Genomic DNA, 61,383 nt, shown 5'->3' with positions numbered 1-61,383 from the left:
AAGGGTCTAGGCCCGAAACGTCAGCCTCTCTGCTCCTATGATGCTGCTTGGCCTGCTGTGTTCATCCAGCCCTGCACCTTGTTGTCTCGGATTCTCCAGCATCTGCAGTTCCTACTATCTCTCGTTACGAATACAGTTAGTTTTGCTAAAATGCGCATGGTTAACGCGAATTGGCTGTAACGCGATTGATCAATAGTGGGCACTGTTTAGATAACGCAAACTTTCTGCTGTACAGGTATAGCGATTTTCTTTTAACGCAATTTTCTGAGGCGATTTATCTAGCACGAGGTCACGCAAGAACACAATTGTCGCGTTATAGGAGAACTACCTGTATGAGAAAGTGAGGTGTATTTTTTTTAACTCATTAACAGTAACCAGAGCAAGGGTGGCAGATTTCCTTCCCTAAAGGGCATTAACGAAACAGACAGGTTTTTCCTCAACAATCAACAACTGTTTCACGGTCATCGTGGACTGTTAATTCCAGCTTGATATTGTATTCAAATTCCACCATCTGCCATGATGGGATTCAAACTCAGATTGTCATAACATCTTTGAGCATAAGAAAATATCTCCCTGGAACATTGGAGATAACAAGGTGTAGAGCTGGATGAACACAGCAGGCCAAGCAGCATCAGAGGAGCAGGAAAGCTGACGTTTCGGGCCTAGACCCTTCTTCAGAAATGGGGGAGGGGAAGGGGGTTCTGAAATAAATAGGGAGAGAGGGGGAGGCGGATAGAAGGTGGATAAAGGAGAAGATAGGTGGAGAGGAGACAGACAGGTCAAAGAGGCGGTGAGTGTAGATGAGGAGTTAGGGAGGGGATAGGTTAGTCCAGGGAGGACGGACAGGTCAAGGGGGCGGGATGAGGTTAGTAGGTAGGAGATGTGGGTGGGGCTTGAGGTGGGAGGAGGGGATCCCTCGAACATTACCTGGGTCTGTGGATAGTGATAATATCACTAGGCTATCACCTCCCCCTGTAACTATCTGGGTGGTGCAAAGTGTCTGAGGATTTCAACTGATTTCCTATTGTTCAGTTCTGTGTATGTGTTGGAAGCTGATCTTGTGGATGGGAAATGGTCAGGTGTCTTTTCAAATCCCTTCAAGACTTCCTTATCCTTCTAAACTCCTTAGAAATGAAAAAATATAGAGGCTTTCATGACTACCAGATGTCCCAAAGTGCTTCATAGCCAATTAAATACTTCTGAAGTGTCGACACTGTCTTAACGTAAGAAATGCAGCCGCCAGTGTGTTCACAGCAAGGGCCCACAAGCAGCAATATGATAATCAAATCATCTATTTCCTGGTTGTGTTGATTCATTGAACTTTACAGTTTGCGTAGAGAGTGATAACTTTTAAAATTGTTTGAATTCTCAGTATCAACTCAAAGGAATAAGTAAAGTTACATATTTAGGAATTTTACACTAACAAACCAAGACCAACAATAAGTGGTAAGTAACTTAAGTTGCAGAAAAGAAAATACCTCTTTAACGTTTAACATAACAGAATAACATACAATGTACAGATTTACAATTTTTAAAGAATCCAGTTCAACATCCCACTCAACTTCCCAACAGGTTTGCTTCTCTTCATTTCACTGAATGATAACTTTGAGTGACTGTCAAAAGGTGTTCCTCAGTTTTCAGACAAATTCTGAATCAATTTCCAACACTGAGGCTCCCTACAATGATTACTTTCCCAGCCACACTAGGACAAATCTTTCAGAGTCTTTCAGTTGTCACAAGATGTATCTCTTCAATCAGTGACCATATTCCCTCCCATATTTTGCCTGGCAGCCTACAGAAAAGACACCCTCTCCTCTCTGCTGATCACACTGACTGCATTCCTTGGCTTCCCTCTCTGTCTTTTTCCGTGTCCCAAAAACAGAAAGTCTCTCCAGTCAGCCTCAGCTCCTCTTGCCTTTGTTTTCAGGTGTGGTAACTTTGTACAGTAAAGTTGGTTATCCAGATCCCAAGCATCTGGAATTTTCATGCAACTGGCATCCAAGATTTAAAAGGGAAATTCCAGGTGCTAGGGATCTGGAAAACAGGGACTCTTCTATGTTAGCAATTGGAAGGGAATAATGGATCAGATACTTTATCAAAGTTAGTTCAAGGCTTACCTTAAGACAGAATCAACTATCATGGACAGGTATACCAGTCCTCACTACTCATTTTTAGAATACACATTCAGCTTGTGGCAGCAACAAGTCGAGTTCTTCCAGCCACCACCAGTGTTTCTTATGCAACCAACAGATTTAGGTAGCCTATACTTCTGATTTTCTGTGTGTGCCAGATACTGGGGAGATTATTGTATCTTGCTCCGCAAGTCTCAACCAGTGCCTATTGTAAGCAAACCCCCAGCCTGATTCTGGGTAAAATTATACAACTCCCCACCAACCCCCATTCCAGGTGAAATATAACAATCAAGACACTTTGCACTTGTAGCACACTTCTCAACAGTGGGGAGGATTGGAGTGATCAGAACTCTCCTCCTGTTACTTGACTGGTTTCCACAATTGTCAACAAGTTGTGGTAGGACTACAGAACTTTGTTCGATTTGTTGGTTATAGGACTGTTTTGTTCTCGGAACATCGGAACAGGAGTAGGCCATTCATCCCCTTGAGCCTGTTCCACTATTCAATGAGATCATGGCTGATCTGTAGCCTAACTCCATGTTCCTGCCTTTGGTCCATATCCCTTAATACCTTTGCTTTACAAAAGTTTATCTATCTTAAATTTAAAATTAACAACTGATCCACCATGCTATTTGTGAAAGAGAGATCCAAACATCTACCACCCCTTGTGTATCGAAGTGCTTCCTAACATCTCTCCTGAATGTCTGGCCCTAATTCTCACATTATGCCCCCTAATTCTAGAATCTCCAGCTAGTGGAAATAGTGTATCTACACTGTCTTTTCTGGTTAATATCTTTAAGACTTCAATTAGATCACCCCTTAACTTTCTAAATTCTACAAAGAAAACAAGCCCAATTTCTACAATCTGGCCCCATAACTTAATCCCTGAAATCCAGGTATGATTCTTGTAAACCTGCGTTGTCCAAGACCAATAATTCTTTTCTAAGGTGTGGTCTACTCACAGTATTCCAAGTGGGTTCTAATCATACAGCTTTACTTCTGTATCCTTGATCTCAGACTCTGGTCCTCCAGGTGAAAAGGCCAGCTTTCTTGAATATTTTCTGCACCTGTTTGTGATATTTTAAAGATCTGTATACCTGAACCCCCAAATCTGTGGTCATCCACTTCAAAATATTTAACTTCATATCATCAAGAAATGAGCTATTTTTTTGTTCCAAAATGGATAATCTCACATTTACTTAAATTGAACTCCATCTGCCATGGTTTTGCCCATTCACTTAATCTATCAATATCCCTTGTAACTTTATGCCATCATCTACACGGTTTACAATGTCGCCTGATTTTGTGTCATCAATAAATTTGGATATATGACTTTCTAATGACATTATCTAAATCGTTAATAAATAATATGAATAATTGAGGCCCTAACACACATCTATGTGGGACACACTGGTCCCATCCTATCAATATGAGTACATACCCATTATTCCTACTTTGTCACCTGCCACTCAACCAATTTCCCAACCCTATCAGTAATTTGCCCTCAATTCTGTAGACGTTGATAGTTAACACTCTCTTATGTGGCACTTTATCAAATGCCTTCTGGAGGTCCATGTAAACAACATCCACAGATCTTCCCCTGTCCATTGTCTTAGTCACCTTTCCAAAAAATTCAATGAGATTTGTCACGCATGACCTAACTGTCATTACATCCATGCTGGCTCCCCTGATTAATTGAAAATTTTCAAGGTGTTCAGTTACCCTATCCTTGACTCCAACAATTTCTCCACCGCAGATGTTAGGCTAACTGGTCTAATATTTCCTGGTTTTCCTATTTTGCTCTTCTTAAAAATCAGGCAACATGTGCAATTTTCCAATCTAGAGGGTTGATTCTTGTATCTAGGGAACTCGAAAGATTATAGTTTGGGTGTCTACACTGTGCTGCTCTACTTCCTTTAACATCCTTGGGTGGAAACCGCCACGTCCCAGGATTTGTCACTCATTAATTCCATTAATTTCCTCCTTCCTGATGTTTTATATAATGTAAATTTTTATTCAGTCCCTGTTCTTGATCTACTATTAATTTCCTCAGGACTTCTGGCAAGCTTTTCTCCTTTTCTACCCAAAATTTTTTACTTTTTCTGTTGAGGCAAAGTAATTAGTCAACATGACTGTCATTGACAATATCCCCATTTTCAGTCTTTCGTGGGCCAACGTTGCTCCTGACCACCCGCATTCCCTTTATGTATTAAAGTTTCCTTTAATAATCTGTTGCCATAACTCATACAAGCTGCTTTGTGGCCCTTCGGTGATCTTTGTATCTCTGCCATTCAGCTGAATCTGTGCTTACTTTTTGCATTTTTATAAGCTCTTTATTTTAGTTTTACTCTTGTCTCTTTAGTTGTCCATGGATGCTTTTTTTTCTGTGAAGTGGAGCTTCTCCCTCTTAGGGGCATAAACTGATTTTGTATTATTTTGAATTTTTTTTAAACATTCTCTACTGTATTTCAGCTGTTTCACCAATTCACAGATTTTCCCAGTTTATACTGTGGATAGTCTCTGTTTCATTTCGTTAAAGTTGGCCATACATAAATCTAAAACTCTAGTGGCTGATTCATGCTTTTCATTTTCAAACGTTACATTGAATATGATCGTATTATGATGACCCCGTTTGATAAATGTTCACACACAATTACTGATTAAATCTGGCTCATTACTCATTACTAAATCCAATGTTGCTTGTCCCCTTGTTACATCTAAGACATTACCTGTTTATTATTACCTGCTACTCTTGGTGTTAAGCCTTGATGTTAACCATTCACTTGGTTTAAATCTATCCCAAATGCTGCCCTGACCTGTCCACTGGTTTGATGATAATTATGGAATGTGGGCTGTGGTAGGCTGTGAGGTTGTGGTGGAATAAATCCTGCTGCTGCTTATGGCTCACTGCATACTATAGAGACCCAGTTTTGGGATCTGTCCTTAGTCTACCTCCCTTGTAGTGATGAACATAGTGAAGGACTCATTCATCAGTTGTGGGGGAGTGGTAGTTTTCCTTGAACACGTTTGACCTGACACGATGAGATTCTACAAAGTCAATGTTAAGGACTTCCCCACCTGCCAATGGAATTGGACGTACTCGAGGATGGTGACTGAGAAGTGTAGGATGTTTCCAGATTGATTCATTCAGTAATCAGAGCTAATAGCAAATTGAGAGCCCATATTACAAACAGCCTGACTAAATTTCCATTGTCTGCTCCTGGTCACTATCCAGTGAGCTGGCTGGAAACAGATGGTGTGCAGCAGGAAAAAGAAAGGACTTGCATCTGTTTCCCTCCACAGGGTAAAGCACACTCACTGTGGAAGAGCCTCTAACTGAGGAATCAGCCCCTTCAGCAAAGGAGGACAAGGAGTTAGAGGAAATCATTTTTTTTCCTGTTTTACAGCTGGATTGCACTGTACCACACCAGAGAACACAGAGGATAGACTCCACAGATAGATCCTGACCATCACCCAAGGAACAACTGTACAACTGTGGAAAGACATCCAGTCCCTTCACAGCATTGCTCAACACAGAGAAGGTTGGGCAGTGAAACTTTCCTCTGGAAATCAATCAGTCAGGGGAGCTTTAACAGATCATCAGGTCTGAAACTGGTCAGTGGTGCAGGGCCTTCATCTGAACCAACTTTTCTGAAGGTTTGGCTGTGGGTGATCAGTCAGGGTGACGTTAAGAAGAACTGTGAGTGGCTACAAGTGCAGTGAGAATTTCAATCATTCATCGAGCCTCATGAACTACTGACTCTTGCCTCTAGGTGAAAGGCAATTCACCGGTTCATAAAGTCACTTAAAAATAAGGTGTACAACTGATAACACAAGAGCTGCTTCATGGAAGAGAAACCCTTCAAGTCTGAGCTGTGTGATGAAGCTTTTGAACACAAGTTGATGCTTGAGACTGACCAGCAAATTCACACTCAGGAGAAGCCATTCAACTGTGAGGATTGTAACAAGGCATTTGTACAGTTATCAGGCCGAGTAATTCATCAGCACATTCACTCTGGAGAGAAGCCATTTAAATGTGAAGTTTGCAACAAAACGTTCATAGAGCTATCAAACCTCTGCACACACCAACACGTTCATACTGGGGAAAAGCCATTCAAGTGTGAGGTGTGTAACAGGGGCTTTGCACAGTCATCAGGCCTGGTGTGTCACCGGCGCATTCACACAGGTGACAAACCATTCACATGCGAGGTATGTGAAAAATCATTCTCACGGTCATCACTCTTACTTATACACCAACGCATTCACACAGGGGAGAAACCATACACATGTGATGTCTGTATCAAATCATTTTCATCACGATCGACCCTCCGTGTACATCGACGAATCCACACAGGGGAGAAGCCATTCACATGTGAGGTGTGTGATAAATCATTTTTAGACTCATCCACCCTCCGTAAACATCAACGTATTCACAAAGGAGAGAAACCATTCACATGTGATGTGTGTGACAAATCATTTTCAGACTCGTCGACCCTCCGTAAACATCAACGTATTCACACAGGGGAGAAACCTTTCACTTGTGAAGTGTGTAACAAATCATTCTCAAGGTCACCGAACCTCCTGCTTCATCAGAGGATTCATACGGGGGAGAAACCATTTATGTGTAATGTGTGTGATAAATCATTCTCAAGGACATCAGACCTCCTGCTACATCAAAGGATTCACACAGGAGAGAAACCTTTCACATGTGAGGTGTGCAACAAAGCATTTTCAAGGTCATCGATATTGGTGATCCATAAAAGGATTCACACAGGGCAGAAACCATTCACATGTGAAGCATGCAACAAATCGTTCACCAGTTCATCAAACCTCCTGCTCCATCAGAGAATTCATACAGGGGAGAAACCATTCACATGTGAAGTATGCAACAAATCTTTCTCAAGGTCATCAATCCTTCTGGTCCACCAGAGGATTCACACAGGGGAGAAACCATTCAAGTGTGAGGTGTGTGACAAATCATTCTCGCAGTCGTCTACCCTCCTTGTGCATCAACACATTCACACGGGGGAGAAACCATTCATGTGTAAGATATGTGAGAAGGCTTTCTCCACATCATCAGATCTCCGCAAACACCAACAAATTCATGCTGGGGATAAACCATTTACGTGTGAGATGTGTCACAAATCCATCTTTCTATCATCACACTTTAGTGCACAGCAACGTGTCCACACAGGGGAGAAGCCATTTTGGTGTGACGTTTGTGACAGGACTTTCGCCCAGTCAGCATATCTGCTGGTCCATCAATGCACTCTCACTGGGGAAAAACCCTATCGATGTGAGTTTTGTAATAAAGTTTTCACACAGTGGTTGGATTTCCTGGAACATCAGCGAACTCATATGGGATGACCTAACAAGGCTCTTGCTCGATCTGTCCTCCAGAGTGTGTAACGGTGTACACAGTCTCACGGTGCAGGGTGTTCAGTGGGACTGGGACACAGAACAAGAAGCAGCTTTCACTCCCATCAAACACCTAGTGATGACATCACCAGTGCTGAGGGATTATGATGTCAACAATGGAGCCACCCTGCAGTGTGATGTCAGTGACACAGGACTTGGAGCAATCCCCATGCAGTGAGGGCAACCCGTTGTATTTGTATCCAGAGAGTTAACATGCACTGAATAACAATGTGCACAGGCTGAGAAAGAGAGCTGGACCTGTGAATTTTTGGCAGAGAGAAATTGATGGTGAAGGCTGGGCAGAAGCCACTTTGAAACATATTTCTCAAACTATCCATATCTGTCCCTAGGTGTTTGAAAATTATGTTACTTTGTTTGCCAGGATATCACTTGGAAGTGAGATAGAAGCAGGGGAAACAAGTGTACATCACTGACATGCTGTCAAGAGCTGCACTCTTTCTGATGGAATTTGGTAATTCTAGTATAGTGCATGAAATCTTCTAGATTCAACAGCATAACATGTTCTGAAAGCCATCAATCCAGTAGAGGTACTGATCTGACAGATAAACATTTGACTCACATCAAAAAACTACATAATGAGATGCAGCTCTTCAAATGCTCTGGGAAATAGTGATGAAAGGGTGACTTGAATCTATTGTGGAGACCTCTGTTGCTGTAAGAGAGGATTGGACAAACAGAGATGATCACCCTAGATGGCATCTTGTCCAAAAGGAGCAGGGTCATTATTCCAAAATAGAGCCTGAAACACATCCACATAAACCTTCAAGGAATCAGATCTAGTCCGAGGAAGGTAAGAGATGTGTCCTACTGCCCAAACATGAGCAATGAGATGAAGGACCACATCAGCCAGTGCAGTGCATGTAATGAACATCAAAATAAACAAGATAAAGAGTTGCTCATTGCTCGTGCCATCCCAGACAGCTCATGGATGAAGCTTGGAATAGAGCTGTTCATTCTCACTGGAACTTATTATCTCATCACAGTTAACGACTCCTCAGACAGCAGCAAGTTCAAACAGCTAACATCAATAACTTCCAGTGAGTTTGTAGAATGTTTAAAAACACACTTCAGGGTCAGAAATGTCATGAAAACTGATGATCAGGCAGGTCTGACTTCCTCAATTGTTTAGGAAATTGAATAACCATCAGTCCAAGAGGTCAGTAATTCCCCAACAATGCAAACAATCAGTAGCAAAAATTACCAGAACAGCAACACTTGCCACAAGAACAACATTTCCCAAGAGGCAATGTCACCTCTGGAACCAAAGGATTGAATGGCCACCTCACACATGAACCATGGGAAGACCTCAACACTTCAAAGATTGTGAGCAATGCTGCGTAGAAACAGGCATAATTAAAAGTGACTGGAAAAAACACCAGGTTTTTACTTTGTGAGTGGTAATTTACCTTATGGAATACAAATGTGAAGTAACTTGTAATCGAGAGTTCACGTGATTATATTCATATCTTGGGTTGATGTTTGGTTGATAACCTTTGAACAATGTGGCTTCATTTCATAAACATATCTCGTCATTGACGTAAATAAATATTTCTGGATGATATCTGTGCTTTGGCTCAGTGTCCAGTTCAATTTAGGTAGTTTCTATGTTCTGGGAACAGTGTCCAGTTCAGACCGGGTGATTCATGTGCTCTCTGTCCAGTTCAGACCAGGTGATTCCTGCGTTTTGGATTCAGTTCTGACCCAGAAGAGGAAGCAGGTTATTGAATGTGGATGAGAGTTGCGGGAAAGTTCGAAAGACACATGACTGATGTTAGGTACAAAAATAGTTTTTCCTAGAAGGTGTTTGTTCAGAGCTGAGAAAATAATTTTAAGGGTATCACTTTGTGAAAGCAGGAGTGTTTGATTAGAGTTCCGCAGGTTGTTCAGGGTCGAGAAAATCTCTCAGTTGTGTGAATATTTAAGGAAAAGGTCTCACTGCTCACACCACCAGAAGTAAAGCAAAAGCATCAAACCTACAGATTTAACAGGGAAGGGAAATTTATTTGGATTTTGATTAATTGTAAACTAATGGTATGAGGGAGTAGATGGGATTTTGGTTTACTGGGTGTTTGAAATATAAACTATATATAGCTCGGTTTGTTTTATTTTACTTTTCCTTCTTTTGTGCAATACACCTCTTTTCTTGTTAAAACCAAATCTGCAGCATGTTCTGCTTACTTGAAAGTGAAAGACCACATTAAATTAAACAAAGCGTGATCTATTTTAACAGATTTCATTCTGGTATCTGATTTGTCCAATAGTAACATGAGCTGAAATCATAACACTGTTAAGTGTTGAAGTTTGCAAATTATGAGCAGTTTAAGTTGTAAGGTTGTAGCTTTTGGAGAAACTGGACATTATCCTCAGAGCAGAGAAAGTTCTGGGGAAGTTTAATTTTAGTGTTCAGAAGCATAAGAGTTTTAAATTAATTAAGTAGGGAGAAACTGTTTCACTGGTAGCCAAAGGACACATTTAAAATAATTGGCAAAAACAGAATAGGACAAGTGGAAGAGAAACGCTTTTATTCAATGAATTGTTCCGATCTATAATGCATGGAGAAAAAGGGTGACAGAAAGATTCCTGAGCAACTTGCCAAAGGGAATTGGAATGATACTTTGGAAAGTAATAGTTGCAGGGCTCGGTGAAAGAGTTGGGGAGCAAGAATAACAACTTTACGGAGAGCTGATAAAGGTAGCATGAGCCATATGATCTCCTGCACTTTAATGTTCAATTAACCTAGAGGATACAATCAGTTTTAAGGACTGCCCACAGACCAGGTCACCCAGAAACAGGAAACTAAACACTATTAGCAGCAACGTGAGTGGGCACAGGCTACTTGTAAACAGGGTGAAGTTTGATGGAGAGACTAATGGCCCAGGAAAGGTGGAAGATTCAATTATCCTGGATGTCCCAGATGCTAGGAGCAGGGCTGACTGTCAGAGGGCTGGGCTGTCACTCAGCGTAGGCATAGATGGATAGGATGGGACAGAGATCCCTAGAACAGCACGAAAAATGCAAGAGAAACTCAGTAGGTCTGGCAGCATCTATGGAGAGAGAAACCAAATTAATGTTTCAAGTGCCGTACGACTTTTCTTCAGAAATGAAAAGGCTATTTTTGACTCAGGGGAATAGATAATGTGAAGGACCAGTGTAAAAAGACAAAGGGATTGTTAATTGTAGCTAAAAAGGAATAGAGATGTAGAGTAGAGGTGCTATTTAAGGTGTGAAAGGGAGAAAATGGGTCCTTGATGACAGCAAAGTAAACAGTACACACACAAAACGAGGCTGCTGGCAGGGTGGGAGGTGGATGGATTCAAGGGTACAAAGCAGCCGTGATTTCAGTTCCCACTGCTTGGAGCTGCAGTTTACAGTTACACACCTCCAATTCCAGCTACCACCCAAATGACAGCCATTTGGGCTTGTGTGCTCAGATTTCAACTGGCTCAACTAGATCACGTCGAACTGGGAAGTACAGTGACTCAGAAAGTCCAACCTATTTCCCACTCTTCTGCCCTCACCCTTTCTCTTCCCTTCCACAACACCACAGCTCAGCGCAAGCATCAACCAACAGCATCTCATTTTCCACTTGGGTCCCTGCGGTCTTCAGGATTCAATATTGAGTTCAATAATTTTAGAACCAGAACATCTTCTTCCATGTCTTTTATCCACCCCAACACCCAAGGCCTTGTATGTTTTCAGCACAGCCAACTCATTTCACTATAACCCTTTCTCCCTGGTATAATATCATCCATCCCTTTGTCTCCCAAACTGTCACTCGCTGTCCCTCAGGGCTTCATCTCTGCCTATGCACTTGCTCCCTCCGTCTTCAGCATGCATAGCATCTTTTCCTAACTGCTGTCAGTTCTGAAGAAGGGTCACTGGACTTGAAACATTACCTCTGCTTTCTCTACAGCAATTTCTTGTTTTCAGATTTCCAGCTTCTGCAGTTCCTTGCTTTATTTTACTGTTTAACTCGCTGCTACATCTCTTCCATGTATGCCCACCATGAAGAAGTTCTGCTCCTCTCTGCGATAGGATTTCCATTCTGATCATTCTTCTTGCTCACCTTCATTACTTTCATTCTCACTTCTTCTGGTGTTTGACAAGGTATTTGCCAAAACTTGCTTTCACAGCCACATCTAATTTCTCAGTGACTGCCTATGATTCAACATTCACACCATGTGGATTCGAACTGAAGTTTCATCTGTTGTCTTTCAAATCCACTCAGGATCACAGGTATCTCCAGGGTGTACAATGCTCCTCAAACACCTCTTCTCATTGTGAGCTGAGGGCCATACTCAGTGCCATGTGCCACTACATGCACACTCTCGACCTCTCCATAAGCATCGCCTCACGTTATCTCAGAGCTGTCCTGCCTCAGAGTTCCACTTCATTCTCCACTCATCAACGTTCTAACAAGAAACTTTTTATCTTCCTTTCAGGCATTTAGGAACACAAACTTCAGAAATTCAGAGGTAGCCACACTCCTATGGAACCTTGCCCCCATCCTCTTCCCTCTGACTCCCTTTTCCTAACCCCGCCTCTTATCAGGTATTTACTATCCCGTCCGATCTTCTGCTGTCCGATGCTAGATGTTCTGCAGTCAGCAAAGGTCTTAGTTTTATACATCTGCCCCTTGCCCCCACAAATTTCAGGTACAACATGACATTGAACTCCTTTTCCGTCACCTGCACTTCCATGCCCATTTCTTTTGACAGCAGTCCTCTCCCCATCCCACACACCCTTTCACCTCCCTACAACATTCTCCCACCACTTGCACCCCTTCCCTCTGGCCTTTTACCTGCCCTTGACCTGTTCATTGAGAACTGTTGACGTGAAATTTGTCCGCATAATTTGTTTGCATACCCCCACCCATTCAAACCTATGTCTCTCTGAACTGACTGCACACCGTGCTCTCAGACCCAAGCCTGCCAACAAGAGTGGTGTCATTGTTGTCTGATGTACTGTCTTCTACATTGCAGAGGCTGAGTGCCAGCTCTTGGACATCTCCTCCTAACTCCCCTGGATGATAACCCACCATTGATCATTAGTCTGTTGTGTACACAACAGTAACTTATTTCACTGTGTCTTTCCCTGACAGCCTCCCAAGCTCACAGTCTCCTAACCCAATTCAGCCTGCTTCTACCTTTCTCCCAAAATCCACAAATGAACTGCTGGGCAGACCCATTGTTTCTGTCTGTTCCTGTCCCACAGAACTGATTTCTTTCTGCCTCGACATGATTTTTTTCTCCGTGTCCAGTCCCTTCCCACTTACATCAACAAAATCTTTTGATGCTTTATGTCATTTTCAGAATTTCCAGTTCATAGGCACTAGCCATCACCTCTTCACCATTGACAGGCAATCTTTTTTACATGTCCATCCCCCACCAGGTGGTCTCTGCTTCTTCATAGAAAGAAGGCCTATCCCTGTCTACTACCACCCTCTTCGAATTTGTCCTCACTTTGATCAACTTACCCTTTAACACCTTTCACTTTCTTCAGATCAAAGGTGTGTCCATGGGTATCCGCATGGGCCCCAGTTATGCCTGTCTCTTTGTGGGATACGTGGAACATTCCTTGTTTCAATCCTACTCCATTTACAGTTGCACACCTCCAACTCTTTCTCCAGTACACCAATAACATCATTGGTACTGCTTTCCTTTCTCATTCAGAATTGGAAAACATGTATTGATTTCACTTCCAATTTCCATCCTGCTTTTAGTTACAATTGGCCCATCTCTGAATCTTTCCTTCCCTTCATCGACATCTCTGTTCCTATTTCTAGGGACAGGGTGGCAACCAATATCCATTATAAACCCACTGACTCCAACATTTACTTGGACAATACATCCTCACTCCTTCCTTTCTGTAAAGAACTCAGAATTCCCATGACTGTAGTTGACACAACCCAGAGCCATGTCTGACCAGTTTCCTGTACTTCTGCTCTCATCCTACAACGCTGACAGGATTCTCATCCCCAACATCTGCATCCAAAGAATCATAAGCTGCCATTACTGCCCCCTCCAGCAGAATACCACCATCAGACACACATTCCCCTCCCCTTGTCGGCATTTTGCAGGGACTGATCCCTCTGGATCATCCTGGTCCACTCTTCCTCCACTCCAGATACCTCCTGACACCCCACAGCATCTTCCCAAGCAATCACAGAAGATGCAATACTGCTGTTTACTTCCTTCCTCCTCACTATCAAGGCTCCTGATACACCTAAAGTGAAGCAGTGATTTACTCGTACTTCCCTCAAACTAATCTACATATTCGCTGTTCACAATGAGGTCTCCTCTACATTGGGAAGATCAAACACAAACTGGGCAATCCTTTGTGGAACACCTACATTCTATCTACAAAATGACCTGAAGCTTTCAGTTGCCTGCTACTTCAATACACCAGCATGTTCACTGGCCAACCTCTCTGCCTCAGGACTGCTGAAGTACTCCGGCAAGGCTCAGTGCAAGCCAGAGGAACTGCATCTCACTTTCCACTTGGGGACTCTGCAGCCATCAGGACTCAAAATCGAGTTCAATAATCTTAGAACCTGAACACCTTCTTTATGTTGTTTATCCATTCCATCACCACAGGCCCTTTATGTCTTACGTCTATTCCAACACCACAGGCCCTGTCATGACATGGGCTGCTATCAGCATATGCAACACATTTTCACCTACTTATGGTCCCCATTATCAGCTTTTCTTTCTCCCTAGCATACTATCACCCATCCCCTTGCCTGCCTAATTATTGTTCTCTTTTTAGGGGGCTCTATCTTTGCTTATCTGCTCACTCCTTCCCCCTCCTTTGTCATCTTCAGCATATATTATGGGATACAATTTGGAAAAAGTTGTTCCTTCACTCACCACCTCCTCACTTGGTTTTCAGTCCCATCTGGTTCACTAATGTCTGGCCTACATGCGACTCCACGCCCACAGTAATGTGGTTGACACTTACCTGCCCTCTGGGCCGTTAGGGATGGGCAATAAATGCTAGTCAAGCCAGGGATGCCCAAATCCCATGAATAAATAAATAATGCCATCTTTTCCAACTACTATCAGTTCTAAAGAAGGGTAATTGGAATTTGATTGTTAACTCTGCTTTCAGATGCTGCCAGACCTACTGTTTTTCTCGAGCAACGTGTTTTTGTTTCAGAAAGTCCTGCCGATGTAATGTGATGAGCAGTGATTGACACATTGTATGGGCAGGGTCTTATGCTACCCTTACCTCTGGTTGAGAGATAGTAAGAACTGCTGATGCTGGAGTCAGAGATAACACAGTGTGGAGCTGGAGGAGCACAGCACGCCAGGCAGCATCAGAGGAGGAGAAAAGCTGACGAAACAAAGAAGGGTGCCGACCGGAAACGTCAACTTTCCTGTTCCTCTGATGCTGCCTGGTCTGCTGTCCACCTCCAGCACCACATTGTGTAATCTCTTATCTCTGGTTGGTTGCGACCGATGTCAATCACAGCGCAAAAGCAGTCTATACTCTTCCTCTTCCAGAGGTGGTTCACTTCCTAAAGGGACTGAAAACCAAGTGAGAAGATGGTGAGTGAAGGAGCAGCTTTTATACAAATTGTATCCCATAATATCCACACCAATCTTCAGGCAGTCTGACTATCCTGTGGGTAATCAGGGGTGGAAATGTCCCTTATGCCGTGTGAGAAGATCCAGCTGAGAGAGCTGTTTACTCGGTGCTTTGTGCTGAACTGTTTGACTGGAGCTGTGTGTTGGATATTGAATGTGTTTATTGGAAGCGTTTCCCTTCTGATTTCCAGGCTGAGTTTTGTTGATGGCTCATGAACATGAGAAGGTGAGGTGTAATTATCTGGCAGGTGCAGAGTGTCTGAGGATTTTTACTTATCTCCTAATGTTGAGTTCTCTGTGTGTTTTGGGACTGTGAATGGTCAGGTCTCCCTGTTTTGCGATCTGGATATTTCCTGTCTTTTCAAAGCCTACTAAGACCACCACTGCCTAATCTCTGTAACCTGCTCAGAATAGGTAAGAAAAAAAATAACTATGCTTTTAAAGAAAGCCTCCCATGACCCACTTGATGTCCCAAAGCAATTTACAGGCATCGAATTACTTTTGAAACATGGTCACTGTTGTGTAAGTTTGGAAACAGCAGACAGTGTATGTACAGTAAACGCTTAACTGCACCTGAATGAAATAGCCTGTAAAACCAGACGACTGTTCAGAGTCATCCCAATTAATATGGATCTTGAGAGTCCATGTAAACTCGGCTGGACAAGCATTGCAGATTTTGTTCTCTAAAGGACATTAGTGAACCAGACGTCATTTATAACAATTGTTGATAATTTCATACTCATTTTTTACTGAGTCCACCTTTATGTTTCAGATTGTATTTAATGAATACAAATTCCATCAGTTGCCATGCATAAGATTTGAATTTAGACCCCAAAACATTAGCCTGGGCTACTGGATTAGCAGTGCAATGCCACCATTTCCAGCTTTGCTCTTTTGGCATCGAATTACATTGAAGGCGCTCTTGACTCTTACTGTGAAGCAGCCTCCCACTGAAGAAACATTGATTGCGAGGGATTGTGGATTTTTGCTGTCTTTAGCTGTTCTGGCCTACATATGACTCCAGACATACAATAATGTGGTTAGCTGCTCTTTGAAATAGCTTAGTGAGCCATTCAGTTGTATCAGCCTGCTGAAGAGTCTGATCAAAGGAACAAAACCGGATGGATCACTTGACAATGTCACCAGAACAATAAAGGCAAGCACAGAACAAAAAAAACAGAAATCCGAATGTTGGACATCTGAAACAAAAACGGAAATAGCTGGAAAAACTCAGATCTGACAGCATCTGTGGAGAGAATACAGTTAATGTTTTGGGTCCAATGACCCTTTTTCAAAACTGGTTATATCAAAGAAAAGGTGGTATATATACTGAAGATAGGGGCAGGGAGTGGGAAGGAGTGAACAATGGGTGGAAATGGAGCCCGGAGAGAGAGAGAGGACAACAGTTGGGCAGATAAAGGAATGAATAATGGTGAGGTGGGGGGACAGAAAATATGCTAATGGGGATCAATAGAAAATGGGTGCTCAGCTCATGTGATGACAAAGCCTGGTGTCTAGGGGTGAGGGAAGGGCATGGAAGAAGGTGTTCTGCCCTAAAATTATTAAACTTGACATTGAGTCCTGAAGACTGCAGGGTCCCCAAGCTATTCTTCCAGCTTGCACTGAAGAACTTTGTTGGAGCACTGCAGAAAGCCTGATCCAGAAATTTTGCCCAGAGGACATGGTGGTAGGGGTGAAATGGCAGGGAACTGGAAACTCAGGGTCATTTTTACAGGCAGAACATTGGTGCCTCCCAGTCTGCATTTTATCTCCCCAGTGTAGATGAAACACGTTGTGAGCACCAAATACAGTAGATTAGATTGAGTGAAGTGCAAGTAGATTGCTGCTTCACCTTAAATAGTGAGGAGAGAAGAAGTAAACAGGCAGGTATTGCACTTTCTGCAAGGGAAGAGGCTGTGGGGGTGTGGAGAGGTGTTGGAATTGGAGGAGGGCCGACCAGAACATCCCGGAGGGAACGGCCCATGTGGAAGCTGACAAGGGAGGGAAATGTATGTCTGGTGGTGGCATCCTGCTGGAGGTGGCAGCAACGGTGACTTAGGATTCTTTGGATGTGATGCCAGTGGGGGGATAACGAGGACCACAACGACCTTATTGGTTTTGTGGGAGGGAAATGAAAGGGTGAGGGCAGGAGATGGGTAAGATATGGCTAAGGGCCCTGTTGACCACATGATGTGAAATTCTTGGTTGAGAAAAAAGATAGACATTTTTGAGGACCCCCACCATGGAAGATGCATCATCAGAACAGATGTGTCAGAGACAGAGAAACTGGGAGAATGGCAAGGTGTGAGAGAGAGGACAACAGTTGGGCAGATAAAGGAATGAATAATGGTGAGGTGGGAGGACAGAAAATATGCTAATGGAGATCAATAGTAAGTGAAACTGGGTTCTCAGCCCATGTGATGACAAAGCCTGGTGTCTAGGGGTGAGGGAAGGGCATGGAAGAAGGTGTTCTGCCCTAAAATTATTAAACTTGACATTGAGTCCTGAAGACTGCAGTGTCCCCAAGCTATTCTTCCAGCTTGCACTTTACAGGAAAAGGGGTGTGAGGATGTGTAGTCCAAGTAACTGTGAGAGTCAGTCAGTTTGTAATGGATATCAGTCACCAGCCTATCTCTAGAAATGGAATCAGAGATGTCGATGAAGGGAAGGAAGGAGTCAGATGAACCAGGTGAAGGTGAGAACTGGATGGAAATTGGGGAGGGAATGATCTTGTGATACTATTGCTAAACTATTAATCAGAAATTGAGCTAATGTTATTAGGACCCGGGTTCGAACCCCACTATGGCACATGGTTAAATTTAAATTCAATTTAAAAAATCAGGAGTTAAGAATCTACTAATGACCATGAAACCATTGCTGATTGTCAGAAAAATTAATCTCAGTCATTAATGTCCTTTAGGAAAGGTAATTTGTCATCCTGATACAGTGCGGAGCTGGAGGAACACGGCAGGTCAGGCAGCATCAGAAGAGTAGGAGAGTCAATGTTTCAGGCCTAAACCCTTCATCAGTCCTGACACTCCTACTCTTCTGATGCTGCCTGACCTGCTGTGTTCCACATCGATTCTGACTCCAGCATCTGCAGTTCTTCAATTTGTCATCCTGACCTGGTTGACCTATATGTGACTGCAGACCCACAGCAACGTGGTTGACTCTTAACTGCCTCTGAAATGGCCTAACAAACCACTCAGTTGTATCAATTGCTACAAAGTCTCAACAAAGAAATGAAATCAGATGGACCACCCGGCATTGACCTCGGCGCCAGAAAAGACAACAGAAACTGCCCTGTCGATCCTGAAAAGTCCTACATACTAACATGTGTGGACTGTTGCCAAAATTGGGACAGCCTGACATAGTCATACTCATGGAATCATACTTGAAAGACAACGTCCCAGACACCACCATCACCATCCCTGGATATGACATGTCCTACTGGCAACCTTTTTAGCATGTCTTCTTTATCTATCACTATACTGTTCAGTTTTCAACTGGGCAACTATCACTATCTTCTGATTTGGTAAAGACAGAAGCAAAATATTTATTTAGTACCTCTGCCATACCCTTCACTTCAGTGAGCAGCTATCCCTGCTTGTTCCTTATGGGCCCCACTAAACTTTTACTATTAATATGTTTGAAGAACATTTTACTAATTGTTTTAGTGCAGCTGCAATCCTTTCCTTATGCTTCCTCTTATTCTTCCTCATTTCAGACTTAGCCTCTCTCCTGCATTTGAGATACCCTTCCTGATTTCTGTTGCTATTGTTATTCATAAGCATCATATGCTTCCTTATTTTCTCATTAAAATCCTTAATCATCCAGGGTACTCTACCTTTGGATACCCATATTTATGTTTCATGGGTTTGTGCCTAGCTGGCACCCTATTCATCTCACATTTGAAATTCTCTCATTTTTCAGCCACTGTTTTATCCATCAAAATGTGTTTTCATTCAATGTACACCTGTTCAACTTTTAGACCACTAAAATCTGCCTATTTCCGGTCTAGGATCTTAACTGTAGACTTTTTTAAAAATCCTTTTCCAAGTGTTCCAGGAAGTTCTCCTGCCCACATTGCAGGAAGTTCTCCCCTTCCATGCCAGACACCCTACTTTTTTCCCCAGACGACTCTCCGGTAATTGAAATCACCAAGTATCACAACCCTACCTGTCCTGCAGATTTCCATAGCCTACTTACAAATGCTCTCTTCTACTTCCTCCCTACTATAATAAATACAAGGTCACTGCTCCCTTCCTGTTGCTCACCTCCAACTATAAAGATTCTAATTCAGGAACCGTATCTCTTCAAGGGCAACGATACCATCTTTGACCATGACACCCCCCCACTTTTTTTTTTAAACCCACACTGCTTCTACTAAAAGCACTATGTCCCAGGATATTAAGTATCCAGTCCTGGTCTGGCTTGAGCCACATTTCTGTCAATGCTACTATGTCATATCCCCCAGCTCAATTTCTGTTTCCAGTTCCGCAGTTTTCTTCACTATACTCAACGCATTTATGTTCATATAATTTAACTCTGCCCTTATCTCTTTCTTGCCTACTGGAAGGCAATCATTTCTTTGTTCGCTGTCAACACTCAAACCTTCTTTCATTTCTTTTTCTCCATTCACCATCTTTTCTCTTTTACCCACGCTGGTACTTCCAAAACTAGGCCCATTTGTCAACCCACACCACTGCCTTACAAGTTTAAATGGCTGAACATGAACCTGAAGTCCCCAGCCTTTCCCAAAAGCCTAAGCTTGGATTTGATATTTTGTCCTGTGCAGTCTGAGCAAGTGCAATGTATCTAATTTTCCAGGATAACAGTCCATTCAATCAGCTACATTGAAGCAATATTTTCCTTAGCTTTCAGCACATTCTGTAAAGCACTTTTTCTTCAAATAATTTTGTAAAAGAAAGCAAGAAATTTCAAAATCATCAATGAGTTGACATTTCTCTTTTTATTTTAAACACTTTTTTAAGGATAAAACTATTCTTCACAAGCACAAAATCAGCTTATGATGAATCAGCAGCCCTTTTACTAAAAATGAGCAGCGGGACCCTTCAACAGAAGAGGATGAAGATTTGGAGAAAATCATGTTTTCTTTTCCTGTTTTACAGAAGGATTGCAGTGTACTACACCGGAGAATACAGAAAAAGGATAGACACTACCGATAGATCTTGACCATCACCCAAGGAACGGCTACTGCGGGAAGGCATCCAGTCCCTTCACAGCATTGCTCAATGCAGAGAAGGTTGGGTAGTGAAACGATCATCTGGAAATCGGTCGGGTCAGGGGAGCTTTGACTTATCATCAGCTCTGAAACTGGTTAGCGGTGTGGAGCCTTCCATCAGAACCAACCTTTTTGAAGGTTCGGCTGTGGGTGATCAGTCAGGGTGAGGCTGGGAAGAAGTGTGAGTGGCTCCAAGTGTGGTGAGAGCTTCAGTCATTCATCAAGCCTGATGAACTACTGATTCATTCAATCAGAGATTGTTTGAATGTGAAGTGTGTGAGGAGGGCTTCACAGATTCATCAAATCTCCAAACATACAAGGTGCATTTGTTTTATAATTGTTAACACAAAGTCAGCTACATGGAACAAAAACCTTTCAAATGTGAGGTGTGTGGTAAAGCTTTTGTTGCCTCTTCGAGCCTGCTGAGACACCAGAGGAATCACACAGGGAAGAAACCCTTCAGGTGTGAAATTTGTAAGATGGCTTTTACCCAATCCTCGGATCTGCTGAAGCACCAGAGAATTCATACTGGGGAGAAACCATTCACATGTAAGGTGTGTGACAAATCATTCTCACGATCTGAGAACCTCCAGACACACCAACGCATGCACACTGGGGAGAAACCATTCACATGTGAGGTATGTGATAAATCGTTTTCATCATCATCTGAACTCCGTGTACACCAACGTATTCACACAGGAGAGAAGCCATTTACGTGCAAGGTGTGCAACAAATCATTCTCGCAGTCATCGAACCTCCGCGCACATCAGCATGTTCACACAGGGGAGAAACCTTTCTTGTGCAAGATGTGTGGCAAATCATTCTCAGACTTAGCAGGACTCTGTATACACCAACGCATTCACACTGGGGAGAAACCATTCACATGTGGGCAGTGTGACAAGTCATTTTCACAATTATCAAACTTCCGTACACACCAGCACATTCACACAAAAGAGAAACCGTTTAAGTGTAAGGTTTGCAAGAAATCATTCTCAAGGTCATCACACCTCCTGCTCCATCAGAGGGTTCACACAAGGGAGTAAACATTCAAAAATGAGGTTTATGACTAAACTTTAGTAATGTTTTTACTTCTGGGATGCATGCAGATTTGAATGGGAGAAACTTCTCAGGAGTGACGTGTGTGACAAAGCTTTCACACAGTGTCTACTCAGCTCCATCAACACACACACACAGGGGAGAAACTCGATCAGTTGTTCAGTCTGCTGGAACATCAGCAAACACACAACAGGGTAACCAATAGATGACAAGTCGTATCAATTAACTGTTGGATTTGTGAATTGTCTAGCCAAGTCCTGTTATCAGTGTGTAACGGTGTACACAGTCTCACAATTCAGGGTGTTCAGTGGGACTGGGACGTAGAACAAGAAGCAGCTTTCACTCCCATCGAACACCTAGTGATGACATCACCAGTGCTGAGGGATTATGATGTCAACAATGGAGCCACCCTGCAGTGTGATGTCAGTGACACAGGACTTGGAGCAACCTCCAGGCAGTGAGGGCAACCCGTTAGGTTTGTATCCAGTGCATTAACACACACTGAATAACAATGTGCACAAATGGAGAAACAGAGTCTGGCTATTGTCTTTATTTGTGAGCTTTTCAACCAGCACCTATTTGGAGAGATAAAATAATGGTTGTGTCTGAGCACAAGCCAAATCAAAGCATCTTTCTCCAATCACTTCTATCTGGTCCACAGTATTTGCAAAGGATGTTACTTCATTTGCAGAGATATCACTTGGAAGTGAAATACAACCAATGAAAGCAAAACTGACATACCGTCGAGAGCGACACTCTCTGAAGGAAGTTGATGCTGAAACAAACTGTGATATTTTCCAGATTCAACAAGAAACAACAGCACAACATGCTCTGAAAATCACTAACCTAACAGACATCTAATCTGATAGACAAGAGTCTTGCTCAGATGAAACCAACTACACATCAAATCACCAAGCTAAACAAGATAAACAGCTACTCATGACTCGTGACATTCCCAAACAGGCCATGGATGAATCTTGGAGTACAGCTCTTCACTCTCACTGGAACTGATCATCTTGTCACAGTTGATTACTATTCAGACAATGGTGAGTTAGAGCAGCTGATGAATGTCTGACAGCACACTTCAGTTGGCACGACTTACTTGACATTGTGATCAGTGACGATGACTTTAATTCATCAGTCAAAAATTCAGATACTTCAGCACTACACATCATCTCCACACTAGTGAAAATTGCCAAAAACATCATTTAAAAAATCAGCCAGTTCTGGCAATGATGTGTAGAAGATAATGTTGGAGTGGAGAAACATTACTGAAGACATGACAAGTTGACAAGTCCACTACCTAATGTCACTATCCACCCATACTATTGTTCAAAATGCTGAAAAAACTGAGGTAGAAATAGGAATGAGTTACAAGACCAAAGTGAACCAACAACCAAATTTCACTTTGATAAAGCTGCCAAATCATTTCCAGGGCTAATTGTTAGGGAGCCAGTCAGAATACAGACATTTCAATGCACTTCACGGGAATCAGCTCACTTGACAATAGGGACCCATGGAGAGAAGGTGTCACCTCAGTTTTAACACAAAGCAACTGAAAATCCAGATCCATCATCAGAACTGCAGTCATCTATGTGCATTGTAGAAGCTGTTCCTTCATAGCAGGTAACTAATGAAACAGTTCAATGACTGACTGAACACGAAACTGAATGATCATCATGGAGGTCAAATGTTCGCCAATAAATGCAACAAATCAGCAGCAACAGTTACCACAGCAACATTCCAAAAGAATCACGAGCAGACACCAGATGAACAGCCAACTTCTATGCACAACATAAGATCTATCAATGCAGGATCATTTTCTTCATGGAATCTGTATGTGAAGTAACTTACAAGCAAGTGTATGCATTTCTTTTGAAATGAACAGAGGAATGTTTGGATAAATTTTACACTCTTGATTTGAATTATTGTTGTCACGTACCTAAGTACAGTGAAAAGTTTTGTTTTGCAACCAGTTCAGGCCGATCATGGCAAACAAGGCCATACAGATCATTGGGTGTTTAGACAAAGTGAGGCATACAAGATTACGACTGCACGGGAGGTGCACAAAAGCAAGGTCAACACTAGATTTGAAATTAAGGAGGTCTGTTCGGCAGTCGAATAACAGCAGGAAGAAGCTGTTCTTGAACCTTTTGGTGTGTGTGTGTTCAAACTTCTGTATCTTCTACCTTACAGAAGAGGTTGGAAGAGAGTATTACAGGGGTAGGAGGGGACTTTGATAATGTTGGCAGCCTTTCCTCAGCAACAAGAGTAAATAGAGTCCACAGATAGGAGGTTGGCTTCCGTGATGGTCTGGGCTGTGCACAACTTTCAGTAGTTCCTTACAGTCCTGGGCAGAGCAAGCGGTTATGTACCCAGATAGAGTGCTTTCTGTTGTGCATCTATATAAAAGTTGGTGATTGTCCTTATGGACATACCAAATTTCCTAAACCTCCTGAGGAAGAAGAAGTGTTGTTGTCCTTTCTTGACCACTGCATCTGCATGGGAGGTCCAGGACAGATTGTTGGTTATTGTTACCCCTAGGAACTTGATGCCCTTGACCATCTCCATTGATGTAGACGGAGTGTGTCCTCCCCCTTTCTTTCTGAAGTCAATGAGCAGTTCTTTTGATTTGCTGATATTGAGAGAGAGAGATTGTTATGAATAGAATACAATCCCTCTAGTTGGAAACAGGCCATTTAGCCCATCGAGTCCTCACCGAATCTCCAAAGAGCAGCCTATCCAGACCCAAACCTCTACCCTATCTCTGTAACCCTGCAGTTCCCATGACTAACCCATCCAGCTTGCACATCCCTGAACAATATGGGCATTTTAGCATGGCCAATTCACCTAATCTGCATATCTTTGGACTGTGGGAAGAAACCCACGCAGACATGGGGACAAGATGCAAACTCCACACAGACAGTCGCCCAAGGCTGGAATCGACCCTGGGTCCATGGCGATATGAGGCAGCAGGGCTAACAACTGAGCACTGTGCTGCCCATGCTCTATCCCTGGGTAGTCTCAAACCATCAGCCTTTTGGTTAATGACTGATCACACTGAACAATTGCACCACAACACCAACGTCTCTATCTTCTTTCCATAGAACATAGAACATTACAGCGCAGTACAGGCCCTTCGGCCCTCGATGTTGCGCCAACCTGTGAAACCAATCTGAAGCCCATCTAACCTAAACTATTCCATTATCATCCATATGTTTATCCAATGACCATTTAAATGCCCTTAAAGTTGGCAAGTCTACTATTTTTGCAGGCAGGGCATTCCACGCCCTTACTACTCTCTGAGTAAAGAGAGTATTAATAAGTTTGAAGTAATTATGTGTAAATAAAGGTTTTAGTGCAGTAGCAATTTTACACAACACATGGAACATTGTTTAATGTTAGTCGTGTTAGTCAAAATATTTTTGGAGCAACATGAGTTTCCTGAAGTTTGAGAAACTGACTGGTGGAATGGAGGTGACTTTGAGCAGTAGATCAGGTGGAGATTTAAACTTGTTATTTTCCTATCTGAATAAAACCTCACTTATTGCAGCTGCTGTCTCAGTTCCCCTGGTAGATGTTGACAGAGATTTCTAGTGTGAGAATAGCATCCTTCATCCTCAGAGGCTTTCAAACTGACATCATCAGTGGGGATGTGTATCCTTGGATGTGTTTGACAGCAGATCAGAAGAGGAAGACCCACAACGCCCAAGGCAGTGATGAGGTGCAGTGATGAGGTGCAGTGATAAGATCAGCACATGCACAGGATGGAAGGGTGCAGACCTGATTCTCATGGACAAGATGAGCTCAGAGAGACCACGAGGAGAACAACTGGAAAAGATTTGAATTCAGGACTAGAACAGGGAGCACTCCTGGAAATGTGTTCCGGGTTTTTAAAGGAATTTAGATAATTTTAGGTTAGTTCAGTTTGGTTGAGCTTGCCTAACTTGAAATCTTGAATTTACCCATTTAATGCACATAGTTCAAAGGCTTCAAGTTCAACCAGAAGATACCATCAGGCAAGACAAGATATTGAATTAATGAATAATATCAGTGTTTAGTAAGTACAATCAAATAAGACATTCATTTAACAACAAAGAACTATTTAAGGAACAAACCAATGACACAAAGTTACACATCAGAAACATAAGACCAACTATTAAAAGTTGTAGATTAGAGTTCATGGCCAGTGTATTTTTCTCAGAGTGAAGGGCCAGGGCAGCAAATCAAGGGAACCCAAGGGATATCAAGAGTTTGATTAAAAAAGGAAGAAAGCACATTAGATAAAAAGCATTAAAACAAGAGAATCCCTTCAAAAGGGGTGCATGAAGGGGGTGCTTAAAAAAAGAAATCAGGAGAGCAAGAAGAGGCCACAAAATATCATTGGCAGAGAGGATTAAGGAAAATCTAAAGACATTTACCAGCAAGAGGATTACCAGGGAAAAATTGGGGCCTATTAGAAACCAAAAAAGCAATCTGCGCGTGGAGCCAGAGGACGTGGGTGAAGTCTTAAATTACTATTTTTTTTATCTGTATCCAGAGGAAAAAGACATTGTAGCCAAGGATCTGAATTGGGATGGTGAGATTCTAGACCGTGTAATGATTAATAATGAGGAGTATTAGATGTTTTAACAAGCATAAAGACACATAAATTGCCAGGGCCGGCTGCAGTGAGAGGCAAGGAAGGAGATTGCTGGGGCCCTGGTGGAGAAATTTAAAATTTTGCTGGCCACAGATGAAGTGCCAGATGACTGGACAATTGTTAATGTGCTTTCTTTGCTTAAGCACAGCAGGGATAAGCCAGATAATTACAGACCAGTGAGTCTGACAGCGGTAGTGGGGAACTTATTGGAAAAAGTTCTGAGGAACAGGATTAATCATCACTTGAAAGATAGGGATTGATCAGGAACAGCCAGCATGGATTTGTTGGGAGTTCCTCTCTGACTAATTTAGTTGAGTTTTTTGAAGAAGGTGACTAAATATATTGATGAGAGTAGTGTGGTTGATGTGGTTTACGTGGACTTCAGTGAGGTCTTTGACAAGGGCCCACATGGAAGGCTGGTCCAAATGATGACAGCCCATGGCATTTAAGGCAAGTTGACGAACTGGCTCCAAAATCGGCTTACAAATAGGGTGATAATGGAGGGTTTTTGTGATTGGAAGTCTGTGACCACACAGGGATAGGTGCTGGGACCCTTGCTGTTTATTATGTACATTAATGAATTTGATATGAATGTAGAAGGTATAATTGTTAATTTTCATACGATGACACAAAAATTATTGGTGTTGTTGATTGTGAGAAAGGTGGTCTCAGGCTACTATGACATTGATCAGCTGGTAAAATGGCAAAGCAAGACAAATTTGGAATTTAATCCTGATTTGTGTGAGGTGATGCCGTTTTTAAGGTCTAATAAGGGACAGATATACACAACACATGGTACATCCTTATGGAGTTCTGAGGAACAAAGGGACCTTGGTGTACAAGTCCATATATCCCTGAAGGTGTCAGCACAGGTAGACAGGGTGATGAAGAAGGCATGCAGGATGTCTGTCTTCATTAGCCAGGGCATAGAATATAGGGGCAAGGAAGTTTTGTTCCAATTTTATAAAACATTGGTTAGGCCACAGGTAGAATATTGTGTGCAGTACTGGTCACTATACTATTGGAAAGATTGATTGCACTGAAGAGGATGCAGAGGAGATTCACCAGGATGGTGGATGGGATGGAAAGTCTCAGTTATGAAGAAAGACTGTTTAGGCTGGGTTTATTTTCCCTGGAACAGAGGAGGCTAAGTGGGTATCTAATTGAGGTATACAAAATTATGAGAGACATAGACAGGGTAGATCATGGGAGTCTTTTCCCTTTGGTAGATGTGTCCAAGACCAGAGGACGTATGTTTAAGGTGAGAAGTAAGTGGTTTAGAAGGGATCTGAGTAAACATTTTCTCACCAGAGGGTGGTAGAAATCACCTTCTTGCAACACTTAAGAGGCATCTGAACAAGCACTTAAAAATCCCAAGACACAGCAAGCTATGGAACAAGTGCAGGTAGATGGGAGTAATATAGTTTAGTATTTGTTGGTTGCGTAGACATAATGGGCTGACGTGCCTGTTTGCCTGTAGGGCTGTATAACTGTATAACTTCAAATTGGATTAAAAACTCAGTTCGTGGACATGAAACCTCTTCCTTCCGGGAGACAAAACACTATGTCTTCATACCAACAAAAATCTCTGCTTGATTCTGAAAACTGCTAAAATCTAACTAACATGCCTGACCTCAAGTCTTAACATTCACAGAAAATCCCTGATTAACTCTAATGAAAATAACATGCTTAGACTGATCTAAACTCAACCTGGAGAAGGACCACAATTCATCGCCCCCGGAATACTCAAAACCACAGCACTCAGAATTATGATTTTATATTTTCTCATCAACCTATTCAGAGAAGTTATTACAGATCTTTGGAGCAAGTGGAACTTGAACTTGGGCCTCTCGGCTCAAAGACAGGGGCACTATAATTGTTCAAACTCAACTTGCTAACAGTGCAGTAACTGTCAACTTAATTGGTCTTTCCCACTTGCATAAAGCACCGACTTTTTTTAAGACTTGCTGTGACATCACTGCAGTAGGTGGAATTTTACCCTAGGCTTTCTGACCCAGAGATAAGGTCACTACCACTGCACCACAACAGCCCTCATACAGTGCCTGACAATGGGTTGTTTTAGACTTGCTGCTTTTGACTCTTAGAATTACAGGCCTCGTTTATTGCCTGTAGCTTTAAGACCCGATAACCGTTTTAGCAGTCTCTGGGTGCGATGTTTTTCCTCTCCCATTTTTCCAACATGAAAATTCAGTAACAATTATTATTCTTCAATTACAGTATAATTGAAGTTCTTCTAATATCACTGCTGGCTGTTACTCATAATTCAGTTTGTAGTGTTACGGGATTGTTAAGTATGTTAGAATCAAGACAGATTTTTTTTTCACAAAATGAAATTCTGACTTTGGTTTGCTTTATTGCTGTCACGTGTACCATGGTACAGTGAAAATTGTTGTCTTATGTTACAGGCAAATCATACCGTACAAGTGCATCAGGGTAACAGAACAGAATGCAGGATACAGTTAGAGCTGCCAAAAAGCTGCAGAGAGAGATCAACATTAACACTTAAGAGGTCTGATTACAGCAGGGAAGAAGCTGTTCTTGAATCTGTTCGTATGTGTATTCAAACTCAATCTTCTGCCCGACCAGAGGGTGAAGGAGAGTATAATTGGGGTCGGAGGGGTCTTTGATTAAGTTGGTTGCTTACCTAATGCAGCAGGTAGTATAGGTGAAGCCAGTGGATGGGAGGCTGATTTGCATGATGGACTGGCTGTGTTCACAACTCTGTAATTTCTTGCAGTCTTGGGAATAGCAGTTGCCATATCATGCTGTGATGCATTGAGATAGGATGCTTTATATGGTGTATCCATTAGAATTTGCAAGAACATTTTTTTTGAAAGTCCTACAGAACTAAGTCTTAAACCCAGAATTAGTTATACTTAATGACACCATCAGTGCAGCCCTCCCTCAGTGACCCTCACTGCCCATGCAGCCCTCCCTCAGTGACCCTCACTGCCTGTCCAGCCCTCCCTCAGTGACCCTCACTGCCTGTCCAGCCCTCCCTCAGTGACCCTCACAGCCCGTGCAGCCCTCCCTCAGTGACCCCTGACCAACATACAAACAAGGAATAATAATCGTCCATTTGACCCTGTTCCTCGATGCAATATTGCCCCTTGATTGAGACTTTAACCTCAACTACACATTCCTGCATATCCTTGATAATTGTTCATCCCCTTGGTAATTAAGAATTACTGGCTTTAAAGATTAAAAGATCTTACCAAAAGATCTTGTATCAACTACCTTTCAATGAATCCCAAAGACTCTCAACACTCAGAAAAAAGTTTTCTAATCTGTTTTAAATGGACAATCCCTTAATTTTTAAATTGTGACTCTTAGTTCTATGTTCTCCCACAAGAAATATCCTTTCAACATCCACCCGGTCATGTCCCTTCAGAATCTTACACTACTCCCATCCACCTGCATTTAAATGTTTCAATTAAGTCACCTCTGACTCTTTTAAACACCAGAGGCGGCAAGCCTGGCCTGTCTAGCCTTTCCTCAGAAGGTAATCTGCTCATTCCAGGCAATAATCTCATAAATCTTCTCTGAACTGCTTGCATCACATTAACATCCTTCCAAAAGTAGTGACCAGAAATGTACAAACTACTCCTGATGTGGTCTCCCCAGTGCCCTGTATAACTGAAGCATAACCTCCCTGCTCTTGCATTTAATTTCCCTTGCATCACATTCTATTAGCTTTCCTGATTAGTTGCTGTACCTCACATGCTAACCTTCTGTGACCCATGCATGTGGATTACCAGATCTCTCTGCACCTTGGAGCACTGCAACTCTCACAATTTAGATAATACACTTTTGCATTCTTTCTGCTAAAATAGACAACTTCACAGTTTCCCGAATTGTAGTCCATTTTCCAGACCTTCTGTATTCCTTTGTAGAATCCTTATATAGTCTTCACAGCTCACTTTCCTACCTATCTGACAGTGCAGCCCTCCCTCAGTGTCAGCTCTCTGACACTGCAATCATCCCTTAGTGCCCCTCTGCCAACAGTGCAGGACTTGCTAAGACCTCCTCCTGTAACAGTGCAACATCTCTTACAGCGCAGTCCTCCTTCTGTACTGTCCCACTGACAGTAACACTCCCTGAATGCTACCCCTGTGAAATGGCAGGCCTCCCTCAGTGCCAGCTCTCTGGTTGACAAAAATACATGTTATTAAAATTTCATGAATGGGTGCAGAAAATAATCAAAAAGGCAAATGAAATATTGGCCTTTATATCTTAAGGAAAAGAATACAAGGGAATGGAAGTCATGCCTTTTTCTCACATCAAGACTCCATGAACCTATACAGTCTACAGTGCAGAAAAAAGCAATCGAGTCTATGCCAGTCAAAAACAACCACCTAACTATTCTAATCCCATTTTCCAGCACTTCTTCCATAGCCCTGTGCATTGCAAATGTACGTTCTTCAATGTTCTGAGAGTTTCTATCCCTTCCACTCTTAGAGGCAGTGAGTTCCAGATTCCCACACCCTCTGGGTGAAAACATTTTCCTTGTATCCCCTCTAAACCTCCTCCACCTTACCTTAAATTTATGTGCCTTGATCACTGATCCCTCCACCAAGGGGAAAAGTTTCTTCCTGTCTTTCTACCTTATCTATGCACCTCATAATTCTGAAGAAGGGTCCCAACCCCCGAAAGGTCAATTTTCCTGCTCCTCTGATGCTGCCTCGCCTGCTGTGTTCCTCCAGCTCCACACTGACTTCAGCATCAGCAGTTCTTACTAGCTGAAACATGTCCCCCCTCAGGCAAGGAATACAACCCCATTTTGTCCAATCTCTGTTCATAACTAAAACTTTCCAGTCCAAGCAACATCCTGGTACCTCTCCTGTGCATCTTCTCTAGTGCTATCACATTCTTACTAAAATGTGGATCCTACAACCCTACAGATTAGGGAGGTAAGGACGTAAAAGAACTCCCTTAACACTGTTGACATCAAAAGTGCGACAACTGTATCTGTCTTCAAAAAGGAAGATAAACCATAGAATCTCTTGAGATATTTCCGTCATGTCCACAATTGGAAAAATTCTGACACACATTCTCCTGAATCACCTATTTCCTGTTGCTGAGAAAATCATCTCAGAGACATAACGTGCACCAACAGGAGCTTCTGTACATATTGATGTCTTCATTTGGTGATGCTTGCTGATCAGGTCAAAGGTTAAGTTGACTCTCTTGAAATGATTGGCCTGATGGTGGGAGAGGTTTGAGACAGACAGTGCTTTAGAGTGACAGCTCCCCTGTGAGAGCACTGAAGGGTAAACAACACAGACAGCTCCCAGTGGAATGGATGCAGGTGACTCAGCTCCAATCCATGTGGAGATGTTGGTGTATTGTGTGAAAGGAGGAGTAGGTGAAACAATCCTGACACATATCACAGTGGAAGAGTATGTCTCCTGTGTGGGTTCACGGATGGTCCAGGATGTCCGACATCACAAAATTTTATGACAGAACTCACATCAATTTGGGCTCCTCCTGTGTGTGTGTGTGTGTGTGTGTGTGTGTGAGATGATGGAGCAGAAGATACACTGACTGTGTAAACCCTTGTCACACACTTTACTGCCTGAATGATTTCTCAACTGTGAGGGTCTGATAGTCCTTCAGAAGATGAGAGGAGTGGGTGAAAGCCTTGTAAAAATATCAGACCTGTAGAGCATCTCCCCTTTTGAATCCTGAGAAGTTCAGAGGCATCACGCTATATTTATCGCAAACCTCATAGTTGAAGGATTAATCTCCTGTGTGGATCTTCTGATGGCACAGGAGTTTTGATGATCTTGAGAATGATCTGTCACATACTTCGTATGTGAATGGTTTCTCCCCTGCGTTGGTGTCTGCAGAAGTTTGATAATACTGAGAACGATTTGTTGCACACCTCACATGTAAATGGCTTCCATTCTTTGCGGATGTGTTGGTGTACGTGGAGGCTCAAGTACTGTGAGAATGATTTGTTGCATGCCTTGCACATGAAGGCATTCACACAAAGGTGAAACTAATGATGTATGCAGAGGGTTGTTGAGTCTGGGAAATGATTTGTCACACACTTCACATTTGAATGGTCTCTTTCATGTGAGAGTGCGTTGGTGTTTGTGGAGGGTCGATAACAGCGAGAATGGTTTCTCACGCACCTGGCACCTGAAGAGATTTTCCGCTGTGCGAATGCATTGGTGTGCGGAAGTTTGATGAGTCTAAAAACAATTTGTCACATACCTTGCCAAATGGTTTCTCCCCAGTGAGAATGCGTTGGTGTCCGAGGAGATTCTCTGACCATGATTTGTCACACACCTCACATGTGAATGGTTTCTCCCCTGTGTGAATGTACCAGTGCCTACAGAGCTTTGATGACACAAAAGGTGATTTGTCACACACTTCAAGTGTAAATAGTTTCTCCCCCATGTCCATACGTTGGTCAGTCTTGACCTTTGCTGGCTGTGCAGAGTCTTGATTGCGCACTTTACACTTGAATGCTTTCTTTCGCATGGAGTGGCCTTTTTGTTAACAGTTATGCAACAAATTAATTTAACAGATTAACAACTCTTAGATGTTGTAAGCCTCCTCACACACCTCACGCTTGAACAGCATCTCCCCTGTAGTGATTGAGTACCTGTAATGTGTCAGTGGTTCATAAGGCTCGATGAATGATTGAAACTCTCACCACACTTGGGAGCCCAGTCATACTTCTTCCCAGCCTCACCCTGACCGATCACCCACAGCTGAACCTTCAGAAAGGCTGGTTCTGATGGAAGGCTCCACACCACAGACCAGTTTCAGATCTGATGATGTGTCAAAGCTCCCCTGACGTGACTGATTTCCAGATGATGGTTTCACTGCCCAACCTTCTCTGTGTTGAGCAATGCTGTCAAGGGGCTGGATGCCTTCCCGCAGTAGTTGTTCGTTGGGTGATGGTCAGGATCTATCTGCGGTGTCTATCCTCTCTGTATTCTCTGGTGTAGTGCGATCCTCCGACTCCCTCTCCTTCTTTGCTGAAGGGGCTGACCCCTCAGTTCCAGACTGTTCCACAGTGCCAGTCTGCTATTCCCCTGTGTAGTCACACATACTGTTTCCAGCAGGAACACAGATGATAACAGGGAGAGCACGATGTGGCTACTTTTTTCACTCAGTCCAGTCACCCATCTTCACAGACACCATGAGGACAATGTAGAAGACTGTCAGGTACAGTATAAAACAGGCTCTCAATTCATGATGAGTGAGAGTCGTGTCAGTGAAGAACAGTTCTATACTTGATGCATGTCTTTAATATAAAACACTCAGGAAAAATGTTAATTCAATGGCATTTTAAAATTTCTTGCTTTCATTTCCAAAATTATTGAAAACACACAAGCACGAAGTGCCAGAAGCTAAGGAAAATATTGCTCTTGTGTCACGGATTGAAGGGTTCTGGTTTATCCTGGGAAATTAAATAAACTGCACTCGCACTGCGCATCCCAAATTCAGTAATCAGCCACTGTATTGGGCAAAATGATTACATTCAAGCCCAGGCTTTTGGGAAAAGCTAAGGTGTTTGGTTAAAGCAGCAGGAAAAGATATTTCAACAAATGTATATTCAAAGATATTGCAGCCAAATTAATAATGGTGCTGAATTAACAATCCAGAAATTGAGTTCAAATCCAACCACAGAAATTAACATACATACAATTACAGTGACAAATAGGCCATTCGTACCAATTTTGGTATTTAATTATGATCCATCAACAAAAGTAGAAGGGAAATGCTTCCAATAAACACACTCAATATCCAACACACAGCTCCAGTCAAACAGTTCAGCACAAAGCACCCAGTAAACAGCTCTCTCAGCTGATCTTCTCACACAACATGAGGGACATTTCCACCCCTGATTGCCCACAGGATAGTCAGACTGCCTGAAGATTGGTGTGGATATTCTGGGTTACAATTTGTATAAAAGCTGCTCCTTCACTCACCATCTCCTCACCTGATTTTCAGTCCCTATAGGAAGTAAACCAGCTCTGGAAGAGGAAGAGGAGAGAATGGGCAGAGTGGGTGGGCTCTCTGATTGACGTCTCTTGCAGTCAATCCAAATATTTCTGGAGCAACACGAGTTTCCAGAAGCTTGGGAAACTGACCAGTGAAATGGAGGTGACTTTGAGCAGCAGATCAGGTGGAGATTTAAACTTGTCATTGTCCCATCTGAATAAAACCTCACTTATTGCAGCTGCTGTCTCAGTTCCCCTGGTAAATGTTTGACACAGATTTCTAGTGTGGGAATAGCATTCTTCATCCAGAGAGGCTTTCAAACTCACAACATCAGTGTGGGATGTGTGTCCTTGGATGTGTCTGTCAAAAGATCAGAAGAGGAAGGGCCACAGCATCCAAGGCAGTGATGATGTGCAGTGGTGGGATCAGCACATGTACAGGAGGGATGGATACGGCAGAATGCAATGAGCCCTCTGACAAAAGAAAGAGACCCCCAACATCCAGCCTAGTTTCTGAAGAAGTGTCATCTTGAGCTGAAACATTAATATTGTTTATCTCCACAGATGTTGCCTGAACCGCGAAGTGTTTCCAGCATTGCTATTTTGATTCTAATTTTTAAAGCACAAAGACAACATTCGGCCTAAGTGCTTTCACCCAGTGCTTACCCCCTTATGAGCTTTCTCCCTTACTACTGTATCTCCCTGATCCGAGCAGAGCCTGCCATTCCTTTTGCACTCATGTTTTTACTAAGCATCCCATCAAGCCACACATGCACACACGTCTTCCCAATCCCTGAATAATGTGGTTAAGGTGAGTCAGTGTGAAAATGTGTTGAGATTGGCAGAAATGAGTTTCCCAATGTTGAGAAAAAAAAGTCTGATTCTTGAACACTGAGCCAAGATTTCATTGTGAGCAGCCCTTGCAGGCATTAGCATGCCATTGTTACCTAATCTCACCTCATTGATATGGATTTGCCTATTGTCCCATATGTCAGTTAAAAACTAGGTGGTGATAATTCCCAATATGAAAGTCAGAGAGGGTCCTGGTGATTCCAGATTGCTGATTTTTCCTCCAGGCCTTCAGTTAAACAGCAGTCCCCAATATCTCAGGGTGCACTTCATAGACAGTGACCAATCACACCTCCTGTCCACAGATGTTGACATTGTCCACGCACCAGGCTCACTGCACCCTCATGGCATATGTGTGTAAAAGGGGAATACTTCTCAGTCAGGCCAAGTGAGACATCTTTCAGTCAGAGGCAACATTCCTCTAAGCTGCACATCCACAAGGTTATGTGCACACCAGTGTGCTGGCACTATGCCAAAACATTAATCTGCAGTAGACCAGGGACTCTGGCACAGTAAAACTAAGGCAATGTCCAATATCAGTTCAAGGGCTTGACAAAAGTCTGGTGCACATTTGGAGTGGTTGGGGTCGTGTGAGAAGGTCCATCTCACTACAATACAGGGAGTGAGCTACAGATCAAATGCAGCCAGTCCAGAGATTTGCAGTAAGTCAGCCAGGAAGCTAAACAGAGATCAGAGGGCTTGATCACATCATTGGTGCTGTCTATCAGTCAGGCCACTGGGACACAGTGAATCCTGGGGGAACAACCTGATGAAAGTCAAGCTACGGGGTGATTATCAGGAGCCACTGTTGTGGTACAGAAATTTGGAAATCAGTTATGGGGATTGGAGGCAACATGCTGGGATGCTTGAGGAAAATAATTGTGAAGGGGGTGGCGAGAAAATCAACAGCAGCATCTTGGTTTGCACATCTAAACCGGAGGATCAGGACTCAGCAGGAAATGTTGTGAAATGAAGTCATAATTCAAAGAGTTGTATGGGAATGTGAAGAAGATTAATATTCATTTGCTTGATAGGGGGTTCCAGAAAGAAACAAACAACATGAAAGTTTACAGGGAGATCATTTCATTAACAGGACAAGTCTATAACTCATTGTGCTGAGTAACTGGTTTCCACCAGTTAAATAGCAAATGAGTATTGGAAATGGAAAATAGGTACAACTGCATCCAGAATGACTAGAACATGGATTTTGTTTCTGTCTGAGAACACAAGCTCTACTTGTGAATAATGTAAGATCGTTCAGGGGAAACTGCATTATTCAGTCTCTTTTATAGTACAGGTTGAAATAATCAGTATCTGTATGTCATCATACCCAGTGTGTGAAGTGCATGCAGCGTCCAACTGTGTAGGATACAAATCCTGGTTACAATCCTGGTGGAGTGCAGCAGTTCAAGAAGGCAGCTCACCAACAACTTCTCAGGGGCAAATGAGATGGGCAATGAATGCTGGTCAGCCAGCAACACCCACATCCCACAAATTAATTTTTAAGAAATTGACCATATCATTGGCCTTTGCTGATTGAATATAGCCATCTCTGTAAAGCAGACGTAATGACAGCCCCTCAAGCCTGCTCCACCATTCAGTAGGATCATGACTGATTTGTGGCGTAACTCCATATACCTACCCTGGGCCCATCTCTGTTGATACCTTTCCTTAATAAAAATTTGTCTCAGATTTAAATTTAACAATTGAATTAGCATTGAGTGCTGTTTGAAGAATAAAGTTCCAAATCTCCACTACTTTTTGAATGCAGAAGTGCTTTCTAACATCTCTCCTGAATGGCCTGGCTCTAATTCTTAGACTATGCTCCCTGGTTCTAGAATAGAAAATGTTATCTTTATCTACCCTTTCTTCCCCTGTTAATATTCTGAAAACCTCAATTTGATCACCCTTTAACCTTATAAATTCTAGAGAATAAAGGTCTAATCTCTTCTCATAATTTTACACCAGGTATCATCCTTGAAAATCTGCGGTGAACAACCTCCATGGCCAAAAGCGTCTGCCAAAAGCGGTATGGTGGCCATATGTGCTCACAATACTCTAAATAGAATCTAAATAGAGTTTTGTGTAAGTAGAGCATAACATCTGTATCCCTATGCTCCAATGCTTTAGATATGAAAGCCAGCATTCTATTAGCATTCTTGACTATTTTTGCACGTTTATGGCATTTTAAGGATCTATGCTCCTGAAACCCCAAATCTCATTGGATATCCAATGAATTTAATATTGTGTCTTAAACGAAATACCCCGATCTATCCTTTTTCAGTCTGAAATGAATAACCTCACACTTGCTTATATTAAAATCCATATGCCACAGCTTTGCCCATTCACCTAATCTGTTGCAATTATATATTGTCATCTATACTGTTTACAATGCTGCCAAATTTTGTCTTTAGCAAATCTGGATATTTGACTTTTTAATGCCATTATCCAAGTCATTAGTGAACATTATGATTAATTGAGGCAAACACACATCTCTGCAGGACACCACTAGTCATGTCCTGCCAATTTGAGAGCGTACCCATTATTCCAATTCTTTGTTTCCTGCCACTCAATCAATTTCCTATCCATGTCAGTCATTTGCCTTCAGTTCCATGGGCTCCCAACTTAGTTAACAGTCTCTTGTGTATGACTTTATCAAAAACCTTATGGAAGTCCATATAAACAACGTCCATCAACTGAACTATGTCCACCAGCTTTGTCACCTCTTCAAAAAAAACTCTACGGTTTGTTAGGCATGACCTACCCTTCATGAATCCATGCAGATTCTCCCCGGTTAACTGAAATTTTTCAAGGTGATCAATTATCCCATCCTTAACAAAGACGTCAACAATTTCCCCACCACAGATGTCGGGCTAACTGGTCGTAATTCCTTAGTCTCCCTCTGTCACCCACTTCACCTGACAAAGGAGCAACGCTCCAAAAGCTTGTGACTTCAAAACAGACCTGTTAGACTACAACCTGGTGTCATGTGACTTCTGATCCTTCTTAAAGAGCAGAGTGACATGAGCAACTTGGAAAGTATTTGGTCGGGTCCACAACTAGGTTTCAAAATAGTATCATCACTGGGATCCCAGGCAGTCCCGGCAGTCACTACATCTGATGAGAGGGAAGGTAACATGCGTGGAATGCCAAACAGGGATGATGCATACGTAATAAGGAAAGTTGCAGAGGATAGTGTAAGAAAATTCACTGGGGCTCATGGAAAGAAACCACATAGGACAATTGCCAAAAATAACAACTGATTTCTAGTAAAATTCAGGCACAGACACTCTATATGAGAAGAGGGGAAAAGAGCAGATCTATATGTAAAGATTGGCTTTCTGAAAAATAAACACTTTGGCCAGTGGGTTATTCATGAAGGCAAAGAGATAAAACATAGGACATCCTGAAGATTATTGCGGTGATGTTCTGGCACATGTGGTCACTAATCATGCGTAGTTGTAGCCTGCAGGCTACAATCATGAGATGTTCGTGCAATCACTTCTACAAAACAATAAATGAGTTTCACCATGAATTGCTTTAGAGGATTTTCTTTTTAGAAATGGGAGAGATTAGCTGGGTGGACACTTTCCTTCAACTCAGGTAGTCATCAGAAGTTTTTCCTCTATCTGAACCAAATAAAATAAGTATCCCTGTAAGCCACTTACTGTTCAAAACAATCCTAGCAGGATCTGCAGAAAAGTAAGCAGTTATTCCCAGTTATGTGATTTTTAGAAGCCTTGTTACAAAACCTTCAATGTCAGTGAACTTTCAATGAATCTTTTAAAGAAAACACTCCAGGTAGTCCACATAATTTGAAATAGGTTTTGAATGATTACAGTAAAAATAATTTAAGTCCACCAGCATCATTAACCATAAAGCATTTCAGTGACAGTATCTGTTATACCTCCACTTAGTTTGCTTGTTCTTAGGGGTCATTGGGAATAATCTGCAGGAGCTAGAATAGAATCTGAGGCCACAATCATTTAATGATCACTGAATCTTACTGAATTGTAAAGCTGGCTTGTGGGCACAAAGGCCTACTCCTGCTCCTATCTCATGTATTTGTACTTAGTGGTAAACCAGAAGAATTATAACAGACCTGTAGGTAACCCATAGGAGATGCTGGAGATAATGTATAAGAAACCACTGGAGTGAATCTATAGGAGACACTGATGGTAACCTATAGGGCATACTGGAGGTGGGGGGGGAAGAGGGGTAACCTACTTTCAGGGAAGAAAGGACTTCAAGTTCTTCAATGCACATCCCATAAACAGAGGTCCCACATAAGGAACAGAGATTAACAAATCTTACTCTCTTAATAGTACTGTGAATAAATTTTTGACAATTGATCACCATTTGAGATACTTAAAATGTGACAGTGTTACTAGATTCTGAGAAATTGACCAAAAAAGACATCCCATCCACAGCCTCCAACCTCATCGTTCCCCAACCCAGCACCGCCCATTTCTATCTCCTTCCCAAAATCCATAAACCCGACTGCCCTGCTCGACCCATTGTCTCTGCCTGCTCCTGCCCCACCAAACTTATCTCCAGTTATCTCGACTCCATTTTCTGCTCCCTGGTCCAGGAACTCCCCACCTACGTCCATGACACCTCCCATGCCCTCCACCTCCTCTAAAACTTCCGATTCCCTGGTCCTCAACACCTCATCTTCACCATGGACGTCCAGTCCCTATACACTTGCATTCCCCATGCAGATGGCCTAAAAGCTTTCCGCTTCTTCCTCTCCCGTAGGTCTGACCAGTCCCATTCCACCGACACCCTTATCCGCTTAGCCGAACTCGTCCTTACCCCTAACAACTTCTCCTTCAACTCCTCCCACTTCCTACAGACAAAGGGGGTGGCCATGGGTACCCGCATGGGCCCAAGCTACACCTGCCTCTTTGTAGGATACGTGGAACAGTCCCTATACCCCAGCTACACTGGCCCCATCCCCCACCTCTTCCTCCATTATATCGATGACTATATCGGCACTGCCTTGTGCTCCCACGAGGAGCTCAAACAGTTCATCCACTTCACTAACACCTTCCACCCCAACCTCAAGTTCACCCGGACCATCTCCGATACCTCTCTCTCCTTCCTGAACCTCTGTTTCCATCTCTGGCAACCACCTGGAAACTGATATCTATTTCAAGCCTACCAACTCCCACAGCTACCTAGAATACACCTCCTCTCACCCACCTTCCTGCAAGAATGCCATCCCCTATTCCCAATTCCTTCGCCTCCACCGCATCTGCTCCCAAGATGAGGTGTTCCACTCCCGGACATCCCAGATGTCCTCGTTTTTCAAGGACTGCAATTTCCCCTCCACAGTGGTCGAAAATGCCCTCGACTGCATCTCTCGCGTTTCCCGCAACTCATCCTTCAAACCCCCTACCCGCAATAACAATAAAGACAGAATTCCCCTTGTCCTCACGTATCACCCACCAACCTCCGGACTCAACACATCATCCTCCGCCACTTGCAATCTGAACCCACTACCAAGGACATTTTTCCTCATCCCAAGACCAGCCCAGCTAGTCCCTGCCTCCTTGACCTGTCCGTCTTCCCTCACACCTACCCCCCCCCCCCTCCCCACTGACCAACCCCCATCCCAACTCCCTCCTTACACGCACCTTTACTGGCTCCATCCCCACCTCCTTGACCTGTCCGTCTTCTCTCCACCGATCTGCTCCTCCATCCACCTTCCATCATTGCCTCCCCCTCTCTCTATTTATTTCAGAGCCCCCTTCCCCTCCCCTATTTCTGAAGAAGGGTCCAGACCTAAAACGTCAGCTTTCCTGCTCCTCTGATGCTGTCTGGCCTGCTGTGTTCATCCAGCTCCACATCTTGTTATCTCAGACTCCAGCATTGGCAGTTCCTACCAACTCAGACAAAAATATTTACCACATTGAAAGTACCAGAATCTGAATAATACAGAATAATAGTTCTCCATGAGCTGAGTAAGAGTGTGAGTACCCGCCACAAGTCCGAGATATAAAATCCAGGATTGTGGTGCACTCCTTCCTGCCATGCTCTGTACCTGGACACCAAACCAACCACGGATTCAACTCCGAGCCTGCAGCTCGAACCCCTCACCTTGCCGCTGAAATTACCGAGAAAGTCAAAACGACACATTGACCATAAAAACCTCATCAACGGATTGTTGGTTTTTAATGAGCCACTAACATGGGGATGTAATTTATCTGGTGGGACGACAATAGACGTTGGACACTATGTCTCTCTAAAAGCGGTGTCCACAACTTCCACATCACAGTGACCATTAGAGTGGGTTTCACACAAAATAATCCAAATTTTCCACTCCTTCCTCACAGAAGTTTCCTGTAATTAGTGTTAAAATGTCTTATAGTGAAACAGTAATATCTCTAATAGAAGAATAGATGTCAACATTTATCAGGTCTGTCCCAAAATTTTGTGAAAACCCAACATCTCCAGAAATATCTCGGACATTGCAGCAAAAACTCACATTTGGTGTGAAAATGTTGGAGAGATTTTCTCTGGAAGTGCCTTCCTGTATTTGATAGAGTGAGGGACAGACCATCTCCTCAAACATTAACTGAATTACAGCCCCAAGCCCAGAAAGCTCCCCCTTCACTGAGGTCGTTTAAAACCTCCACAGGGACTCAGCTCAATTCATCCAAACACCTCACAATCCCGCTCCGAACTACATTACCCATGCTGCATGTGGGCCCTACGCCTGCGCAGTGAAGAACTGCAGAATGAAATCGGGGAGGAACTGCCCGCGACGCCTGACGGGAGTTGTAGTCAGCGATTGAGCGTTCGGCCGTTGAAATTAGAGAGCTCGTGAGCCCGGGCGACGGTTACGGAATTGGAGGTGCGCACCTTTAAATGGCGGCCCCTAGCGGCGGAAACCGGGATCGCGGCCTCTTCTCGCTTCCTTATCCTCGATTCAACTCCCGTTTTCTCCAAATCCCCTCCTCCTATTCCAACCCAATCTCAGATTCCACTTCTTCTGGAGAGGTTCTGTTCCAGTTTCGGTCTGCTATGTCTCAGGTGAGAGCTGCCTTTCCTAAGGGTCGAATTCATTCAGTTGCAGACCCCGGGATCTCAGCCCCTCTCTAACTCCTCCCCAGGTCAGTCTTTGTGGATGGATACTCTCATTTTCTCTTGGCTGTCACGAAGGCTCAATGCTGTACACCGGCTCCAAATCTACATTTATGTATTTAGTCACTGAGGGTAATCTATAGGGGGAACTGGGTTAATCTATAGAAGCCATGGGATGGGTATTAGTTGTAGGAACGAGTGTGATTAATCTTGCAGACAGTGGGGTTAATCTGTAGGGAATACTACAGTTAATCTCGAGGAACCAAACATGGTGAACTATTAGAAACATTGAAGCTAATCCACAGGAAACATTGGAGGCAATCTACAGGAGCCACTTTAGGGGCCAGTAGGGTTAACCTATGGGAAACGCAGGTGATCTGTAGGAGCTAGGGGTTAATCTATTGGAGACACAGGTGATCTGTAGGAGCTAGGGGTTAATCTGTAGGAGACACAGGATGATTTGTAGGAGCTACGAGTTAATCTATAGGAGCCACTGGAGACATTCTATGGGAGCTACTAGAGGTTAATCTGTGGAGATACCGGTGTAATCCATAGGGATCACTGTGGGTAATGTGTACAAACTACTGGGATTAACAGAAGAGAGTATCTATAAGAAGCAGTACTGAGGAAGGGTCAATGGACCTGAAACGTTAACCCTGATTTTCTCTTCATAGATGCTGCCAGACCTGCTGAGCTTTTCCAGCAACTTCTGTCTTTCTTACTGATTTACAGCATCCGCAGTTCTTTTGATTTTTATTTAGTATTTAACTTCATCCAGCTCTACACCTTGTTATCTCAGATTCTCCAGCATCTGCAGTTCCTGCTATCTCTGAAACAAAAATAATTCACTCAGAGATAGTCAGAACTGCCAATGCTGGAGTCAGAGATAACACAGTGTGGAGCTGGAGGAACACAGCAGGCCAAGCAGCATCAGAGGAGCAGGAATGTTGATGTTTCAGGTCGGGAGCCTTTTTCAGAAATGGGGGAGGGGGAAGGGAGCTCAGAAATAACAACCAGAGATATTTCCCTCCCCACCCCTATCTACCTTTTGTAGGGACTGCTCTCTTCGCAACTCCCTCATCCTCTCCACACTCCCCACTAGCCCCTCACCAGCCCTGGCACCTTTCCTTGCAACTGCAGGAAGTGCTACACCTGCCCCTACACCTCGATTCAAGGCACCAAACAACCCTTCCACATTAGACAGGGGTTCACCTGCACATCTGTCAACGTAGACTACTGCATCCGCTGCTCCCGGTGTAGCCTCCTCTACTTTAGTGAGACCAAGCAGAGGCTCAGAGACCGCTTTAGAGAGCACCTGCACTCTGTTTGCGACAAATGACAACACCTTCCAGTCGCGAACCATTTCAACTCCCCCTCCCACTCCCTGGGTGACATGTCCATCCTGGGCCTCCTCCAGTATCACAGCGACGCCACCTGGAAACTGGAGAAGCAGCACCTGATATTCTGCCTCAGGAGCCTACAACCCAATGGCCTCAATGTGGACTTTACCAGCTTCAAAATCTCCCCACCCCCGGCCTCATCTAATGACCAACCCTCCCCCTCATCCCCACCTCCTTGACCTGACACAACCTGTCCATTTTCTCTCCCACCTATCCACCCCACCCATCCCACTGACCAATCCCCACCACTGCATACCTGCACTGACCTATCACCATCCCACCTACCTTCCCCAGCCCCACCCTCCTCTCGCAGACAAAAATATTTACCCACATTGAAAATAGAGACTCTGAATAATACACAACAATAGTTCCCCATGAACTGAGTAAGAGTGTGAGTACCCTCCACAAGTCCGAGATGTAAAATTCAGGATTGTGGTGCACTCCTTCCTGCCATGCTCTGTACCTGGAGACCAAACCAACCAGGGATTCAGCTCTAAGCCTGCAGCTCAAACACCTCACCTTGCTGCTGAAATTACCGAGCAAGTCAAAAGGACACATTGACCATAAAAACTCATCAACAGATTGTTGGTTTTTAATGAGCCACTAACATGGAGATGTAATTTATCTGATGGGACAATAATAGACGTTGGACACTGACTATGTCTCTATAAAAGCTGTGACCACAACCTCCACATCACAGTGACCATTAGAGCGGGTTTCACACAAAATCATCCAAAATTTCGACTCCTTCCTCACAGAATGTTCTTGTAATTAGTGTTAAAATGTTTTATATTGAGACAGTAATATCTCTACTAGAAGAGTAAATGTCAACATTTATCAGGTCTGACCCAAAATCTTGTGAAAACCCAACATCTCCAGAAATATCCCAGACATCACAGTAAAACCTTGAATTTGGTGAGAAAGTGTTTGAGATGTTATCTCTGGGAGAGCCTTCCTGTGTTTGATGGAGTGAGGAACAGGCCATCTCCTCAAGCATTAACTAAATTACAGCCCCAAGCCCAGAAAGCTCCCCCTTCACTGAGGTTGTTTGAAATCTCCACAGGGACTCAGCTCAATTCATGGAATCTGAGAATTGTTACAGTCATCCCAGAGGAGGTCATTCAACTCATAATGTCTGCTCATCATGTCTGCACAGGCATGTAAGCATTTCACTGAGTGCCAATCTTCTGCCTTTTTCCCATAACTCTGCACTTTGTTCCAATTGAAATAATCATCTAGCATTCTTTTGAATACCTCAATTGAAGCTTCCTCCTCTACATTTCCAGACATTGCATTCAATCAATTCACAATCCCTCAGCACTCTTTTTCCCTCCATCTCTTTCCCACTCTGTCTCTGAACTCTCCCTTTTTCAATCTCTCTTCCTCCTGCTGTGAATGGTGGTCCTTTCCCACTCTCTTTCCTCCTCTCTTTCACTGTCTCTCTCCACTCACTCTTTCCCACTCACCTCCTCCAAAACCTGTAGAACCAATCACCTCCAGTCCAGAACCAACACAGGCTAGTTGTGAATCAAATTGTGGGTGCACAAGTTCAATAGGCATGGATGTGTAATCCCACACCAATGGATCAGGTCTAAAGCTTTGTAGTCATGCCACATCCAGTCATGAAGACTGGTGGACATTTCAACAACTTACAGGAACATGAGGCTCAACAGATATCCCTCTTATCAATCTTGGGGGGACACTGGTCATTAGTGAAAAAGACAAGTCTATAAATGACTGGATCAATCTTCAGCCAGAAAACTGCTGAGTGGATTATCCATCTTGGTCTCCTCCAGAGGTCCTCAGAATCACAGGTGGGAGTCTTCAACCAATCTGATTTAATCAATGTGGCATATAGAAACACCCAGAGGAACTGGATACAGCACAGATTATAGGATCTCTGTGCAGAATTTGTTCAAACATGGTGAAAAGAGCTGAACTGAAGATGAGAGAATGTCCTGACAATACACCACATCATCGCTGCCTTGGATGCTGTGGGCCTTCCTCTTCTGATCTGCTGTCAATCACATCCGAGGATACACATCCCACACTGATGCTGTCAGTTTGAAAGCCTCTGAGGATGAAGAATGCTATTCCCACACGAGAAATCTCTGTCAAACATTTACCAGGGGATCTGAGACAGCAGCTGCAATAAGCAAGATTTTATTCAGATGGGACAATGACAAATTTAAATTCCCACTTGATCTGTCACCTCCATTTCACCGGTCAGTTTCCCAAACTTCAGGAAACTCATGTTGCTGCAGAAATATTTGGATTGACTGTGAGAGACGCCACTCAGAGAGACCACCCACTCTGCCCATTCTCTCCTCTTCCTCTTCCAGAGCTGGTTCACTTCCTATAGGGACTGAAAACCAAGTGAGGAGATGGTGAGTGAAGAGCAGCTTTTATACAAATTGTATCCCATAATATCCACACCAATCTTCAGGCAGTCTGACTATCCTGTGGGCAATCAGGGTGGAAATGTCCCTTATGCTGTGTGAGAAGATCCAGCTGAGAGAGCTGTTTACTCGGTGCTTTGTGATGAACTGTTAGTCTGGAGCTGTGTGTTGATTTGATTTGCTTTATTACTGTCACATGTACCGCAGTGACAATTGTTGTCTTATGTGCTTTACAGGCAGATCGTACTATACAAGTGCATCAGGGTAATAGAACAGAGTGCAGGATACAGTGTTACAGCTGCCGAGAAGATGCAGAGAAAGAGATCAACATTTAAGAGGTTCATTTAAAGATGTGTAACAGCAGGAAAGAAGCCTTTCTTGAATCTGTTTGTATGCGTATTCAAACATTTATATATTCTATGACAGAAGAAGTTGGAAGGGACTATAACTGGAGTGGGAGGTGTCTTTGATTATGTTGCTTGCTTTCCCGAGGCAGTAGGAAATATAAATGAAGTCAATGGATGTGAAGGTAGTTTGCATGATGCACTGGGCTGTGTTCATAACTCTCTGTAAGTTATTGCAGTCTTGGGAAGGGATTTGGCATACCATGCTATAATGCATCCAGATAGGACGCATTCTATGATGCATCCACAAAAATTTGTAAGAGTCTTCATGGACCGTGCCGAATTTCCTTCAACCCCTGAGGAAGGAGAACTGTTCTTGTGCTTTCTTGACTGCAGCCTGGACATGGGCGGACCAGGACAGGTTGTTGATGATCATCACTCCCCAGAACATGATGCTGTCAACCATCTCTACCTCAGTACCATTGATGCAGACAGGGGTGTGCTCTCCACTCTGCTTCCTGGAGTCAAAGACCAGCTCCTTCATTTTGCTGATGTGGATGGAGAGATTGTTGTTTTTACATCATGCTGTTAAGTACTCTGCTTCCTTCCTCTACTCCATCTCATCATTGTTCGAGATCTGACCTACAACGGTGGTGTCATCAGCAAACTTATAAATGGAGTTGGTGAGGAATTTGGCCACACAGTCGTGTGTGCATAACGATTATAGTAGCAGGCTGACTACGCAGCCTTGTTGGGCAGCGGTGTTGAGGATTCTTGTGGAGGACGTATTGTCACCTGTCCTTACTGACTGTGGTCTGTTGGTCCGGAAGTCGAGAATCCAGTTACAGAGGGCTGAGCAGAGACTTTCAGCACCACAATTCCAAACAAACTCATCTCCAAACTCCAAGACCTCTCAGAGTTTGGAGATGAGTTCGTTTGGAATTGTGGAACTATAGTCAATATGTAGGAGCCTGACATAGGTATCCTTGTTATCCAGATGTTCCAGGGATGTGTGTAGGGCCAAGGAGATGGCATGTGGTGTGGACCTGTGCTGCTAGTAGGTAAATTGCAAGAGATCAAGGCAGTTTGGGAGGCTGGAGTTGATGTGAGCCAGGATTAACCTCTCAAAGCACTTCATAATTATAGAGGTCAGAGCCACTGGGCAGTCATCACTGAGGCACGCTGCATGATTTTCTTTAGCACCGGAATGATGGTTGCCTCCTTGAAACAGGTGGAGACTTCAGATCATTGTAAAGAGAGGTTAAAGATGTCAGCAAATACTCCCATCAGCTGGTCCACGCAGGATCTGAGTGCATGGCCGGGACTCCATCTGGGTTGGTGGCTTTCTGTGGGTTATGCCTGCGGTGATGACCGTGCATATAGGTAGGTGCATCTGAGGCTGACGGGACAGTTGACATCATTTCATTGCCCTTCTGTTCACAGCAAGCATAGAATGCATTGAGCTCATTGGGTAAGGATGTACTGATATCTGTGATTCTGTTCAACTTCGCTTTGTAGCCCATTATTTTTGTATGCCTTGCAATAAACGATGGGTGTCCATGCGGTTGGTCCGAGTCTCATGCTTAGTTTCGTATTGCCTTTTGGCATCCCTGATGGCCTTATCAAGCCGGGGGTGGGGGGGCTTGAAACTCAGAGTTTTAGTCTCACCTGGATAGGTCAGGGTCGCCTGAATTGAATGCCTCAGACCTGGCCTTCAGTATGGAGTGGATCGCCCAGTCCATCCATAGTTTCCAGTTGGGGAACATTCAGATTAATTTCTTCGGCACGCAGTCATCTACACACTTACTAATGAAGTCTGTAACTGCAGTGGCATACTCATTTAGGTTGGCTGCTGAGTTCTCAAATAAGGACCAGTTCACCGACTCTACGTCCCATAGAACCCTTCAGTTTCCTCAGACCAACACTGCACTACTTTCTGCACTGGGTCCTTGCTCTTCAATTTCTGCTTGTAGCTGGGATGAGGAGCACAGCATTGTGATCTGACTTTCCAGGATGGGGATGGTGTGGAGCAGTAGGCATCTTTTATGGTTGTGTAGCAGTGGTCAAGGATGTTCAGACCTCAGGTGGGACAGGAGATATATTGGTGCAATTTTGGTACCACATTCTTGAGGCTGGGCTGGTTGAAGTTGCCAGCAATGATGAAGAAGGCTTCGGGATATTCCGTTTGAAGACTGTCTGCAGCATTGTATACTTCATCGAGTGCACTCTTCACTTCCATACGGAGTGGGATGTAGACCGCTGCCAGGATGGTGGAGACGAATTCATGCAGCAGGTAGTATGGATGGCACTTCACTGTCATATTCCAGGGAGCAGTGACTCACCAGGATTGCCACATCTGACCACTAGGTGGTGTTGGTTAGGAGGCAGATCTCATTGCCCTTTGCCTTGCCCGAGGACAGCGTGCGGGCCATTTGGTGAAGTAAGAAGTCCTCAGGTTGTACGGCACAGTCAGGTGTAACAAGTATGAGCCATGTCTCTGTGAAACAGAGCACACAGCAGTCCCGCAATTCCCTTTGGAAGGTGAGTATGGCTTTAAGGTTGTCCTTTGTTTTCAGTGGCTTGGACCTTGGCCAGGGGGGGCATGAGAGTTTCAGTCTCACCCAAAGTCCAGCGCATCTCCCACATTTCCTGTCAGGTGACTGCTCCTAGTTGATCCTGGGTGTTGGTGAGGGAAGCCTGCTGCTCCATAAGATAAGTAGGTCTCCTGATGGGGTTCTGGCCACCAGTCTTGGACCTGTGCAATCTGGAAGATGTTGCAATCGATCTGGTCAGTCCTCCTGGATGTTGGGTCACTGCGGGTCAGGTCTCATTCCTGCATCAGTAATTGGGCTTCATTGATTGGACGATCTCCAGACTTGCAAGAAGATTTAAGAGAACATTGTTAGTAATTTCAACAGACTTAGAATTGAGTTTTAAAAGAGCAGTAAGATATGTAAGAATAAGATCTGCTGTAGACAGCTCGCAAAGAGTCACCACACTCCGGCGAAGATCCAGCTGAGAGAGCTGTTTACTCGGTGCTTTGTGCTGAACTGTTTGTCTGGAGCTGTGTGTTGGATATTGAGTGTGTTTATTGGAAGCATTTCCCTTCTGATTTCCAGGTTGAGTTTTGTTGATGGCTCATTCCTGAATATGAGAAGGTGAGGTGTCGTTATCTGGGAACAGCAGAGTGTCCAAGGATTCTTACTGATTTCCTGTTGTTCTGTGTGTGTGTTGGGAGCTGGTTATTATCCTGCGGACTGAAAATGGTCAGTTCTCTGTGTTGGGATCTGGCTGCTTCATGTCTTTTCAAATCCAGGACCCTCCCATTGCCTGCCAATTCACTAAACCATCTTCTGTGATGTAATCCTGTCTGTCTTGGGACTGCTGCAGCACAAGCTCAAGGAACAACACCTCATTTTCTGCTTCGACAAACTACACCCTCAAGGACTTAATGCTATATCTCATGACTTCAGAAACTGACCGCATTATGTCTGCTCTCCAATTTTCTTACATCCCTCCCCTCCAATTCCTCCCCACAGCCTTCATTTTTTGTGTCGTTCATAATTTACTCTGAGCAGAGAAGGCCATTCTCTCCCTTTCACGCATAATTTACACATATTCCACATCTCTTTCTCCGTCACCTCCGCCCCTTTGTATTCTGCACTAGTCTTCTCCAACATCTGCCCGTGATCCTCCTCTGCTCTATTAAAAGAAATTTTAAAACTTATCAAATACCGTTCAGTTATGAAGAAGAGTGATACCAGGCTCGAAACATTAACTCTGTTTCTCTCTTCACAGGTGCTGCCAGACCTCTACAGAGTTTTTCCAGCATTGTCTGTTTTTATCTCTCCCACCACCCTATCTCTGTAATAACCTCAGAAAACAAACCTTGCCTTTATATAGAGCCTTTCATAACAGGTGACTCGAAAGTTCTGTTAAGGCACTGAAGTATGTTTGAAGTGTGGTCACTGCTGTAACATAGGAAACATAGCTGTGAATGTGTGCACAGCAAGTACAACTACCCCAGTGATAATAAATATTGTGAAGTTCTCATTCTTCAATGGTGTATCTGTCCTCAATTGAGGACTGGAGTCACATGTAGACCAGATCAGGCAGTTGTAGCAGGTTCCTTCCCTGAAGGACAATGCTTGAGTTTTTAGGACAAGCTGAAGGTTTTCATGGAAAAAGTCCTGAAGGAGGGGTCACTGGACTCAAAAAGTTAACCTTGCTTTCTCTCCACAGATGCTGCGTTTTACCATCAACTTCTGTTTTTGTTTCTGATTTCCAGCATCACGGTTCATTTTTTTTTAATGTTTTCATGTTTTTATTTTGGTTCTAAATCCACAAATTCCAAAATGAATTAAATTCACCTTCACAACATGGAGTTGTTGAGGTGAAGATCAGAAATGCCTTTCAGGGAAACTTTCCCAAAAGTCTGGACTTTGATTTGATCCTTTTGCCCAAAGTTGTGGCTGATAACTGAATTTGGGATGTGCTGTCTGACTGAGTGCAGTGTATCTAATTTCCTACGATATAGCAGAATCTTTCAATCAGCTACATTGAAGCAATATTTTCCTCAGCTTCTAGCACTTCCTGCTCAGTGCATATTCCTCAAATAATTTTCGAAAATAAGGAGAGGCATTTCAATATTTTCATTGAATCAACGTTTCTCCTGATTTTTGTTGCATCTTAAGTTGGAGTAAAACTGATCTTCATCAACATGACTCAATCACATGGTGAATTCAGAGACTGTTTCAGATTCCATGAGACTTTCTTTCCCATTGTCCTCCTGGTGCCTAGGCCTACCTGAGGAATCAACCCCTTCAGCAAAGGAGCAGGGGGAGTTGGAGGAAATTATGTTACCTTTTCCTGTTTTACAGAAAGATTGCACTGTACTACATCAGAAAATACAGAGAGGATAGATACTGCAGATAGATCCTGACCATCACCCAAGGAAGAACACCCAGGGAAGACATCCAGTCCCTTCACAGCATTGCTCAACACAGAGAAGGTTGGGCACCAACGAGTACACACGGGAGAGAAACCGTTCACATGTGAGGTGTGCAACAAATCATTTTCTCAGTCATCGAACCTCCGCACACACCAACATATCCACACAGGGGAGAAACCGTTCACATGCGATGTTTGTGACAAATCATTTTTGGAGACATCAAAGCTCCTGCTCCATCAGAGAATTCACACCGGGGAGAAACCATTCACGTGTGAGGGCTGTGGCAGATCATTTCCTCAGTCATCGAACCTCCGCACACACAAACACATTCACACGGGGGAGAGACCATTCACATGTGAGGTGTGTGACAAATCATTCTCAAGGTCATCGAACCTCCTGGTCCATCAGAGGATCCACTCGGGGGAGAAACCTTTCAAGTGTGAGGAGTGTGACAAAGCCTTTGTGACATCTTCCACCCTCCTGCGACACTGCAGGATTCACACCGGAGAGAAACTGTTCAGGTGCGCTGTTTGTGAAAAGACTTTCATTCACTCATACGATCTCCTAAAACACCAGCAGATCCACACAAGGGAGAAACCATTCCGGTGTGAGGTTTGTTACAAGTCATTCTTAACATCATCAGGCATCCTGCGACACAAGAGAATCCACACAACAGAGCAACTGTTCATATTCAATATTATGACAAGACTTACACCCACTCTCCTGATCTCCTAATGTACCAGCGCATCCACAGAGAGAAACCATTTGGGGTGAAGTGTATGACAAGGTTTTCACACAGTCACTTTGTATCTCCAGATCCATCAACACACTCACAAACAAAGTAACCCTCTCAGTTTAAATTCTGGAGAAAAGCTTTCACACAGTTGCCAGACCTCCTGGAACATCAGTGAAACAACATGGGAGACAAACTCTTCCAGTGTGATGTGTAGGCCTGGAGGTATTAGATTTTAGTCCAACAACCAGTTCCATACTTTGTTCATCTCATTTACTAACCACATCAAGAGAGCCATTTTAATATCAATGAAACAGGTGACTATAAATGTAGTGAATGAACCTTGACTGAATTATGATTAACAATTGGTGTGATCAAAAATTGCATGAGAAAGACTGGGTTTTCATTTCAGTGTTGATATAATCACTATATGTCTTTGTAAGAATCTGCTATAGGAAGGGGATTGTTTTGAAACCCTGGTAATAACTCTCAGACAGCACTTCAGGGTCTTGTTGAGTCTGGCTGAATGAATAGAGAGTTGTTTGAAATCAGATTCAGGAACAGTATGCAGCAAATCATCGTATTCCTGTCTGACACACTGAGAGTAGCTTGTTGAGGTTGTTGATTTGCTCGCCGAGTTGGCTTGTTCTCGTTCAGACGTTTCGTCACCATGCTAGGTGACAAAGTCAGAAATCGCACGACACCAGGTTATAGTCCAGCAGGTTTATTTGAAATCACTAGCGTAGCCTGGAGACTGACAGTGCTTTGGAATGACAACTCCCCCTGTGTGAGTGCTAGAGGATAAACAGAGCAGACAGCTCTCTGCAACAGAAGCAAGTGACCCAGCTGCAAGTCTGTGGAGACATTGGTATCTGGTTGAGACCATGCTTCATCAGTGGAGCCTCCGATGAAGCGATGTTATTCTACTCAGCTTGAAATTTATACTGTTTGGTCCGTTATGGTGAGTAGTGTCATTTCCGGTTTTGATCTGTATGGGTTTGTATATGGGGTCCAATTCTATATGTTTGTTGATTGCATCATGGGTGGAGAACCATGCCTGTAGGAATTCCCGTGCGTGTCTATGTTTGGATTGGGCTACTATGGTTACCTTGTCCCAGTTAAACTGATGGCCTTCTTTGTCTGAGTAATGCAATCAACAAACACATAGAATTGGACCCCACATACAAACCCATACAGATCAAAACCGGAAATGACACTACTCACCATAACGGACCAAACAGTATAAATTCCAAGCGAAGTAGAATAACATCGCTTCATCGGAGGCTGCACTGATGATGTCATCTAGCATGGTGACGAAATGTCTGAACAAGAAAAAGCCAGCTCGGCAAGCAAGTCAGCAACCTCACCCACAACCCGAGCTACAGCTCTTTGCCAAAACTTTAAACTGAGTGGCTTGTTGGAGAAAAATGCAATTTGGAAACAAACACGTTTACCCAGCAACAGCTAAAGTCAGTCATTGCCTGACTCTGACATGATGGTCACCTTAGGGTTTAACTGAGGAATACTGTAACAATGTCTCAGTACTGCCAGATATTGGAGAGTCCAGAGTGTGACTAACCTGTCATTCTGTGTGAGGAGCTGTAAGATAGAGGCCAGAGACCTGAGAGAAAGAGAGTGATTCACATTTCACCAGACTGTACAACCAGCTGAAGCTGTAAAGTATCATTATCCTAACACTATTCACTTAAAATTTCTTCAATAAAATTTCGAAACTTTACCATCCAAGACTCCTTTTCTGCTGATTGGTTATCTTTCCTATGAACAAAACAGAGATCATATTCCATATTTGGACATTTCAAACAAAATTAGAAATTACTTACAAATTGAAGTGGCTGAAATCCCTTATAAAATCTTATAAAATCCCTTCTATATGTATCAGGATTGTTTCTCCTCCTCCTCTCACCAGACTTGGAGCTGGATCACCTGCTTCTGTTGCAGAGAGCAGTCTGCGCTGTTTATCCTCTAGCACTCACACAGGGGGAGCTGTCCTTCCAAAGCACTGTTTGTCTCCGGGCTACGCTTGTGATTTCAAATAAACCTGTTGGACTATAACCTGGTGTCGTGCAACTTCTGGCTTTGTCTGCCCCAGTCCAACAGCGGCACCTCCACATCACATCTCTCCCACCATCAGGCCAATCATTTCAAGAAGGTCAACTTAACCTTTGACCTGATCATCAAACATCACCAAATGAATAAAACAATATGTACAGAAGCTCCTGCTCAATAGGGATATCACTGTGTCTCTGGGAGGATTTTCTCAGCCACAGCAAGACCATAAGATAAAGGAGAAGAATTAGGCCATTCGACCCATCAAGTCTGCCCCACTATTTGATCATGGTTGATACATTTTACAACCCCGTTCTGCTACCTTCATCACACTCCTGGCTTGTGCCTTGTAGATAGTAGAAAGGATTCAAATGTGAGTTACTTGCTGCAGAATTCCTGTACAGTTTTTATAATACCATAAAATAAAGGAGCAGAATTAGAGAATTCAGCTCATTGGGTCTGATCTGTCATTCAATCATGGCTGGCATAATTCTCAACCCCATCCTCCTGCCTTCTCCCCATAACCCTTGATCACCATACTAATCAAGAACCTACCTGTCTCTGTCTTAAATACATTCAATGACTCGGACTCCATAACCTTCTATGGCAATGAGTTCCACAGATGACCCACTCTCTGGCTGAAGAAATTCCTCCTCATCTCCGTTCTAAAGAGTCCATTCAGTCTGAGTCTATGTCCTCAGGGCCTAGTCTTTCTTACTGGAAACATCTCCACATCTACTCTGTCCAAGGCATTCAGTATTCTGGAAGTTTCAATGAGATCCCCCCCTTATCGTACTAAACTCTGTAGAGTACAGACTCAGAGTCCTCAGCTGCTCCTCATATAACAAGCCCATCATCCTCAGGATCCCATAAACCTCATTTGGACTCTCTCCAACACTGGCACATCTTTCCTTAGATGCAGTGCCCCAAAACTGTTCACAATATTCCAAATATGGTCTGATCAGAGCCTTACACAGCCTCAGCGGTACATCTATGTTCTTGTATTCTGTTTTGAAATGTATGCTAACATTGCATTTGCCTTCTTAACTGCCAACTGAACCTGCATGTTAACCTTCAGAGAATCCTGAACTCAAACTCCTAAGTCCCTTTGCACTTCAGATTTCCAAAGCCTTTCCCAGTTTATCTTTGCCTTAAAAACATTCAACAAGATATCCTCAACTGCTTCACTGGGCAGGGAATTCCACAGATTCACAACCCTTTGGGTGAAGAATTTCCTCCTCACCACAGTCCTAAATCTGCTCCCCCTTATTTTGAGGCAATGCTCCCTAGTTATAGTTTCACACACCAGTGGAAACAAACTTCCTGCTGCTATCCCTTTCATAAATTTATATTTTCTATATAAGATTCCCCCTCATTCTTCTAAATTCCAATGAGTACAGTGCCAATCTACTCAATCTCGCCTCACAAGGCAATCTTCTCAATTCTAGAATCCACCAAGTGAACCTCCTCTGCATCTCTTGCAGTGGCAGGACATCCTTTCTCAAGTAAGGAGACCAAAACTGTACACAGTACTCCAGGTGTGGCCTCACCCGCACCCTACACAGCTGCAGCATGTCCTCCCTATTTGTAAACTCCATCCCTCTAGCAATGAAGGATAATATTCCATTTGCCTTCTTAATTATCTGCTGCACCTGCAAACCAAATTATTGTGATTCATGCATAAGGACATCCAGGTCCCTCTGCACAGCAGCATGCTGCAGTTTTTCACCATTTAAATAACAGTTCATTTTGCTGTTATTCCAACCAAAATGGATGATCTCACATTTACCAACATTATACTCCATCTGCCAGACTCTTTCCCATTCCCTATCTATATCCTGCTGTAGACTTTCAGTGCCCTCTGCACACTTTGCTCTACCATTCATTTTAGTGTCGTCTGTGACCTTTGACACACTACACTTGTTCCCCATCTCTAAATTGTTGAGGTAAATCGGAAACAATTGTGCTCCCAACACTGATCCCTGAGGCACACCACTAGCCACTGATCGCCAACCAGAAAAACACCCATTTATCCCCACTCCGCACTCTCTTTTAGTTAACCAATTTTCTATCCATGCTAATATATTACCCGTAATACTGTGTACCTTTATCTTATGAGATAGCCTTTTGTGTGGCACCTTGTTGAATGTTTTCTGGAAATCCAGATACACCATATCCACCAGTTTCCGTTGTCCACGAGTTCACCATAGACTGCTTCAGTACCTGAGGAGACCATGAATGATGCTGAACGTTGTGCAATCATCAGTGAACATCCTCACTTCTAACCTTAAGATGGAGGGAAGTTCATTGATAAAGCAGCTAAAGATGGTTGGACCAAGGACACTACCCTGAGGAACTCTGTTGTATTCATATTCTGGAAGGAACATTAGAAATGTATCTTAATTGAGAATCTGATTCAGGGAGTTTGAGGTTTCATTCAATTGTAATGTGACTCTCCTGGAGCCCTAGGAAGTAGGGAAGGAGCTGCTGAAAGTTTTCTTGAAATAGTCATTTTCCAAGAGACAGTATTCCCTGAGTGATTGGAGACCAGTGCGTCAGTTGGTGCTTCCTGCTGGTTGGATATGAGCGATGGATCTGATAGAACTGTGCAGAATGATGGATGAGTGAGTTCTATGCGCAGACTGTGCATTTTAGCTGGGCCCTGCCCGATGTGTGACTCAGAGTTCACACAGTCAGCAGCTGAATCCAGTGACAGTCCTCAGATTGCAAACCCCATGCCCCCATTGCAGAATTCAGCTCTTCCACCAACTGTTCCCTGCTAGCATCCAGAGATAAATCAGACCGCTGACAGGTCATTAATTTTCCTTCCCTGTTTGTGTTTCCATCTTAAAACTTTTACATTTAATTTATTGAAATAAAACATGAGGACATTCAGAAAAGGTCATGAGAGGAAACAAAACTCTGATCCATCCAGCTTGTCCCATACAAATGCAGCAAAATAGATTGACTTCTCCAGTCCAATCGAGACTGTGTTACTTCCTGGAGTCGAAGGAAAGCTGATTAAGAACCAAGAGTCATTCTGGAGAAAAGTTTTCTGGGAAATTCCTCTCCAGTTTCCTTAGGAGATGGAAAGATTAATCAGATGATCACTCTGTTCCTAATAAATCCATGGATTACAAGGCATTTGATTTTCCAATTTTACTTTACAGGCATCATCTAAATGTAAGACTTAGGAGCAGAAATAGGCCATTCAGTCTATCGAGTCTGCTCCACCATTCAATGAGATAAAAGTTGATCTGATAATCCTCAACTCCACTTTCCTGCCTTTTCCCCGTAAGCCTCGATTCCCTTACTGATTAAAAATCTGTCTATCTCAGCCTTGAACATACTGAATGACCCAGCCTCAACAACCCTCTGCAGTAAAACTGTTGATTGGTTATCCAGAATTCCCAAATCTGTGTAAATGAAGCTGGAACAAAATCCTGTTGTAATATTTCTCATTTTGAGTTGACCCATGTATCATTCTTTAATTGTCTGGGATCTGACCTGACAGCTTAATCTCAGGGGCAGTGATCTGGATGTTATGTTACTGGGTATATAATCCAGAGAACTGGACTCATACGGGGAGAACTCAAATCCCACTGCACTGCTTTTGATTTGAGTTCAGTTAATCAACTAAACCTCATAAAAATAAATTCTGTCAGGAATAGTGACTGTAAAACAATCAGGTTGGTGTAAAAATGAAACCAGCTCACAGCTGTTCTGGGGGAAGGGAAATCTCCCGTTCTTACTCAGTCTGATCTAGGTCTGACACAGGATCTACTCTGAATGCTCCGGTTAACCACACTTGGTCCATTTAAATCCCTTCAATAAAACACAAGAGGAATAGCATTGGTGAACTGCTTCATACTACCATGTCCAAATTTATATCAAGGTCAAAGGCACATGAAGTCCAGCTGACACTGAATAATTCTCCTTTCAAAAACCTGGCAGAGCTGTCCCACAGACTAGTCACACACAAGCCTGACATAATCACACTCACAGAACATCACCAGATGTTCCACAAATCCTTCAGCAACCTCCCTGGGTATGACCTGGCGAAGGGAGTGATGGAACGACCCTGCAAGATCTCAACAGTGAGTTTGATTCACATGACAACTCATGCCTTTAACTGAAACATGAGGGAAGTAATGACAGCTGTGCCTTCATTTGCCAACATGCTGAACTGCGGAATTTTCTCAAAACACCCTGTCTCTGCTCCTTTAACACCTTCAGGTGATGAGACAGTACCTCCTCCGATGTTGACCACCACTTGGAAAAGCACCAAGGTGGCTCACATCACAGACACCAGAGGCAGACAGGAACCTTGAAAGTCCAATAGGAGCACTACCTCAGCTCCAGTCTGACACTCAAAGATAAATCTAGAAGATAAGGGACATGAGCTGGGAAGAGAAAGGACAACACGTTGATCATCACTACACTTGAATCTTATGGCCATCTACAGACCAAGGTCAAATGGACAAATTCCCCTTCATTCGCAGGATGGATTTTCTCTTCTTATAGATGACAATGACACCCATTAACGCTGGAGAAAACATTTTTAAAAACTCCTCAACCATAAATCCACAGGGACAGCTGATACCCTTCAGCCTATCCCCCTAGTGCCTTGTGGTAGAATACAGAGGTGAGTCACTATCGACGGGAGAGCTGCAACAAGCAATCAAGCAGACAAGGAACAAGAAGGAGATAGATAGGTTCAAGATTATCAAGGGGATTAAGGGTTACGGGAAGAAAGCAGGAGAATGGGATTGAGGAACTTATCAGTCATGAATGGTGGAGCAGATTCGATGGGCCGAATGGCCTAATTTCTGCTCCTATGTCTTATGATCTTATGGAGCACCGATGGTATTCCAGCTGAGAGTTTCAAATCCTGAGAACTTTTCCTTGCATCAAGAGTGCATGAACTTATCCCATGGATATGGGGGGGAAAAAAAATCCCCCACTCCCACAGAATGCGACAATTCAGATTATCTTCAAGAAGGGAGATAAATCATGCTGTGAGCTGTATTGAGGTATTTCCCTCTTGACCACAGCGGGGAAAATCCTGATACACATTCTCCTGAAACACCTTTGAACCTCAGTCACTGGTAAGATTTTAGAGTCCATTGTTAAGGATAAGATTGCTGAGTATTTGGAAGTTCTTGGTAAAATAGGATAGAGTCAGCACAGCTTTGTCAAGGGGAGGTCGCATCTGACAAAAGTCTTAGAATTCTTAAAGGAGGTAACAAGCAAGTTAGACAAATGAGAGTTGGTGGACATGATCGATTTGGATTTCCAGAAGGCCTTTAACAGGAGGCTGCTAAATAAGATAACAGCCCATGGTGTCAGGGCAAGGTACTGGCAATAGATAGAGGATTAGCTGACTGGCAGAAGGCAGAGAGTAGGGATAAAAGCGTCTTTTTAAGGATGCCAGCGGTGACTACAGGAGATCTACAGGGGTCAGGCTTGGGACCACAACTATTCAGGTTATACATTAACAATCTGTACAAAGGATCTAAGGGCATTGTTGCTAAGTTTACAGATGACACAAAGACAGGTGAAGGGACAGGTAATGTTGAGGAAACAGGGAAGCTGCAGAAAGACAACAACATGTTAGGCGAGTGGACAAGGAAATGGCCGATAGAATAAAATGTGGCAAAGTGTGAGATTATACATTTTGGTAGGAAGAATAGAGGAATTGACTATTTTCTAAATGGGAAAAGCCTCAGAAATCTGAAGCTCAATGAAACTTAGGAGTCCCAGTTCAGGATTCTCTTAAGGTTAACATGCAGATTCAGTTGGTAATTAAGAAGGCAAATGCAATGTTAACATTCATTTCAAGAGGGCTAGAATAGAAAAGCAGTGATGTACTGCTAAGGCTGTAAAAGGCTCTGCTCAGACCATATCTGGAATATTGTGAGCAGTTTTGGGCCCAGTATCTAAGGAAGAATGTGCTGGCCTTGGAAGGGGTCCAGAGGAGGTTTACAAGAATAATCCTGGGATGAAGGGCTTATCATATGAGAAGCAGTTCAGGACTTTGGGTCTACACTTAATGGAGTTTAGAAGGCTGAGTGGGGGGATCTCATTGAAACTTATAGAATACGGAAAGGCCTGGATAGAGTGGACATGGAGAAGATGTTTCCACTAGTAGGAGAGACTAGAACCCAAGGGCACAGTCTCAGAGTGAAGAGATGACCCTTTAGAACAAAGGAGGAAATTTTTTTTCGGTCAGAGCGTGGTGAGTCTATGGAACTCATTGTCACAGAAGGTTGTGGAGTCCAAATCATTGAGTGTATTTTAGACAGAGGCAGACAGGTTCTTGATTAGTAAGGGGATCAAAGGTTACAAGGAGAAAACAGGAGGGTGGGGTTGAGAATTGTATCAGCCATGATCAACTGATGGAGCAGACTGGATGAAATGAATTGCTTAATTCATGGTCAATTAATGCCAATGTTGCCAGCAATGTCCACATCCTATGAACCTCCCCTGTCACAGAGTTAATCTCCCAGTTAAGTTCACTCCCAGAGTTTCTGATTCAATTACTTGTGTTGGCCCTCCCCGAGTCACAGAAGCAATCTCCAAATCAGTCACTCCAAAAGTCAAGAGTCAGTCAATTCTGTCCTTTCTTCTTTGTCTGTCCAGAGCCCCTCCTTCCTTTGCCTCTTTTTCCTGTGCCTCTCCCTCCTCTGTCTCTCCCTCATCTGTCCCTCCCTCCTGTGCCTCTCCCTCCCCTGTCACTTCCCCCGTGCCCATCCATCCTGATACACTCTTCCTTTTCTCATGTACCCTTTTTCCTTGTGCCACTTGGTCCTGTGATTCTCACTTCTGTAATCATCTCTTCTCTGTCCCTCTTCTGTGACCCTCAAATGCATGCCAAAAACAAAGTGAGACGGCAAAAAACTACCAGATGGGATCAAATGTGGAAAAATGTGAAATTGTCCGCTATGACAGGAAGATTTTTTTTTTAATTGTTTAATTAGAACAACTGCAGAATAATCTAAATGTTTGAGCGCAGGAATCACAAACTGATTGTATGCCATTACAGCAACTAATTAAAAAGGCTAATGGAATGCAATCTTTTATTACAAGAGGAACATTAAATTAAGGATGTTATACTTCATTTGTACAACGCATTGATGAGACCTTGAATATTGTGTGTAGCTTTGGGGTCTTTATTTAAACAAAGATGTAAAACGGTTTAAAGGAGATTAACCAGATTGATTGGGTTGTCCTCTGAGGAAGGATTGGTCAGACTGAATTTGCTTTCACCATAGTTCAGAAGAACGAGAGGGGAATTGATTGAAGTTGATAAGATCCTGAATGGGTTTGACAAAGTTGACGTGGAAAAGATATTTCATCTTGTAGGTGAGTCCAGAATTAAGGGGCACTGTTTTAAAACAAGGAGTTGCCCTTTCAGGACAGAAGTGAGGGGAAATGCTGCCTCTCAGAGGCTTATGTGACTTTGG

General features: G+C 43.3%; 1 protein-coding gene across 1 annotated transcript; it reads left to right on the top strand.

The window, feature by feature from the left end:
* Nucleotides 1-5,853: 5,853 nt before the first annotated feature.
* On the top strand, nucleotides 5,854-54,365 carry LOC109923660 (zinc finger protein 91-like). The gene is made up of 5 exons (XM_048616464.1): nucleotides 5,854-7,480; nucleotides 20,749-21,444; nucleotides 22,425-22,507; nucleotides 48,314-48,459; nucleotides 51,121-54,365. The coding sequence occupies exons 1-5, from the start codon at nucleotides 5,979-5,981 to the stop codon at nucleotides 51,850-51,852; spliced, it is 3,159 nt and encodes a 1,052-aa protein (XP_048472421.1). The 5' UTR covers nucleotides 5,854-5,978; the 3' UTR covers nucleotides 51,853-54,365.
* The last annotated feature ends 7,018 nt before the right edge of the window (nucleotides 54,366-61,383 follow it).

The sequence above is a fragment of the Rhincodon typus genome, chromosome 35 (assembly GCF_021869965.1).
Source record: "Rhincodon typus isolate 14 chromosome 35, sRhiTyp1.1, whole genome shotgun sequence".
In the NCBI taxonomy this organism is placed as follows: domain Eukaryota; kingdom Metazoa; phylum Chordata; class Chondrichthyes; order Orectolobiformes; family Rhincodontidae; genus Rhincodon; species Rhincodon typus.
The sequence above is the reverse complement of the archived record's forward strand: the minus strand, read 5'-3'. Positions and strand labels throughout refer to the sequence as shown.

What these genes read in the sequence shown, in the direction of transcription:
- LOC109923660 (XM_048616464.1), top strand. Translation starts at nt 5,979, where the DNA reads ATGGAAGAGAAACCCTTCAAGTCTGAGCTGTGTGATGAAGCTTTTGAA. An exon ending in CAGAGGGTTCACACAAGGGA is followed by an intron (nt 21,445 to 22,424) that starts GTAAACATTCAA and finishes ATTCCCAAACAG; the next exon opens with GCCATGGATGAATCTTGGAG. An exon ending in TGATTACTATTCAGACAATG is followed by an intron (nt 22,508 to 48,313) that starts GTGAGTTAGAGC and finishes GGCTGGTTGAAG; the next exon opens with TTGCCAGCAATGATGAAGAA.